The sequence below is a fragment of the Zingiber officinale genome, chromosome 11A (genome assembly GCF_018446385.1).
Source record: "Zingiber officinale cultivar Zhangliang chromosome 11A, Zo_v1.1, whole genome shotgun sequence".
NCBI classification, from domain to species: domain Eukaryota; kingdom Viridiplantae; phylum Streptophyta; class Magnoliopsida; order Zingiberales; family Zingiberaceae; genus Zingiber; species Zingiber officinale.
Window position 1 is genome coordinate 88756887 of NC_056006.1, and position 71343 is coordinate 88828229.

Consider the following 71343-nt stretch of genomic DNA (forward strand, 5'->3'; position numbering starts at 1 on the left):
AATTAATTAAGCAACTTTTCCATCAAACATAAACCGTTTATACTTGGTTGCCACATAAGATCTTGGGATCGAAACTCAGCGTGACCGAGCATAACCTCCTCCATGTCTTGACCATTTGCGCTAATGGCTAGTAGTCATCCGTGATTTACCTCCTCCGTGTTGACCTAGGGACGGGTTGGCAGGGGCGCTGGGGGCGAGCGAATCACCTTTTGCCACATAAACCGTTTATACTTGGGTTCAATTCAACGTGGTTACTTGAGCTTCAAATTAAAAGATTATAATTTTTAACTTAGGACTTAGAATCAAATTCTATCTATGATCATACATACATACAGAATTTGAAAATTTATATTTATTATAAGAATACGTATAACCATCAATTTTCATACTTAAATTTCATCATTTAGACTTTTATCTAAATCTTTAAATATTTTATTATTATTTTTAGTAATTTTTATTTTTATGATATTTAAGGTATTTTTAATATTTTTGATAATTATGGATCATATTTAATCTAAAATTTTTGTCGAGTTATTTCTATTTTTTGTAAACATGTTTTTTTACAATATTGGAATTGAGGCTCATATATTAGTATTTTTTTTTTGTCTTAGGGTCTATATGTCTAGTTGTACGAGAATTCATCCCTCAAATAATAATAAAATTTCCTTTTTAGTAAACAATGTATTTTTCTCAATTGTTATCTAGTCCAATGTCAAGATGTTGACGGTTAGGCATGAAAGTGCTTGCTCATTCATATAAGGTTACCTATCTATGAGATGAGTTAAGCCTAACCTCTCATGCAATAAGAGTTCAAATCTCTCACAGGACATATTAAATATCTATGGAATTACTTGTGATGTTAAATTATTCGTCGGGATCATATACACTTTTCAAATTTACCTGATGATCAATCTATGAGATCAAGCCATCAACCTTTAAAATTAATCGGATAGTAAAATAAATCACATGGTTTATCTTTACTTTTGCCAAAAAAAAAAATCATTTAAATCTAACAAAAATATATTAGGAAAGAAGATAACATAAAATGGATTATTTCCCATACAATTTATTTCCCCCCTATTTTAAAAATAATTTATTGGATTATTTCAAGAAATATGAACAATAGTAGTGGGCTTGTAACCAGGTTAAATACGACGATGTCTGGCCTCCAGCCTTCGACCTTTGGCCACCAGTCCAATACTTAAGGGAAGGTGAACTTAAGGGATTGCTGTCGGCACGATTGGTGTCGGATTATGCCGGATTTGATCAGGAACTTAGATTGATGGCAGAGGAAATCCTGTTCAAATCTGGTGGGATTCTGACATCGATCATGTCTATAGTGATTCCCCTAGGTTCACCTTCTCCTAAGATATAATTCTGATAAGGTCAACAACTGGAGGTTAACAGCGATGGGTTGGGACGACGAGTGAATCACGAGGATAGAAGATTTTGTCGACAGAGGATCCCATCTCTGCTTCAGGACATGAAGGAGGAGGAGGAGAGGTTTCGGTTGGTTGCTCTTCTTCTTGTTCGTTGTACAAAAAGGGCCGCATCCGGTATCATCTTGGTCTCCCAGGATGGCTCCGGCTACACAACGACGGTTCAGGCGGCGGTCGACCGGGTTCCCGTCGGCAATAACAATAGGGTCAAGATTCTAATAAATCCTGGCTATCTTTTACAAGTGACAGATCCTTGTCAGTGAATGCTCTGTTATTGGATTGGAATCGCACAAGAACGTTTCTTTCTTGGAATCTGACAGGGAGAAGTTTCTTGTCCCATTCACAAAGCCTTACATTACAAGTATTTCAACGGCCAACAAGTCGGAACATACAATTCCGCCACCGTCGCCGTAGACTCCGACTACTTCCGTGCCAATGCAATTACTTTTCAGGAAATTCATCACGCATTTGTTAGTTACAGTTCCATTCATGATTCACATCGACGGTCTGTTTCATCAATTACCAGCAGAATTCATCAATTACCGGAAAAAAATGCTTGTTCTGCAGAAAATTTTCCAACGAGATGAATTTTCTCCAGAAAAGAATGAATGGACCGTACAAAAAAGATATTTATTAATGGCAACAAAAAAATATCCGAACGCGAATTCCCCCACTCCACTCACGAGCTCTCTTCGTCTTCTTCCTCCCACTCCACTCCACGTTTATTAACCAGAGGGGGACGGCAAAGCCAAACCGCATCTCCTCTCCCTCGTTCTCCAATTCTCCCACCGCACCATGAAGCAACCCGCCGCCGTCGCAGCCGCCGCAGGCCGTTACAAACTCTGGGCCCTCGCTGCCATCCTCCTCCTAGCCCTCTGGTCTGTGCTCACCGGCACCGTCACCATCAAACGCTTCTCCCGCCGCCCCTCCGACGACGACCTCGGCGGCCCCGATTTCGACGACCTCGACGTCCTGGTTCGCCCTCGCCCACTCTGCTTTTTGCTTAATCATCCCCTCGCCGCCCCTTAGTAACAAACCAATTCGTCGCTGAATTAATGATTCAGGAGATGGAAGAGAGACAGAAGGTGGTGCGCCGCATGTGGGACGTTTACCGCACCTCCAGCCGCCTCCCAAAGTTCTGGCAGCGGGCCTTCGAGGCGGCCTACCAGGAGCTCGCCGGCGATGACTCCAGGGACGCAGCCGTCGCAGAAATCGCCAGGATGTCCATGCGGATTGCCGACATCCATCCCCCTCCACAGCCCACCAAGGTTTGAAATTCTTCATCGATCTCCTCGCACGTAACCTCTGACGTCAACTCCTAACCGAATCCACGCATCTCAGAATCCTGAACTGGAGATTAAACACAAGGACGGAGATGGCCTGCCGAAATCCAAACCATCATCGTCGTCAGTGAAAGATCGATGATGCATGGTGGAACGTAGTTTCGATCTCTGATTCCAATTTCAACGCTCTCTGTTCTTTCATACACATTCTGCAATTGCTTAATTCGACGCGTCGTCGCGTTGAAAACATGCCGAGGAATAGTCAGACGACTAAGCTGGAATCTCAATGCAAATATCGCAATTAGTTCGTCGGAGAGTTCCTTTTACCTCGTTTCATTTATTATTTCTATAGTCTATCTATTAATGATGGATCCATCTTTGTGGTCCTCTTCCTCCTCTTGCCCAACAACCACCAACCCATGGAAGCCTAAAAACAAAGGATTCCCTTATTCATTATTCTCCTATTAATCTTGGAGGTGCACAATCTTGAACGGATGGTTGTGTTTAATATCGACTGCTTTATGAAAGAGACGTATAAATTGCCAATGGGAAAAAAAAAAGTACATGACTCAGTTGAAGGTGAAGTTTTCAGCGTAAAAGAACAATCAACTTCATTTAAAAGGATGGATGAGGTTAGCGATGTAAATGAACCAAATGGTTCGTGAGTTATTCGGAGCTTGATTCGGTAAAAAATTCGTTCGAGTTCGTTCGTTTATCTTATCGAGCTGAACTAGAGCTTAAGGATATTCGACTCGTGAGCTTGTGAACATGTTTATTTATAGGCTCGCGAGAAAGAAAAACGAGTCTTAAAACAAGCCTTTAATCGAGCCTTAAAACGAGCCTTAAACGAGTCAAAAAACGAGTTCTAAAACGAGCCAAAAAAACGAGCTCTAAAACGAACCTTAAAATGAGCCAAAAAACGAGCTCTAAAACGAGCCAAAAACGAGTTCTAAACGAGCCCGAAAATGAGTCCGAGCTCGCTTAACGAGTTAGGCCCGTTAACTTTGATAATCAAGCTAATAACGAGCCAAGCTCGAACTGTTCGCGAGCCTGATAATTCTAAAACGAGCCGAACTCGAGCCTTGTGATAAAAGCTCGATTCGAGTTCGAGCCCGAATATAACTTAAATGAGCCGAGCTCGAGCCTGATACTGTTCGGCTCGGTTCGGCTCGTTTACATCCCTAGATGAGGTTTTTTTAGAGAGAGCCAAGAGTAAAGATATGAGGGTCTAAACATTAAGTGAATAATATTATATTATTGTGGAGATATGTGGGTATCCTTTCAGTTCCAATAAATGATATCAGAACTATGATTCAAACCAGATGTCATATGAGATGACCTTGAACGAAGTTGAGGGTGGATCCGGAGTAGATCAGGATGATCGCATGCTTACGAGGAGACCCAGAGTAGGTTAGAGTGATTGAATGTTTGCAAAAAGGCTCGAAGTAGATCAGGGTGACCGGATGTTCGCGGGGAGTCCGGAGTAGGTCAAGGTGACCAGATGTTTGCGGGGAGGTCTGGAGCAAGTCAGAGTGATCAGATACTTACGAGGAGGCAAGTAGATCAGGGTAACCAGATGCTCGCGGATGGCCTGAAGCAGGTCAGGATGACCGGATGCTCGCGATAGACCTGAAGCAGATCAAGATTGACCGCATCCAGCTGCTTACGGGGAGGCATGAAATAGGTCAGGATGACTAGATACTCATGGGGAGGCCCGGAGCAGGTCATGTTGACTGGATGCTCGCAGGGAGGCCTAGAGCAGGTCAGGATGACCAGATGCTCGCGGGGAGGCAAGTAGGTTATGGTGACCGGATGCTCGTAGGGAGGCCCGTAGCAAGTCAAGGTAACCGAATGTTCACGGGGAGACCCGTAGTAAGTTAAGGTGACTGGGTGCGGATGCTTACGGGGAGGCCCATAACAGGTCAAGGTGATCAGATGCTCACAGAGAGACCCGGAACATAAGAGTAATTATGGTTATTTAGTTTGAGAGGATGATTGTTGGGATTCAATCAAATTTTCACATTGAAAATATTTGGTAAATATCATAGGGTTAAAAGTATGGATGATATCTCCATCAACATGAAGTCTTTTGGGGAGAACCCAAGAATAAAATCATGAGAACCTAAATTCAAAATGAATAATATCATACTATTATGAAAATATATGAAAATATTTTAGACACATTACTCTTGCCCAACAACCAACCAACCAACCCATGAAAGTCTAAAAACAAAGCATTCCCTTAATCATTATTCTTCTATTAATCTTGGAGGTGCAGAATCTTGAATGGATGGTTGTGTTTAATATCGACTAATGGATGGTTGTGTTTAATATCGACTGCTTTATGAAAGAGACGTATAATTTGCCAAGGAAAAAAAAAAGTACATGACTTAGTTGAAGGTGAAGTTTTCAGCCTAAAAGATCAATCAACTTCATTTAAAAATTTCAGCACGACTCTTTCAAAGAAATTTCAGGATGTCAAAGGAAGGTTTTTATAATTCAAACGTCAATTTTTTATTCAAAACGGGGGAAAGCCCACCTGTCTTCTCAATTCCACTTTATTTTTTTTTTTAATTCTACAATATTATTATATCTATAAACTAGTCTTTCCAAAATAAACAACAAAATTTTAATTATACTTTTTTCCAAAAGCAAAATATTTGAAGATATTTTGTCCGGGTCCATGTGGATTCTGGATTGCGTGACTACATCGTCTTCCAATCACAATTGCATAGAGGATATGGTAAAGTCCACAACTTGATTACTTCTACCATCATTCTCCAAAATAAACTGTGATTTAATAAAGCCAAATAAATATAGAAAATTGAATTAAATTCAAGCCATTCACGTGTTACACACTTGCATCCATGAAATTATCTGTAATTTTCACGGGCATGTGCTACCTGTTGTTTTTGTTTCCTTTCTGTTTCTTTTATGTTCACGATATCGTAACCGCCGTTAGAATCACCGCCCACGCTGATGCGGCGTGGCTCCTCCGCCACGAAGATTGAGCGCAGGCCTAATTTTATTTGTGGCGAAGGCTACAGACGCAGACGCCTCGACCACCCGTGTGCCAACACTGTTCTTTTGCAACAGACTTATCGTTACTCGTTGCGGGTCCCGGTTACGGAGGGCGCTCTCTGGGAAGCCAAGTCGGAGGGTGAGAAATTTGGTAGTGATTTTTGGTGAGGCTGACTTTTTATTATTGGCGACATATTCTGCACCACAACGTTTAGTTTTGCATTACTCCTTCTGCTCATGCTTGGAAACGTGGCGTGATAAAGTTTATTCCGGGTATCTTTTGGAAAAATGCTGTAATACCTGTAAATTTCATTCACGATCCTACCCTCGATGTGATTTGTCGATTGGTTGTCTGACAGCGTGTATCTGTGGGCTCCATGGCCAAGAGAGCCAATTCGTGAATAATAGGATGGCGGGTAGGAATTCTAAAAGTAGTAGTTTTTTTTAATCCATTCTCGGTGCCGGGCCGTGACGGAGGCCGTCGATCCGTGTTCTCTATATGTGGTCGAGGGGCGGTGGACCGCAAATGTTAAAAAGGTAGAGGGAAGCGAAAAACGCAATAACTTGGCTGGAAATCGATCTTTTTGGTGCTCCTGCTTGACGTGCAAGAAAGCGATGGAAACCTCCGCGGCGATGGCGTTCGATGAAACAGAGTGGGTCCTCGCCGACGCTCCCTTCGCCAAGGACCTCGATGTCGACTGGGTGGTCACCGACGGCGATGAGGGCGCCGTCTCCGGGGTCTTCTTCCATCCCTCCACCGCCGGGCGTCGCCGAATCTGCCTCTCTTATGCTCCCTTCGGCCGCCTCCTCCCCGCACTACCCGACCCCTCCCTCTCCTTCCTTCCCCCCGCCGCCTACGCCCGCTCCTCCTCCCGCGGCCTACTCCTCCTCCGCGGTCCTTGGTCTACCTACTATGTCTGCAATCCGGCCACCGCCGAGTGCCGCCGCATCCCCCTCCCCCCGCGGCCCCATCAATTCAACGCCGTCCCTGCCCTCGCCCTCGTGGTCCGCCCCGACGACCCGGCGCAGTTTTATGTCGTCTGCGGCCTCGCCGTCGGTGACAACGGGTACCGCTTCGAGACCTTCTCTTCCGCCTCCGGTGTCTGGAAGGCGTCCATCGTCGCCTCTTCCGTGGATGCTATCGTCCCTGGCTCCGGCGTCTCGGCCGCTGGCGTGGCCTACTGGCGGACCTCCGCACCCTCCGTTCTCGCCTACGACCCAGCGACCGAGAAGGCGAGGGTTATTCGGCCACCGCCGGGGTGCGTGGAGGCCGGTGCACTCTGGCAGCTTGGGGAGGCCGGCGGCGAGGGAGGCCTGTGCTGCACTTGCGTGACGAGGGCGGAGGTGTTGGTATACTGCCTCCGGGAATCCGACGAGTGGACCGTCCTGGGCTCCTTCCCGCTGGCGATCGTCGGCGGCGATGACGCGGTGGAGTGGGACAACGGCGATCCGATCGCGTGCAAGGAGACGCCTCGGCCGTTGAGATTCGAGAGCACGAATCTGGAGGTCGTGCTTTGGGTGGATGGCCGCGTTTTGGCGGTCGACCTGGAGACCCGCCGGGTGCGGCAGCTCCGGTTCGACGGTCCGACTCCGAGTCAGGAAGAGGATTACGTGTCCTACATCGGCACCGTCCCTCGCGTGACTCCCGTGGCCTCCAGCTGACCGACGGTTGCGCTTCATCCATCATGATTGGGAATTGCAGCTTATTAAATGCAAATCAGATGTGAATTATGCTGCTCATCAAGGACTCTTGTCTTTCATTATTGCACAACAATATTTGATATTTGATATTAAACTCTGAAAATAATTTACATTTGGTGAATTGTACTAAACATAATAAATACTATGGATCCTCTCTTCTAATCATCTTGTGATACTGACGCAATTGATCTTCTGTAAATGCTCGCATGCATTTTTTTATCGAGATATTTATTTTGGACTTCAAATTGGAACAAATCTGATATACTTTTTATAAACAAAATAATGGAGATCAAGAGTTTAAAATGGTTGTATAGTTCTTTTCCCAACTTTAAGATGATATTTTTATCTATTTTATTAATAGACGAAAGCAAAAATATTTTGCTAAACATAATTGAATACTCTAAGCTAAACATAATTGAATACTCTAATAGGATAATAAGTAATATAAGAAATGTTATTGATATTAAACATAGATTATAGCTCCTAAACATTTTTTATAATAAAAAAAAAATGAAACTATCACATTAACAACATCTAGAGCCGGTCCTATAGATATAAAGGAATTTTAAAATCCAACCGATAAATGTATGGATGGCGGTCTAACAAAGGATTATAGATATAGAGGGATTCTAAAATCCAACCGATAAATATATGGATGACGATCTAACAAAGGGTGATGAAATTCTTCATGAAAATTTAACAGTCGACCTCTACCGTTATTATCCATGCACCCACTCGTTGAGCTAATGATGAGACACATATTTTTTATAATAGATATTATGAGGCTTTGCCATATAATTGTAATTGAAATGGTTAATTTGTGCTTTCTCTAATTTATTCTTGGTTAATTTAACTATAAATTGTCCTATGATCTCTAACATCAAATTTAACTTCCTCCTTAGTCCTGTGAAGAAAAAATTTATTCTCATTCTCTTTATATAAAATTTTCTTTGCTTCAGCTTTTTATCTAATTACCTTATTTTTAGCTAAAAAAAGTAAAATAAAATAAGATATAATTTATTCTAAACACAACATCATTTAATTAGAATCGAATTGATTGATTAAAAGAAAAAATAATACTTAATTAGATAGAAAATATATTCGACTCTAATTAAATATTATTGAATTTAAAAGAAATTATATTTCCTTTTGAATTTTTTCAAGAATGAAAAAAAGAGACGTATTTAATTTAATAGAAAATATATTAAATTTTAATTTAAATATATTAAATTTAGGAAAAATTATATCTACTTTTTATATCTATAAAAAAATTAGGATAATTAGATAAATAAAGTTAAAGTAAAAGAAAATTTACTTGTAGGAGTGGGAATAATTTTTAATAGGAAGTTAGTTAGTTGGGTGTCATGCAGTTTAGGCAATTTATCCTTAATTTAAACCGATAAATCTAGTTTTTTTTTTTTAATATTTGTTTGCAATTTTAATTTTTTTTCTTACCATTTTTGTAAAATAAATAAATTTATTTAACATAATGCATAAAATTCACTTGGTCACTGTTACAAACAATATAACAATTTATAGATTTGTAGTTTGGGAAAATAAAAGGCGAGAAGGGAATGGTGTCTGTGTCTGCTCTACTTTGGGACGCACTTCACACGGCTGGATCGAGCATCGAAGGACGGCGAGGATGCGATGGAGACGAAAGGCGGCAACGACCGTGCAGCCCCGGCCAGCGCAGAGGCATCTGCACCCAACTCAACAGCTGCGCCGGCGCCTGCTCGGCCACCCCCTCCGGAAACCCTAACCGAAGCTCCACGGAGGAGGACTGGCGGAAACAAGAGAAAAGCCTCGGGTTCAGCCTCCTCCTCCTCCGCACCCACGAAGCGCCCGGCCAAGGAGAGGAGTCTCCTCCATCACGTCTTGCCCGTGCATAACGGCCCTTGTACTAGAGCCCGGCAATCACCCCTCAAGCACTCGACCGCCGCCGGAAATAGGCCTCAACAGCTTGCCTCGAAGTCCTCGTTGGCGTCGGATGCTGGGGGTAAGGGCGCTTTATCTGCTGCTGGTTCGATTAAAGCGGAGGAGGAGGTAGTTCATGAGCAACTCGTGGATAAGGAGTTCGAAGCCGTTCGATCAAGAGGTGCCAAGGTTCATGCTGTTCCTACTCCTGCTGGTGAGGTCTCTGACCATTAGTGTAATCGCGGATTTTATGCTTGGCAAACCTCTTGTCGGTAAACCTACGTAATTGATGTTTGGTTCTTAAATTTCTTTGTTTTTTTGTTCATCTATTTTATTTTTTTACTTGTTTTTTTTGTAGTTTTATAAAGATTTTACTTGAAAATGTTTCAGCTTTTCAAACCGCATCCTCGAGATTTTTTTGTGATTTCTGCTTTCCGAGGCTGTATATATTCTATAAAGTCTCGTGAAGTGCTGGTTTCTGCCAATGAAATGCGTTTACCACGACTGGAAATCGCATTGTGCACTGGACTGATAGGAGCATTGTCTACTTTTTGTAGGATGGTTCTCATGGAAGATGGTTCATCCTGTGGAGAAGCATACCCTGCCTTCTTTTTTCGATGGGAAGTCTGAGAACAGAACGCCTGAAGTTTACATGGAGATTAGGAATTCTATCATGAAGAAATTTCATTCTGATCCAGAAACACAGATTGAACTCAAAGATTTTTCTGAGCTCTCTGTCGGAGATATTGATGCGAGGCAAGAGGTCTTCAAGTTCTTGGACCACTGGGGTCTGATAAATTTCCATCCTTTCCCACCAGCTAAATCTGAAGCTATCATAGCTGATGCCTATGATGAAGATAAAACATCGTCTTTGGTTGATAAGTTGTATCAATTTGAAACAATTCAGTCATTGCCCCAGATTGCTTCTAAATATGAATCCTTGCTACCTAAGCCACAATCTTTGCTTCCAGAATCTAGCCTAGGTGATGATTTGGTTAGGCGAGTTGGTGTTGATTACCATTGCAACTCTTGCTCAGCTGATTGCTCTAGAAAGCGTTACCATTGTCAAACGCAGGTTAGTGAGTGCTTTTACTGTAGTGCTTAGTGATTACTATTACATTTTGATTTCCATCGTCAATGATATTGAGAATCTGTGGATGCAACAATTAGCATGCATCATGTGTTTTGTTTTCAATGAGTCTCCCAGATGTGTCAGGTTTACTTGAAGAGGAGGAAGCAGGAGATAAAGGGAGTAGCTTAGGTGAGGGAAAGAGAACAAGATCGTACTATTTTACTTCTGTCCATTTTCAATCGCCCTGTTTGAACTTGGATGGACCCTGAATGAAGAAAGTGATACTACTTATATCTATTGGAGACTCAAAATTCATCTCTTTCACTTTTGTCAATTTGAGTGGAAATAAAATGTAAATTGCAGTAAATTAAATCCCTTCTCCCTCTCCTCTACCTGATCAAGAAATTGACAAATTCATCTCTTTCCTTTTCTGGTTTTCTCTTATTTCCATGTAAACATGCACTTACGGACTGACTTACAAGGCTTACTACAAAGGAGATGCTTGGTTTTGTCTAAATCATGTAAATTAATTTTCCTATAACTTCTTGGTTCTTGCAGTAGCTAAAAGCTCTCTTGCATCTGGTAACACCTTGGCATTGTGATTGCTTGGTGTATCCTAATATATCTAGATTATACTTTGGAGATATAAATGGAAATTCCTCATTGTTTTGTGTGGCCTCAACTTAAGTGAACATCACAACCTATCTAGATCTTTAATCCAGACTTCCCTAGTCAGATATTGCATGCAAGATTGAATTCTTGCAGTATATTCAAATATCATTCCAATGTCAATATCATTTACGTAGTCCACTAAAAAGTGTTTTTTATGTAAAGGCTGTGATTACACAATGTTAATCTCATGCTAAATTTTATGAGCAGAGCTGTATTGCCAAACCGATGCCTGAGGAAATTGTTTGAAATCATAGACTTCTTTTCAGTTTGCTTGCTTTTCCATTCACCCTGGAACAAGAAAAGTTGGTGGCTGTTTCTAACGTTCTCTTGGAAGTCATCATTTAGAAAAGAACATTCTGTGTCTCTCTGGTGGAGATGCCAATCGTCAAAACTATATATAAGAAAATTAAAATGCAAATAGAAGTCATCCTTGCAGCAAGGGAGAAAGCATGACCATATAAATGAGTGTCTCTTGCCACCAGGGATGACATCAATTTGCTAAGTAGTAACTTGAGATGCTGATAGGCTCATTTAAATGTCAACTTTCTTCATTGAATAAATCTGTAACTCTGTAACTTGATAAATTTAGATCAACATTCAAGATTTTAAATTCTTGTGATTATGCATTAATCAATTTCATGTGTTAGAGTGTAAGATAAAAAAAAAGACTTTTAAATTATCTGATCTGCATAGACTGCATTTTGTTCAATTTTTCCAGAACATCGATAAAGCTGTAAGTTCCAAGTTACTAGAGGAGATGAATAAAAATATGAGGGTTGTAAAGCTTTTGGCTGGCAGACTTCAACTGCTAATGGATATTCTTTGTATTAGTGAAACATTAGGATTGAAAGCAGTAATTATGGAATGACCATGCCTAAGACATATTGTCTCCAGTATGCCTTTTCACTAATAGCCTGCTGTTTTACATTACATATAGAAGCTTCAATTGCTTATAATGATTTTAAGCAATAAATGCCTTGTGCAGATCTCCAGTGTCGACCACCATCTAGTTATTTGTCTACTCCTTTTGGCTTCCACAATTGATGGAAGATGCAACTCAGTTGGTTTGTAATAACCAACTCATGTATAGTAATTGACTAATTTCCATTTGAGGATTATTAGCATCAAAATAGCTAGATTGCTTTTGTTGGTTGGTGTCACTCCTCGACTAATCCCACATCTGAAATGGAGGGTAGATAAGGTCAATATTATAACTTGGAATGAGAGATTTTTTGGCTGCATGTTGAACTCTTTAGGCCCACGTAGAAAGGGTTACCTTTGGCATGGAACCATCATTGTCCTAGGTATCACTGAAACTTTTTATATGCAGACTATGTTGGGTTTTATGTGTCAAGACTGAAATGGGCTATATGTTCTTGTGACAGTGTAATAAGGTAGGTTGCCCTTTAGAAGGTTTGGGCTGTTCACATACAAAAGTAAGGTGGTATACTGACTCTCCGAGTTCCCTCTTTTTTGGAACCTCATAAGAGTGCTTCCCCATCTAAAGTGAGTGATTGAGTGACAAGATTTTTATAATTCCAATCCTCTTCTTTTGTCAATGATTTTGTTGAGTTACACTGGAACATTAAGAACTCTGTCATGAGTTTCTTAGACAATATTACCTAGGGAGGGTAGATAAAGTATCAGGTTTTGGTTAATCAATGATTATGTTATTTAAATAAAAATTAAATTCCCATCTTACTCAGTATGAGGCATTAGCTTCCTTCCAAAGGTCTTCCCATTGACCACCCAAAAATGCTTCATCTTGCAATAAAAATCTTAACATATAAGTGATGGATTTGCTACTCTTAAAATTGTTTAATTCTTCAAGTCAATGCATTATTAATGAAGAATGCAAGTATATGTTCTTTCTATTTGGCATCATCCCATCTGTTATTCTGCAAAGAGTTGAAAAAATGCATTTGATAGACTTGCTACTCGTAAACTAGTTTGTTATTTTAAGGCAATATATTACTAATGAAGAATACAAGTATGAGTTCTTGCTGCTTGGCCTCATCCTGTCTTCTATTCTGCAAAGAATTGCACCAATACATTTACTGTAGTCACATTCCTAATGTGTTTGTATTTTCACAGGCAGATTTTGATTTGTGCACTGATTGCTTTAATGATGGTAAGTTTGGATCTGGCATGGCACGAGCTGATTTTATTCTGATGGAATCAGCAGAGTTTCCTGGGTTGAATGGTGGAAGTTGGACAGATCAAGAAACATTACTTCTATTAGAAGCCTTAGAGCTTTTCGGGGAGAACTGGAATGAGATTGCGGAACATGTTGCTACCAAAACCAAATCCCAATGCATCTTACATTTTCTTCAAATGCCCATTGAAGATTCCTTCATAGAAAATGATGATGTTGCTGATGATAATTACCTAGATAGCAACGATCACATTACAGAAAATAAAGAACCAACAGCCAAAAGTACTTCTGAGGTGGTGGAAGCAGACAAGAAAGAAACAAATGAATCCTCTCGTGAAGATACTGTTGGAGTTGAAACCAGTAAACTAGATGCTTTTGAGACAGCAGATGAACCTATGACTTCCAAACCAGATTCTCTGGTGGATGGAAATACTTGTAATGCTAAAAATTTCCATGAAGGTGAGACCAACTTTGCCATTGATGCACTGAAGGCTGCATTTCAGGCTGTAGGATATTTTCCTGAACAAGGATTGGGTTCATTTGCAGAAGCTGGAAACCCAGTGATGGCACTTGTAAGTCCATGTGTAAATTGACCTGCTGGATGTAATATGATTGCTTCAAGTTCTTTTAGATTTTGATCATCAAATGTTCTCTTTGCAGGCAGCATTCTTATCTAGCATTGTTGAACCTGATGCTGTTCTAACCTCTTGCCGCAGTTCTCTTGGAGCCATGTCAGAAGACATGCCTGGTGTTCAGCTTGCTACTAGGCATTGTTTTATCCTTGAAGATCCACCAAAAGACTGCAAGGACCCACTTACCACTGTGAGGTATTCAGCCTGATCAAATATGATTAAAGATTAACTTGACATGATAAAATAAACTTGAGACTTATCAAACAAAATTACAGTTCTGTTGCCGAAGCCATCAACAAGGAGTCTAACACGGATGAAAGGAAAATGCAAAGTTTAGATGCCACTAACAAATCCAAAGATGAGGATGTAGCTTCAGTTTCCATAGAGAATGAGAAATCCCTTTTGTTGCAAGATTCCTCAACAACACAAACTGATGAAAAAGCAGCACAGGAGGCTTCTCCTTCAAAGAAAGCACCAAGCCCTGTCCAGAACTCTGTTGACCAGTCTTTGTCTACAGAGAAATCTTTATCTGCTAATGTGAATGATGTAGCAGATACTGCTTTGACTGTAACCTCAATGCCAAGTGCTTCCAAAGAAACTGAAGATTTGGCTTCTAAAGAACAAATTGCAAAAGGTCAGGAGAGTAGTGATTCTATGTTAGTGGATGAGAAACTAAATAGTGTTGACAATTCAAATGATTTAGCTTCAACCGACATGATACCTCAGCAAACAGATTCATCCAAAGGCGCAGAAAATCCAGATACTTCAATTGTATTGGAAGGACATGAGCAGATGCAAACAGGGGTTTCAACTAATGGAACCAAAGAAAAAGCAGGTGAATTTACTACATTTTGGATTGTTAATCTTATACCCTCATGTGGATTGATTATATTGATTTTCTAGTATGAACATTGGAACTATGTTTTCCACTCTTTTTATGCAGTCCACCTGAGCGGACTTTTTGTCATCTGAAAAATTTACCAAGTCACTCAAACACCCAGTGTGCAACTCTCCTAGGTTCCCTTTAGTAACCTGATCAATGTGAAAAAATGCCTAGCTGGAAAATCTGTGAAGCCCACTCTAATATATGGTGTTCGTTAGGCCTGCACCATTGTGTATTTCTTTTTTCTCTTTTGAGAATTGGCAATAAAACTTTTTTGACATCATCAAATTACTGGATGAAAAGAATATGCTTGATTAAATAACACGGTGATTGATCAAGGAAAACATTATGGTAAATCTTTAGAGGTCTCTTTTAATATATAAGATAACATGATTGGACGATCTTATTTATTTAAATAAGTATACGTAGCCAGATTGTTTACCTAGGCTTCTTTTTTATTTGCTTGAAATTGCGATGCACTGTTGCATAGCCAGATTGTTTACATGATTCATGGACATCAGACTAGCTGACCTTGTACTTGCATGCATGATGATAGATAGTGATCATGATGGCTGTCAGGATTATTGAAATGATAATCCATGTCTTTTGCAGATGATTGCGAAAGGAATGAGGCAAGCAATGTGGAGAAAAATTTCAACCCAACTGAAATTGAAGATGGCCACAACTTAGATAGATTAAAACGTGCTGCACTTACTGCACTCTCAGCTGCTTCTGTTAAGGCTAAGCTTCTTGCCAAGCTGGAAGAAGATGAAGTGCGGAGACTTATCTCATTAATCATTGATAAGCAGGTACTCAAGGAAATATACATCTTATCCGAGTCTCTCTCATGCTAATTTGTGGATCAACATGTCCAAAATATGGATATCATTTAAAAGTTAAAAAATATTCCATTTGCCAATTTGAAGTTATATATTGCCGTCAGTTATCAGCATTTTCTCCTCTGCAGCTGCACAAGTTGGAGACAAAATTGTCACTTTTCTCTGACATTGAAAGTGTGGTGTTACGGATGAGAGAACAAACAGAGAAGGCAAGACACAGACTAATGTTTGAGCGTTCTCAAATTATTGCGGCTAGACTTGGTGTGCCCCCTTCCTCTCTCAGAGCAAACCAGGCTTCCCTACCAGCGAATCGTTTGGCCATGGGATATGGTACCTCTGGCCCAAGACCTTTTAACATGGCAACCCAGAAGCAACCACCACCTCTAAGTCGGCAATGAAGATGGGAATGCATTTGTTTTTCCATTCTCTGGTAGGCCTATTACTTTTGGTTTTTATTCTCATTGTTGTATAAAAAACGCATGTGAAAAAACGAGCTCAGAATATGTTTTTGGTTGGACACTTTTACAAGCTTGAACATTCCTAATCATCTTAATTATCAGGGAGTCCAGTATTTTTTTCCCCCTTTTTTCTTTTTGTTCGTTATTTTAGAGCTTTCAGGTATTGCTGGATGTCGTGTGGGTGGATTAAGTTTGTTTTCTGGACAAGGTGCGAATCTGATACCTGCCATGCTCATAAGATACTAACGGTTAATTGACTCAATGACAGAATTATTATTATTTTTCCGCAAGTTGATTGATTTTTCTCACCAAAGGAGGTAATTGCTACTGCACATTTGAATGTACATACATGTACTTGTATGATCCTTCAGGAGCAGTTGAACTGATGAATATATTGGCTTAAATGGTTCGTATCTTCCATTTTTTTTTCCCAGACAGTAGGGACATGGAGGTTTAAATATCAGTCGCTGCCATAGCACTGCTCAAAGTTAAATGAAGGTTAAATTCGGAGGATTAGGATCAGTTAAATTATATTTGTTCCTCCATATCAATTAAGGATTGTTAATTCAGTAAGCTTCATCGATCAAACTAATATAATTAGGGCGGTAAATATGCTGAGTCAAATTTGGAGATGTTTAAACTTGTTTGATAAAGTAATCGAGCTGAGTCTTATTTAAAATAAATTAAGTTTTTGAAATAATTATTCAAGCTTGATTTGGTTTAATTTTTATGAGCTTGAGTTTGTTTGAAGTTTGATTCGTTTAGATGTTATCGAGTTTTCAATTTAAGTTTGCTTCGAGATTGGTTCATTTTGATGTTATTAAACTTTCAATTTAAAGTTGTTTGATTGTTTGAAATTTTTAGTTATTTTATTGAGTTTGTTAATTTAAATTGATTTTATTTTATTATTTATTTAATATATTAAAAAGAGTTTTATTAATTAATATAATTTATGAATGTTGTTCATCAACATTGTTTAGGAACGTTGTTCACGGACGTTGTTCATGAATGTGAACGAGCTGAACACATGTGTTCAAATTTATTTGTTTAGTTTAACGAACCGTTTAAACTTATTTATTTAATTAATTTTATGCATATTGAAAGAACATAAACAAATTCTTATTAAATCGAATACTGAATTTGTTCATGAACCCTTATATATAACTCATGAACTACTGTCGTTTTGGATTGATGACATGTTGCTATCATAATAATCGACTATCATAACCTAAATCACTATCATCACCCATCCCTACCTCACTCCATCTATCAGTTGCCCTCTCGATTATCATAATTTATCTCCCTTGTGATGAACTTAGATTGGATGTGACGAAAATATTAGGAGCGAGCAATTTTATCTTTTACGACTATGATCACCCATCCCGAGCCAGGGAACTTGAACCCATCGCTTGTGCAACTCAAAGATCCATGAAGAAGGACATCCTGTTTTCAGGGATTTTTCTGTGAGTTTTTTGACGGTGTGAAAATGTCCGTATGTCGAATAACTCCAAGAATGGAGACTTTGGGAGTCGACTACTTAATTTCTTTTTAAAAGTGCATCAGGAAAGAGGGAACTACTACTGCACATTGCCGGAGGATGTCGAAAAGTAGAGGGCCCAATCCCTTGACTACTGCTCGATATTCAATTTGTTTGATATGGTAATATAATAACACATGACACGTCCATAGAGAGTCTCTTTCATCGGACCGCCTTCGTCATCACGACTCATCACACTTCTCATCAGAGTGCACGCAATAGCCCGGACACTATTGTGCTAATGATTATGTATTAATTATTATTTCAAAGATTAGTAGTCATATGTGATTTATCTTCGTATTGATCTTGGGATAAGTTGACGAGGAGAAGTGTTAGGGGCGAACGTATTCGTCTTTTACCACCAACGCAATAGCCCGGACAAACCAATTTCTCCAGAATAAAGCTCAAATAAATATCTTTTAAAAAATAAAATCTAAATTTTAGACGGTAGTTTAATTCTAAATTAAGTAAACACTAGTAAGAAGTCTGCCTAAAAATATTGGCAGTCTATATATCACCACAAAAAAACCAGCGTTTTCGACGGGACTACCGACGGAATTAATATGCCGTCGGTAAACTCTACTTTTTACCGACGGAATAAATCATTCCGTCGGTATAACCGTGTGGTACCGACGGAATATTAATTCCGTCGGTGAACTAACGATATTACCGACGGAATAAGTCATCCCGTCGGTAAATTAATGGTTTTACCGACGGAATTAGTAATTCCGTCGGTAAAACCTAAAGTGTACCGACGGAATTCATATTCCGTCGACAAGTTCCCCTAAAAAAACCCTAACCTCTTGTTTCCCTCACCCTCACGCGCGCGCGGTCGACGACTTCGTTCTCCCGTTACCGATCGCAGGTTAGTTTTTTTTTTTCCTTTTTTTCCGGCGAGCGGCAGTTGCCACCGGCCTTCGCCCACAAGCGGCGGCGCGTGCCCACAGTGGGTTTCTGCACCCGCCATCGGCTGGCGGCGTTCGGCTTCGACCGCCAGCGGCCATCTGCGCCAGCCGCCTGCGGGCTTCTGCGCCCGCCAGCGGCCGGCTGCGGCCTTCTGCGCCGGCCAGCGGCCGCCTGCGGCTGCCTGCGGGTGTGCCGACTGTTGTCGGATGCCAGCTGGCTGCTGGCGGCTGTGCAAGTCGGCAGCTGGTTGCTGTGTCGGCCGGCAGCTGACTGCTAGTGCCACGAGAAATTTGAAAAATATTTTATCTTAATTTTTTAGCTAAATTATTTTTATTTTGTAAACAAGTAGCATTTGCTGCTCTTCTCCAGTTGACCTACACATATTCAGGTAAAATTTACTAAATTATACTGTATGTCATTTAACATGATTAAAGTTAGAAATATGTTATGTTAGTATGTTAATTTATAGCATAATATAGTCCGTTTGTTTGTTTTGTGTTAGTATCTTAATGTATGTTAATTTTTAGTTCTCAATATATTAGTTTTAGGTGAAAATGTCTATAAACAAAGCTTGGATGTACAATCGATTAGAAAAAGGATTTATCAGAGATGATTTTATTGCTGAAGTTGAACAGTTTGTGAACTTTGCTAAAAGTCACCCTGAATGTATGAATGGTGCTGAGTTACGGTGTCCATGCAATCATAAAAAATGTCAAAATAGAACTTTCCGTGATGAGGATACTGTAAAAATGCATATATGTAGAAATAGTTTTGTGCCAAATTACTACAATTGGTACTGTCACGGAGAACCTTATTTATATGAACCAATTAGACCTTCTGGTGGTTCGTCATCTAGGGCAACAGTTACCACTCCTGAAGCATCAATTAATATTGATATCGCAATGCAAACAATGGTTCATGATACGATGAATGCTACAGTTGATTATTCTAATATAGATGAAACACCAACACCTGAATATCAGCAACTATATGAAATGTTAAAGGCTAGTGAAAGAGAAGTGTGGAAAGGCATTCCCTTTGGTCATTCTCAATTATCAGCTACTGCAAGGTTATTAAATATGAAAGCAGAACATCATTTTTCAGAAAGATGTTACGACGACATTTGTCAGTTGATGTCAGAATTGCTTCCTGCTGATAACATAATGACTGATAGTTTTTACAGTACAAAAAAATTGATCAGAGGTTTAGGTTTGCCTGTGGAGAAGATTGATTCTTGTATAAATAACTGCATGATATTTTGGAATGAAGACAATGATCTGCGTGAATGCAAAATCTGTACACACCCTCGTTATAAGCATGGTACTCGCATACCTGGGCAGAAGAAGAAAAAAATAGCTTGGAAAGTGATGTATTATTTTCCGTTAACTGCTAGACTTTAACGTTTGTATGCATCTGCTGCTACAGCTTGCCATATGACGTGGCATCATGAGCATGAGCACGATGGAGGTATAATGTGTCATCCTTCTGATTCACCTGCATGGAAACATCTAGATGCTGTATTTCCTTCATTTGCAATGGAACAACGTAATGTGAGATTGAGACTTTCTGCAGATGGATTTCAACCATTTGGACAGTCAGGACAACAATATTCATCTTGGCCGGTTATATTAACACAGTACAATTTACCGCCATGGATGTGTATGAAAGATGAATTTATATTCCTTACAGTACTTATTCCTGGTCCAACCAGTCCCAAAGAGAAGATAGATGTTTTCTTACAACCTCTGATTGCAGAGTTAAATAAATTATGGAATGTAGGGTCGGTGATTTATGATGTTGCAAGCAAAACTAATTTTAGATTGCATGCTGCATTATTATGGACGATCAGTGATTTTCCAGCATACTCAATGTTATCGGGTTGGAGCACAGCTGGTAAATTAGCATGTCCACACTGCATGACTGATTCTGATGTATTTTCATTACCTTACAGTGGGAAGGTGTCTTGGTTTGATAATCACCGTAAATTTTTACCACTTGATCACTCTTTTAGGCGAAATAAGAAAAATTTCTTAAAAAATGTTGTAGTCAGAAAATCCCCGCCACTCCATGCTTCAGGTGAACAAATCATTGAGCAAATTGATAGTTATGGATTTCTACCAGTATCACAATCTGGTTATGATGAGATAAATAAATATATTGTTAGGATGTGCAAGTGTGGTTGGAAGAAAAGGAGTATTTTTTGGAAGTTACCGTATTGAAAGTATCTGCTTATTCGACATAATTTAGATGTTATGCATATTGAGAAAAAATTCTTCAATAATATCTTTAACACTGTGATGAATGTGCCTGGAAGAACTAAAGACACTGCAAAATCATGCGAGGAATTAAAAGACCTAGTCAATAGACCAGAGTTGTATCAAGATGAAATAACTAATAGATTTCCAAAGGCTTGTAATACATTGGACAAAGATGACAAGCAAGCTTTATGTAATTGGTTGAAAGAAATCAAATTTCCAGATGGTTATGCATCAAATATGGGTCGATGCGTGGATATGAATAGATTAAAGATGTTTGGAATGAAAAGTCATGACTGTCATGTATTTATGCAAAGACTTATTCCAGTAGCTTTCCATGACTTACTTCCTCAAATTGTTTGGCAAGCACTCACTGAATTGAGTCTATTTTTTAGAGATTTGACATCAAGGTGTATTACGATGGATGATATGCTTCGTCTAGAAACAGACATTCCACTCATATTATGTAAACTGGAGCGCATATTTCCACCAAGTTTTTTTGATTTAATGGAACATCTACCAGTACGTTTACCATACGAGGCACAAATAGCAGGTCCTGTGCAGTACAGATGAATGTATCCATTTGAACGGTTTTTGAGGAAATTAAAAAATAATGTTCGTAACAAAGCAAGAGTTGAAGGGTCAATACGCAATGCTTATCTAGTAGAAGAAGCATCTTCTTTCTGCTCATATTATTTTGTTGATAGTGTGCAAACAAGACATCGCAGGTGTCCTAGAAATTCTGATAATGCTTGTCAGCCGATAGATCCATCTATGCTTTCTATTTTTAAGTTTCCTGGTAAGTTAATGGGTGCATCGTTTGCTAGATGGTTAACCGAGGAAGAATATCATGCTGCAAGAACATATATACTTTTAAATTGTGAAGAGGTCAAACCATACATAAAGTAAGTAAACTTCTTAAATCAAACAATTATCCTTTGTTTAATTATTTTGCTTGATATCCCAATTTTAATATAATTACTTATTTTCTCAGCTTATACGAACAACAATTATATCTACAAAACCCATCAATTGGTGTAAGTAAGGTAGCTACAAAGTTAGAGACCGAATTTGCATTGTGGTTTCAAATATATGTAAGTTAGAAAATTTGTGAAAATTTTAAGTTCATGTTTATTAAGAAGTGTACTAAGATATATGTTACTTATTTTTATAGGTGAAAGACCGTAGAGTATCAAATGTGCAAGATGATAGGATAATGAATATTGCATCAAGACCCCTTCGTAAAATAAAGGTGTATTCTGGTTACTATGTTAATGGTCTTAAATTCCACGTGGCACAACGAGATTCACGGAGATTAACTTATAATTCTGGTGTTTGCGTCAAAGGATATGTGGACAACAATAACACTGAATTTGATTATTATGGTAGACTTGATGAAATCATAGAGATTGAATATCCTGCATTACCAATAAAGAGGTGTGTGTTGTTCAAATGTTCATGGTATTATCCGACCCCAAGAATAGGTACTCGAATTCATCCAAATTATAATTTAGTTGAGGTTAATGCAAATAAAAAATTCAACAAGTTTGAGGCTTTTATTTTTGGAATACAAGCGGGTCAAGTTTTCTATCTTGAATACCCTACGAAGAGAAGAAGATCTAGTGAATGGTTGTCTGTTTGTCGAATCAAGCCTCGCTCGACCATAGAGATGCCAAATACAATCACTGCTCAAAACCATGATGCATTTCAGAATGATGAAGTGGAGATATATTCAGTTGATTTACAACACCAATCTACTTTTCAATTGCTTGTAGATGCTAATGACATTTACGAAGAGATGGATGATGGGGAGATGTCCAACAGTGAGGATGAAGTTGAACTAAGCTCATCTAGCAATGAGGACATAGAAACTGTTAATGTTGACTAGTCAGATGTTAATGATGATTAAATATTAACATTATTATTTCCGTTAGTAAGTAGAGTTTCCATAATGTTTTGTATTTATATTATCAGGTTTTTAGACCTTTTTATGATGTGTTGCAATGTTATTTTGCGGATATTATCATGGCAGACGAGCAGCAGGCTGTAGCACCCCGTGGCCACAAGGTCCTTACCGTTGTTGGGGACTCGTAAGTATATTGTCTTATTAATTATTCAAGTTTATATATAACATTAGTTATAATATATTTCTCATAACCTAAAGGTCTATTTTTGTGCAGGTTCACTTCGGATGGGCACAGAGTTGCCACATATATCACTGCAAAATTTAAGGAATGAGTTAGCGCGTCTAGTACTACATGGAGGCATGTAGACCAGGAGATGAAGCTATTTTATTATAATGAATTTGTGGTAAGTAAATTTAATATATTTAATTCACATTCTATAATATAGTTATCATTTATATCATTTAAACTAAATGTTTAACTTATAATTATAGAAAATATATACATGGGTGGACGGGTAAGAAGATCAATTTAAAGCTACATGGAATACTTATTGTGCCAAACTCTACAGAGATCATATGTATTACATGAGAAAGAAGGGCACTAGGCCTGCGTATGTTTCGGAGACGATATGGAGTGCATGGACGACCACCTGGGCTGCAAAAAGGTGGCAAGCTAATGTCGAAAAGGCAAAAGCAAATAGGAATACAGAGCTAGGTGGCCCGAGCACCGGAACCGCTCGGCATACGTCAGGATCCAGATCTATTGTTGAGCATACCATTGATCTGGTGAGTATAATTTAAAATTATACTTTATAACAAATTTTGTATTTATTACCAACCTTGTATTGTTGAGCATACTAATTTTTTCCCTAATTTATAAATGTAGGAACGTGAGCTTGTCCGACAGCCTACATGTATGGAGATTTTTCTGAAGACCCACAAGAAGAAGGATGGGTCATTTGTTGATTCTCGATCTCAAACTCTACATGTAAGATAATTAACTTTATTACATTTGTTCATTTCTATCTTGATTAGTAATTAGTAATACATATCAAATTGAATATTATATTATATTTTATGCAGCAAGAAATGACAGAACGGGTGGCTCAGGCATCTCAGCCATCAGCAGAGGGTGGAGAGTCACAGTCTTTATCCACCGACGATCTAAATGAAATATATTATGATGTTGTCGGTGGAAGGACAAAAAACTCCACCCTGTACGGGCTTGGCTCTCAGGCCAAAGTGACATTTGATCGTTTGAGGAATCCAGTAGGCCGTGCTAGTTCCTCTTCTTCTGGTGAGATGCAGTCTTTAAGACGTGAAAATCAAAAACTGCGGTCTCAACTGAAATCAATGGATCAAAGGATGGATGATATGGATCAGTGGAGAGCTGATGAGGAGAATAAGAGAGCTGAACGTGACAAGAGTAATGAAGATCTCATGGCCCAAATGCGGGCAATCGTGGCTTCTTTCACCCAGGCATCACAGGGATCTGAGTCACAGGAGACTCAAGATCTATCAGACGGTGGTCGTTAGCTTTTTGAGGTTTGTTCGGCTATACTTTAGTTTTTTATTTATTATATAGAACGTGAGCCTGTTTTGATATATAACATGTTTATTTCTAAAGGTTTTATTACTATATATTTCAGGAGTCACGTTCAGTCATATCTACATATTGGCTCTTCACTACATCATTTGCTCACTTTTTGTTCAGGTATTATTTCATATAAAATTCTTAATATATAAATATGCAAATTGTTTATTTAAACATCATTTTGTATTTGCCTTTTTACAGGATTTTCTCTATGATTTCCCGTTCTTGTATTATTTGGACTACATTTTAGTTCGGTATGTGTTATGTAAACTTGATTTTAGATATGGATATGTGTAGAATATATATTCTGTAGATTTAGTTAGCTATGGATTATATGGAATATGGTTTTTTTTGTGGATTTTATTAGTTTGTGATTATCATATGATAGATATATGTGTGTAGATTATATTTGATGTAGATTATATTTGCTGTGGATTGTATTTGTTGTGTGGATTGTATGAAACCATCGATTGTGATGGTTTGTTTATATATTTGGAAAATGTATATGGGAACAGCATGCAAACGAAAGTAATCTGTCAATTTTTTTTTTGAAATTCTGGCAGATTACCGACGGAATCAATTCCGTCGGTAATTATCGAACCTTAAGTTCGATAGATCACCGTCGGGACCACCGACGGAACAGCATTTCCCGTCGGTGATTTCCAACGGAACAACATTTTCCATCGGTGATTATTGACGGAACAGCCTGTTCCGTCGGTACCTACCGACGGAAAATGCTGTTCCGTCGGAGATTGTCACCTCAATCGGTGATGTAGAATGTTGTAGTTATACCGGCGGAATTTATTTCCGTCGGTATGTTTACCGACAGAAACTTAATTTCTGTCGATATAAAATACCGTCATAATTCTATTTCCGTCGGGAATGGAAGCCGGCGGATATTTTACCAACAGAAATTATTCCGTCGGAAATCTGTCGGTATAGACATATAGCGACGGAATTCCGACGGATATTTCCGTCGGTAATGCTGGTTTTTTTTGTAGTGTATATTTTCTTACGTACTTTTAATTTATCTTCGTAATCAATAGAATATTTTTATAGAAAAGATAGATCCGTTATCTTAGCGATTCCTTTAGTGTCGGTCCTATGGATATGGAACGAGATTCATACAGGTACACAGACCCTAGGCGCATGGTGAGATAAATCTTAGGTAGTCAGTTCCTGAGAATCGACGTACCTTGACCACATTACGCCAAAGATATCATACGCCCATTGTCTGCACTATGTCCTGGGGCCAATAGAATATTTTTATAGGACCAGATTAAGGGTGGGCATTAGATTAATTTGATCGATTAATTTTATATAAATTTTTTATTATTTTTTAAAAATAAATTTGATTAATTTGATGTCAGTTAATTTAATCTTAATTAAATTTTAATTCGATTCGGTTAGGTAATAGTAAATCAGTTTTTAATTGATTTAATTAATTTATGGATTAATTATCTGAATTCTTCTCTAGATCAGATTGATTATTTTAGGATTAATTAATTTAAAAAATTGAATATATGATGTTAATTAAAAAAATGATAAAACTTTTACCCTGAATTTAGTGGTGATAGGAGGTGATGTATTTCTCAAATAATTAGAATTTAATTTTAACATCAGGCGCATCTAGACAATTGAATTATTGATGAAGTATTTGATGGATAAAATCTAAGATGAGGTCATCTATCGATAAGTCGTGAATACCTTATATAAAAAAATAATGATATTCTTTCCTTTATTGAAGTATGACTATTTATATTTCTCGCCTATTCAATTGACTAAGTTGTCATGTTGATGTTACTCTTTCCTTTATTGAACTATTGATGTTTGGATAATTTATCAAATGATGTATTTAGAAATTTTAATTGATCAAAAGACATATGTTATTTTATTATTTATCAAAGAATATATTTTTCAAATGTATTTTCTTTTTTATCTTTACGATAAATCTAATTTTTTATGTCTTTTTTCTTTTTTCCCTCTTCTCTTTCCTATTTCCTCTCTCATCTCGCATGCAACTTCTTTTATTTTCTTTTCCTCTCTTTTTTTTTTATTTGCATGCATACATAGCAATAGCATAGGCCTGATATACAAATTATATCAGTCCAACGATACTTAAGATTTAGTTAATTTTTAATAATATTTTAATACATTTAGAGAAGTTAAAATAAACTATAAATAGTAAATTTGAACTCCTTGTAATATCAGAAATTCACAGGAATTGAAATAAGTACAATCAGAGCTATCTAGGTCCATCAGTGAGTTTCGGTCAAAACCCACTGATGGACCTAGAGACCTCATATTGTACTTATTTCAGTTCTATGGAGTTCTAAGGTTACAAAAAGTTTAAATATGTTATCCATTATTTATTTTGATTTGTCGAAGGTGTTAAAATATAATAAGAAAGAATCGATAAAAATTTTCATGTTGGGCTTGATATGTGTTATATCAGGCCCAATGTGGCCCCCGATATGTATCATATTAGACCCAACGTCGACCCAATATGTATTATATCAGGTTCAACATGGGCCCGATATGTATCATATCATGCCCAACGTGGACCTGATATGGAATCATATCAGACCCACATTGGGCCTGATATGATTCAATATTAGGCCTAACGTGGAGAGAATTAATGTACAATGCCTAATAATGAAAAATTCTATTTTACTTCTTTGAGGATACAACAATGGAAAGAGATTTGAATGTACCAATAGGTTTATCATCTGGATCAGCTAAGACCCATGATGATTTGAAGTATGAAAGGATTAAGTGCAAATATAAGATTTTTCATTAGAGAAACAAAGACAATTAACTGATAATGAAATGCTCTAAAATACCAAGCTAATAGGTTTGTGCTGAAATTGTAAATTTTATGCAAAGCAAACACTATAGAATTACTCATGGTCTACTAAAGGTTAATGACACAAATTTTAGATAAGAGCAATTTGTTAAAAGTATGTGGATATCAATAAAACAACAAAACTATGCAAATAAGCCAAAATTATTTAAGCATAAAAAGCTATAAAATATCTATAAAGAAACCTTATGTGATTAGAGAAATCCGATCTCTCAATATGGTAAGCTCGCATGAAGGTTCATCTGGCTCTAAAAGTTTCGAATACTCCAATGTAGTTGTCAAAAGCCCTTGGTTAGCTAGTAATTTAGTATAATTCTCAAAAAACCTCAAAGAAGTATAATAGAATTTCCCATTAATAGGTATTGTACATTCATTCTCTCCACGTTGGGCCTGATATTGAATCATATCAGACCCAAAATAGAGATTTTTATCGGTTCTTCCTTATTACATTTTAACACATCTGATAAGCCAAAATAAATAATGAATAGCATATTTGAACTCCTTGTAATCTCAGAAATCCAAAGGATTTTTATCGATTCTTCCTCAAGGAGCATCTTATTTTGATTTTGTTTATTCAGTTAATTTTCTATTTAAGCATGAAATGACTTTAAAAAACTTTTTGCTTAAATTAAAGCATACCTCATCGGAACTTTTGGAAACGAGTACGAACTCGTGGCTTGATTCAAGTTCGGACCCGTCTTTTGATTCATCCTCCGATTCTGATTCACGGGCCATCAATGCGAGGTAGCTTCGGTGCTTCTGATCTTCAGCATTCCATTCATCTGATGATTCGTCTCACGTTGCGTTGAGTGCTTTCTTCTTGGTTGTTTTGTTCTTGTCATTCTTCAGCTTTGGGCACTCGTTCTTGTAGTGACCCTTCTTGTTGCATCCGAAGCAGGTCACATTCTATGGTTTGGTAGTGGAGTTGATCTTCCGTAGGTCATTTCTGCTGAAGTTCTTCTGTCTCCTGGTAAATATTTTTCTTACCAAGTTCACCAGGTGTTATTCGTCTTCTGAGTCTTGATCAGACTCACCTTCAGATTTAGGCATGATTCTTGACTTTTCCTTGGAGGAACCTACAAAAAGAGCAACATCTTTTTCGATTCCGGCGTTAGTTTGTTCGTGTAGCTCAAGTCCACAAAATAGCTCATCTAACTTTAATTTTGAAAGATTCTTCGAAATTTTGTAGGCATCCACGATGGATGCCCACAATGCATTCCGAGGAAATGCATTTAAAGCATACCTTATTAGATCGCGGTTCTCTATTTGGTGGCTAATGGTGTGAAGTCCGTTGAGGATGCCCTTTATCCTCGCGTGGAGTTGACTCATCGATTCTCCTTCCTGCATTTTTATATTAAATAACTTATTTAAATAAAGATCTTATTTGGTTACCTTTGCGTCGCTAGTTCCCTCGTGCAGTTCAATGAGCTTGTCCCACAGTTCTTTTGCATTTTCGTGTGGGCCGACACAGTTCAGTTCCTCCTTTGTGAGCCCGCGTTGGAGGGTGTTGAGAGCTTTGAAGTCTATTTGGGCTTTCTTCTTCATCTCGATCTCCAGATTCCACTGTTCCGGGTCCATTGGATTTCCAGAGTTGTTGATGGGAGCCTTATAGCCTTTGGTGACGCTGAATCACTGGTCGAAATCGGTGTTTAAATAGACCTCCATTCGATTCTTCCATATGGGAAGTACGTCATCGTTGTTGAAGAGGGGAAGACGGACGGTGCTGAATCCCTCAATTTGGGCCATAACTCCTACACACAAAGAAACAAGGAAGAGGATCCCAAGACTTAGTTTTGGATTTAACAGTGGGGGAAAAAATTAAGAATTTAAGACTGAATTAGTGTTGCACTAGTTCAGTTTAATTTGCTACGAAAAAGAATTTTTCAAAGAGGCAACTATACCAATTTGGACTATGTCAAAAACTTAAAAACGAAAAATAAGAAAACAAAAAATTTCAGCCCTTTTGCCTGATTGGTGGTTGCATTAAATTAGAGCGGTACCTACTCTGATACCACTTATTGGATTGTAAAGTTCGCTAGAGGGGAGGGGGTGAATAGCGATCGTCGAAAATTCGTTATCGAGTAAGCAACGGAAATAGAAAATTAATAATAATGCTAACAAAACCAATTTTACTTGGTTCGGAGCCTTCGTCGACTCCTACTCCAAGGCCCATACGTGAGAGTGCTTTCGTTGGGCAATGACTAATAACTCGCAAAAGTATTACAAGATTTAGTACAAGAATTATTAAAAGAATACGTACAACAAGAAAGAAGAAATTAAGTCGCAGGTTATCGGAGGAGCTTCGCAGCGTCGCAAGAACAGTGCGCAATAGAGCAATCGTAGAAGGAAGTTGTGTTTCTTTGCTCCAAGTAGAGGGCTCCTTATATAGGTAGCTCCGGGGGCCCCGATCCCTTCCGGGTACTTGGACTGTGACGTCGACCCAGCCAATCAGCGCGCTCCACGTTGTGACAAGATAAACTTTTGCATTTCGGGCGCCCGGATCCCTTCCTGATGCCCGGACCCCTTTTTCCAATAAAAGTTTTTTCTTGCAAGAAAAAGATTAGTCCGAGGCAATAAATATTATACTACTCTGCAAAACAAAAGTTAACACAAATATAATAAAAATAGAGTATTAATTAGATTCTGTCTCCTCGAGACCAGAATTTAATCACGATCTCAACTTAGATTTTTAAAATGGATCTAAGTTGGATCGACGCTTACAGTTCCCTCAAACGGGGAACGCGTCCTCACTAAGTCACTCCCCTCCAGTGACTTATCTTAACTTACCATTGTACCAGACATCCGGTCAGTCCGTCGACCTGTCTGGACTTCGTGTCAACTATCCGATCGACTCGTTGACCTAGCTGGACTTCGTGCCAGATATCCGGTCTGCCCGTCGACCTAGCTGGACTTCGTACCAGCTATCCAGTCAACTCATCGACCTAGCTAGTTGGATTTCTTGCCAGATATCAGGTCGGCTCGTCGACCTATCTGGATTTCTCCTGCACACTTAGTTAGATCGTTAGATCACAACAAACCTAATTTAACTTACTTTGTCATTCATCAAAACCTGAGTTAGACCGATATTTATGGACACATATAGACTTCGAGACACTTTAGAAATCTGTAGCACTTAGAATGTGGTCGATTGGAGCTCTTTAGGTCTATTAATGAGTTTTGACTGAAACTTTTTGATAGACTCGAAAAGGCTTTAAATGATAATTTTTGGGCTTGAAATTGGGTTGTTATGGATTTCACCCACTAAAAAAATGTAGATATCTAAATGATCTTCGATTAAAAAAAAATTGCGACTTGTTCTAATACCCGGGTTAAAAGTTATGGCTTGAAACAGAGAATCAAACCATGCATATACATAACTTATTATAGGGATGCCAAAACCAAGCATGGACATCATACATACATTTACTACACTATCCTTTTTCATTACAAGTCAATTTTTTAGAAATTTAAATCTCCATGGGCCATCAATGAGTTTTGGTTAAAGCCCTTTAATGAACTTAGAGAGCTCAATTAAGACCCATTCCAAATGCTATAGATTTTTAAAGTGTCTTGGAGTTTATATGTGCTTAGAGATATCAATTTGAAGTCTCACAAGGTTTTCAAAGTTTATTACTTACATATAACCTATCGTAGGGATGTCAAAAAATAGATATGAACACTATAAATATCTTTACTGCACTATCCTCTTCTTTATATATCAACTTTTCAAAAATCTAAATCCCCTATGGACCTAGAAAATTTCAATTGGATTCATTCCAACTCCTATAAATTTCTATGATACTCAAGAGTCCAAATATATCCTCTCTTTTTTTATTTTACTATTTTTAAAAAACTAACACATATTGGTTTTTAGAAACTGGCATCATAGGCACCACAATGGTGCTGGTGTAATTAAACTACGGTGTTGGTTTAAAAAAATTAGCATCACAATTTGTGATATAAAGATGATAACGCTCATTTTAGATGACTTAATTTAGTCTGACCCTAATAGATAGGGTCAAATAAATCATGGGAGACTTTGTCTAGGAACATTAACGTATGCAAGACGTAAGATAACCTATGAGGCTTCCGTATCTTCTGAATATCTATCCCAGACTTGCAATACCACTATATTAACCACATGTTATAACCTTTGGAGATAAAACTAACTCATAACTATGGTTGTAGCCTTGTAGGCATTAATATGAGAAAGAACAAATTAATTTAATTTAATTGGCAAAAGAAGTGACAAAAATTAAGGAGAGAGGAAGAAAGAGGTCAAAAGTAGAGATAAAATAGGGGGGAAAAAGCCATTTTGGTATTTTCAAAACTTGGGGTGTCTTTTATGCCATCTCAATATTGGGTTTGTCCTTTGAAACTTGCCGTTCTGAATATGGAGAAAAATATGATATCATGCTAGAAAAAAAAAATCCTAAATTCATTCCCTTTATTCCTTGTTCATTCCTGCGGCATATCTTAATTTCCCTAAAGCCAACGAGCGTCGGAGAAGCAAAATGGTGATGGTTTAGAACTTTGACTTGCTACAGCAATCCCAAATTCGAAAATCACTACGACACTCTTTGCTTCTTTATTCAAAGAAAAGTTCTTATGATCTTATCTTCCCCACGTTCTCCATTATTGCTGGTTCAGTGAATCGGCGGTAGCCATGGCCGCAGATCTGGAGAGAGGGCGGTATGTGGTTGTTGTGCTCTTCCTTTGCTGGAGTATGATCCTAGGACTCCGGTCGATCGCAGCAGAGACGTCTCTCGGGTCGTCAACGGCGCAGGCAGGAAGCAACGGCAGTGATCGGATGGACTACGACAAGCCTCCTCTCCTCGGTCGCCTCGTGAATTCTCTCTCCAAGAATGGTTCTCACTCGCACGCTTGGCCAGTATGAAACCCTTTCCCTTCTTCTCTCGACCAAATCGTGTTCTTTTTTTCTTCATTTTTTTTTCCGCTCTGGTTTGAGATGGGAAGTTTGCAAATTTGGGGTGGCAGGAGCTGGAGCTAGGGTGGAGGGTTGTGCTCGGATCCACAATCGGCTTCGCAGGATCCGCTCTCGGGAGCGTCGGGGGAGTGGGGGGAGGCGGCATCTTTGTGCCCATGCTCACCTTGATCCTTGGTTTCGACCTCAAGACTTCTGCAGCCATCTCCAAGTGTAAGGAAAGGATAAGAATTGCTCTTTCTGCGATTTTAATCACAGTTCCCCGTCGATTATTGGCCAATGGCTTCCATCAGGTCTTGGTTGATTGACTTAAATGGAACTGTTGATGACAGTCTTCCATCTCGATTGGTATTTTTAGGTATGATCATGGGAGCTGCCGGAGCTACCGTTTACTACAACCTAAGATTTCGACATCACGCATTGGATATGCCAATCATTGATTTCGACCTTGCATTGCTATTCCAGCCTATGCTTTTGTTGGGTATTAGCATTGGCATTGCTTTCAATGTCATCTTTGCAGAATGGATGATCACAACCATCCTCATCGTCCTATTCCTTGGTAAAGATTTATATGACTTGTTGAATTGCTGAACTTGGAAACTGATTTTTTTTATATATATATTTTTTTCACATTACAATTAGTTGCTTATTTGTTCTTTTTTTTTCAATATCATGAACTATTTTATTTATCATTCTCAAAATTTAACTGGCTTTAATGCCCCCAAATACATTAGAGTGATCAGTAGTAATACTCCAGAACCTCCTATTGCAAATGCCCGAGAAAGACTAATCAAGAACTAGAGTTGGCTCCATTAGATAGTCTTATTTTTATTTATAAGATATTTATTTGCACATTGTAGTTTTTTTTTATCAAAGTTGCTATGTTGCAAAAATTCATCTTATACGTTATGAAATGTTTTGATGTTCATAATCCCCAAGCACTCATTTTCTTCAACTCAATATTTACCTATCCCACGTTTGTTCTACTTGGAGGGACATCAACCAAAGCATTTCTAAAGGGAATAGAGACCTGGAGAAAGGAATCAGTGCTATTGAAGGTAATTTAACTTTTACTATCTTTTCTAACTGCTGAAGTTGTTATGGACATTTGTGAAACCTGCAAATTCCTCAGGAATCAGATTGGCATATGGCATCATCAAACAAACAAAGAGGTGAGTGAGACTTTCTCAAAGCACTATGTTTGTTTTCAGTTATAGATGTCTTATTGTAAAACCAGGTACGCTATAAACTGGGTATGAGGCGCCCAATACAAAATGAAATCATGAAGTATATTTTGCACTAACAGATGGACCAGAATTGGAATATCGACCTCTCCCTGGGGTACAGATTGAGAATGAAGAGCCAACTACCTCATCAAATGGAGGTGTAAGTGCATGCTATTTATTTTTATTGGCTGTTCAAGTAGCAAAACAATCAAAGTCAATCTAACTTTGATTTTCCAGATTTCAATTGGAGAAAATATATACTTAAAAGAATATTCGATGCTTTTGGTTGTGTGGTTTGGATTTCTCATCATTCATATAATCAAGGTAAGGAATTTAGATTAAAATTAAATGAACTTCAAATAGAAAGAGTGAAAATGTTCATTTGGAGCAAAATATCATTGTTAATTCTTTTTTCTCTTGATATTACAAGCATCCCTTTTCCTTTTTTTTTCCCCCTTTCCACTTTTGAATAATCACGAGGTTTGTGTCTCCATGCAGGACCATACCAAAATCTGCTCTGCTGAATATTGGATACTTAATATTATGCAGGTAAGAATAAGATCCTTATCTTTAGTCAGATGAGTATGATCTCTTATCTGGTTTTGGAGAGTCATTTGCATCTTGTTGGCAAACAGACATTCATGACATTGTTTGAGAAGCTTCATGATATCCTTTGTAGAGGAATTTAAAGATTGAATGTTTAGCCATTCCACAGTGCAAAAATGAAAGGGTTTTAGATAGTCTTTGCTGTTCCTTTTCTCACGGAAAAAGAATTCCATAACAAAATAGAATACTATCAGACAGATTTTGAAAGATAAGAAAATAGGGGAATGGCAAGCATTTCTAGGCTGTGGACTTTACATTGGCATAATTCATATAGGTTGTGAGAAATTCGTATTTTCAATCCTTTAATAGAATAAATACGCAAATTTCAGAACTTTGAGAGGTTTATGCTAGAAATATGAACTCGGAGTAAAAGAGCTGATTTTACAATGTTTTTTGTTTCTTTTAAAATGATTTTGCTAAAGTGCTGAGGCAGTTTTTTTATTTTTTTATTTTGTGAAGGTGCCAATTGCTACTTCATTGACACTTTATGAAGCCATCTGTCTTTACAAAGGAAAGAAAACAATTGCCTCTACAGGCAAACAAGAAATGAACTGGAGATGCCACCACCTTGTCTTTTGTTGTTGCTGTGGAATAATAGCTGGAATTATTGGAGGCCTTCTTGGGCTGGGAGGGGGGTTCATATTAGGACCCTTATTTATTGAAATGGGTGTTCCTCCACAGGTTCTTGTATTTCCCTTTAATTATGTAGGATTAATGGAAAGTTTGTTTTGTTTCTTAGTGTTGGCCATGAAGTGTACCTATGACATGAAGCTAGACATACATTTAGTGAAAATCAATTGACCAACTTGAATATGGTGCTAAATTTGAAGTCATTACGAGTGGGTGACAAACCTGAGATGTTGGGTTGTTGGGTCACCGTTGTGAGCACTTCGGATTTAACTTGATGGCCGGTGGAAACTTCCATAGGGTCGGACCGGTCATCCTCAGGATTAATCGGCCTGAATGGTTGGATACCTGGGGCTAGTTAAAAAATAAAAATAAAATAAAATTGAAGACACTCAACATGAGAAAATGATACTTGTTTGGAGTTCTTTCCTGTGCAGATTTCTATAACAATGTAATTTCTCTGAAAATCGACATGAACAATTTCTCTAATAATGTTCTTTTTTTTAAATGTAAGACCTAGTTTACAAGTTTTGCTCTGGGAGATCTATATAAGAATGTCATAGGCTTCGAAAAGTGAATGAATTATTCATCTGAACAATCTCTCTTCTAATATTATTTGGATTGATACTGTGATACTTTGATTTTGAAACTTTTTAAACCATCTGGACTTAGTTGCATTTTCTTCAGCAGCAATCTCAAAACTAGATTATGAAGCAAATGGTGAATAGGAATCTCTTTTCATTAAGTATAGGTGTGCAAATGTACTTTCCCTTCCAAAATCAATTCAGTCCATAAGCCATTAGGTATATTTTCCCTTAAATAATGACTCTATTGCTTTTACTTTATAACCCACTGCACTCCATGTACATATCCGAAATTACTCTATGGAATATGGAATGAGAATTGGAATCAGAAAATCACAAAGTTGATGTGCAAACATGCTTTCTCCTTTTCACTGATTTAGTGTTCTCATGCAGGTTGCAAGTGCAACATCTAACTTTGTTATGACATTTTCGTCCTCCATGTCTGTCATACAATACTACCTACTTGGTCGATTTCCTGTTCCTTATTGTAAGTATAAAAGACATATCTGTGCAGGGGCCCTTTTTTAGTTAATTAAAAATCATCTTCCTGCACTAGAATCTTCAGAAAACAAAAACTACTTGCAATGCTGCAGCCACGTACCTGTTTTGTGTGGCCACACTTGCAGCTGTAGCTGGACAGTACCTTGTAAGGAGGCTTATCATTTTGATAGGAAGAGCATCTTTGATCATTTTCATTCTGGCGTGGACCATCTTTGTCAGCGCAATCGGTATAGGTAATGATTACCGAAATTTGTGCGCATCTATCGTTGCAGCTTATTAAACAAGGTGCTAATGCATATTTTGTGCAGGTTGGCTCGGCATAGAAGACCTAGTGGAGAAGATTGCAAGGAAAGAGCATATGGGTTTTGAAAGCCTCTGTCAATAATTTTAGGTACCTTTCATCATCTTTGCCAATGCACATGTCAACTTGTAAAGATCTTTGCTTACAGTTCCAAACTGTAACCTTCCGTGCTTGTGGATTCTGTCTTGTAACTAGAATTGTGTAAATATAGCTGATGTACTGTTGGTAAAGCTGTGCCATCATAATAGTTAGTCTGAAAGAGAACTACTATTTCGAATGTTTTTGTACATAATCTATGTGCCACTTGTGCTAAACTTAAATTTGAATTTTGAAAGAAATTTTACCTGATCCACTCCGATTATTCTGACTTGTTTTGAAACAAATTTTGTGACCCTCGGAAGGTTCTATGGAAGCATTTTTGGCTCAAATACTTCTGCCGAAATCACATGAAAACCAGCGGCTTTTTCCAAAGGACAGTGTTGGCTGTAGAGGTCGGCAGCAAAAGTGTCGGTGAACTTTGGCCAGAAGTCGCGCAGGGGTTCAGGCAAAGACAGTAATCAAAATGTAAACAAAGCCTCTCCCCCTTATCTCTCTCTGTTAGGGTAAACAAAGCTAAAGTATGCGTCCAATTTCTGACTTATAAAATGTGGATCGTGAAACATGACTCAGCGCACTGATACGCTGCTCGTGCTTACCAAGTAGACGAGGTCGACCGTGAACTCAATGTCCACTCGAGTTACTTTTTAGGACCATCTTCCGTCAGCACGCACTCCTAAGTTTTTCCTTTACACCATAGCTTTGTAGGGTTTGTCGTGATCGCTTATGTCTTAAGTTATATTTGGTTGGGTGTAATATAATTGAGTTTGTAATATAATTAAATTTATAATGTAATGTAATCCTGATTACATTACTATATTTGGTAATGTAATGTATGTAATCTTTGATTACAAGAGTTATTACATTCTTTTGTTTGATGTCTATTATTTTTTATAAGGAATGTAATTCGTATTATTATAAAATGATAAAAATATCCTACGACCTCTACCGGTGGGCGCTACATCTTTGTCGGAGTTTGTGATCGCCGTCGTTGCCGGCCGCCGCTGCTACCGCTTGTCGTCGGCCGTCGCTGTGCGATCGCTGGCCGCCGCCGCTGGTTGCCGACCGCCAGTCGTCGATGTCGAGCGGCAGCGGGCGACGACAGATTAGGGGTATATTTGACATTTAAATTTTTGTTAAACGATGACCTTTTAATGTAATCGGATTACAATGTGCTTGTTTTGTAATCCAGATTACAAAACTTCATTACATTTTGTAATCCAGATTACATTACATTACAAGTTAAAAATAAAACCAAACAAATTAATCAACCTTGTAATATAATCTGGATTACATACAGATTATCCCCTACCAAACACAGCCTTAGAGTTAGTCAGCCCACCGATCTCAAAATTGAATAATAAAGACCACCCAAATTAAATAAATCATTAGAAGGTACCTTTCTTTAAAAATAAATAAATAAAAAGGAGATCTCATTAGATATTTTACCTTAAAAATATCTTTATTTTTGATATCATAACTGCTACCACGTATAAAAATTTCTATACTTGTAACATTATTAAGTAGTTGTTTACATTTATTTTAAAATAATTTTAATTAATTTAAAATATTTTTTGATAAAATTTAAATAATTTTAACTAAGTTGGTAAAGAGTATTTTTGATATAATAATATTCAAAATTTATGATTTAAATTAAAATTTTAGAATTTAAGATTAAAAATTTAGTTATAATTGTTTTAAAATAATTTTAATTAATGTAAAATGATTTTGATAAAATTTAAATAATTTTAATTAAGTTGATAAAGATTATTTTTGATATAATAGTAATTTATGCATAGTAATTTTGATTAAAGTGAAATAATTATTTTTTTTACATGGTAACAACTACCAAGAGACTATATATTACAGTAGCTACCCATAAGTTTTTTACATGTTATAATAACTATTGATAACCTTTACACATTTATAACTAAATTATAAATCTTAAAATTTTAAATTAAATACTAAACTCTCAATCTTACTATTTCAAAATTATTAAAATTTTCATCAAAATCACTTTGTATACTTGCCATTAAGTATAGAGTTATCCTCAGGACTATGATAAATTTAATTAATTTTATTTACTAATCTTAGGATAATTGATTTTTTATATTTCGAAAAAAAATCCTACAAATATACTATAATTAATATTTGGATGACAATTTAAATATTCTACCACTATATCATAGCCCTGAGAGCAAATATTTATTATTCGATCCCCAATTACAATATATTTACAGATATTTTTTTTTCCCAAATAATATGTGAAATCATGAGATGCTGAATTTTTAAATCACTTATCGTAAATCCTTTTCGATTTACTCTGACCATCAAAATATAAAACTTCTACGAGGCCCAACCTAAATTCAGTGTTATCTTGTTCGTATTTTTTTTTTAAAGTATAGAGTAATTTTTTCATAACAGGTATTCAATAAATGTTATAAGTCACAACAGCTATCAATAACTACTATTATAATAATAATAATAATAATAATAATAATAATAATAATAATATTGATAGAACGTCCTTAATTTTTAAAAAAAAAACACTTTTAAAATTATTTGTATAATTTAATCGTGCTTTTACTTTTTTGCATTAAACTTAAAAAAAAGCAATACGCGTCATCTCACGGATGACTGTGAACCATTGCATTTCATTGCATTTGTCCCGACCGTTTTTAAGTAAAGATAATTAAAGCCACGTCCCTCGTACTGTGCAAAAAGAGATAAATCATTAGTTTAATTTATAGTTAACCGTCGTAGAAGAGATTTTCCTACGAAGACACGTGTCCAATGACCATACACAGACGGGACTGATAAACCTAAATACGAAAATTCAATTCTCCCACACAAGTCAAGATCCTTAGATCCCAATTTACCGCTCAGAAGATCTTGACTGCATGAGATCGGCCCGAGAGCATAAATTCTTTGGATTGTTATTTACGATCCAAAAGATGAATCATTACATCCATTGAATCAACTTATATAATCTATCCTCTTATATGATGTATCCTTCGAATCGTAAATTATAATACAAAAGATCCTAACTGCATAGAACCGACACGAGAATACAAATTCTTTAAATCAACTTATACAATCTATCCTCTATATCATAATTTGTGATCGAGAGAGGATCCTGGCTGGCGGCACGATCCATCAGACAATTAATCGACTTAAATTCAACAAAATAGATTGCAGCAATATAACGAAAGAAGACAAAAAGAGAACAATAACGCCACTATCAATTGGCCTGCCAACCCCTCCAAAAGTCGTAGCCACGTGAATGTACAGCTGCATCTATGCGAACTTTATCTCTTTTCGAAACCTTGCGATCCACGCGTCCAATATCTTCACCGTTCGCCTGTAATATATTATATTTTCTATTAGAATGAATATCCACACGATCCCCCTGGGCCTTGTCTCGATCTACTGCGTTAGCATCAGCAGCGTCAGCGCCACGCAAGAAAAGAGATGGCCGAGTCGGATTGCCACACGCGATCCAACGGCGGAGAAACACTGCACCGCGGGCTGCAACGACCCGCCTTCCGCCGCCGATTGCAGCGTCGCCCCCGGCCCGCACCACCCCACCGGCTGGGTCAGGCCCGTCGTCATTCCCACCGGCGGAGCAGTCGGCGACTGCAGCGTTGGATCCGACGTCGCGTTCGACTGCATGGATACATGAAAAAAAAAAAATCCACCAATTCAATTCAATCCAACGCTGACTCGTAAAAATCTGTAAGAACAGGGCCGGCTTTGGCTCTGTTAACCTGTGGCGGACTTGCGGCGGCGTTGGAGGTGGAGACGGACTTGGCGAGGCCGGCGTCGTAGTTCATGGTCTGGTCGGCGCGGTAGAGGCCGAAGGAGCGCTCGGAGGTGGGTCCCGGCTTCAGGCCCTCGTCGTAGAGCGAGAAGAGGTAGGTGTCCACAGACCGCCCCGGCATCAGCGGCGTCCCGGTCAGCGACCGCAGGTGGGCCACTAGGTTCCCGACGAATGCCTTGGCGTTGTCCACCGACGCCCCCACCTCGTCAGGGTCCCCCTTGTATGGCCACCCTGTCTCCGCCACCACTATCTCCACCTCCGGGAACCCCAGCGCGTTGATCGCCGATCGCACGGCGTCAACCTGCGCGTCGAACATGTTGGTGTAGGCGAGCTTCGACCCGCCGTCGACCCGGCCGGGGTTGGACTGGAAGAGACAGAAGGCCAGCGTCTCCGGCCGCGGATCGCTGGCGTAGGCGAAGTAGGGGTACGGGTTGATCATGAAGGGCGCACCGGAGTCCCGCAGGAAGCTCAGTATGCCTTTGAGAGTGTCGACGAATTCGGGGCGGAATGCGCCCGACGAAGGCGGGTCCGATTGGGACAGCACCGTCATAGAGTGGACGGTAGAGACCTTCACGGCGGAGGCGGCGGTCGAGGCAGAGAGGGCGTATAGTAGGTTCTGCATGGCCGGGAGAAGATTAGACGCGAGGGATGAGTCGCCGGAGTCGAGCGCCTCGTTGCCGACCGAGACGATGGAGATGGAGGACGCGCCGACGTAGGGGAACACGTTGGCTGATACCCAGCTGGCGGCGGCGGCTGGGTCGGAGGCGAGGGAGGCGACATCGGCGTTGGCGACGCCTATGACAAGAGAGATATTAGTGCCCGCGAAGGACTGGATGACTGCGGGATCAACGCCGTATAGACGGAGCTTGGAGATTGTCGTGGATTGCAGGAGAGCGGCCGTAACCGACGGCGGCGGGAGGTTGTCGGCCACCTGCCCGTAGTTAACCCCAATGAACGACTGGGATACTGCAAAAGATTTATCAGTAAAATAAATCCTTCCTTTTTGCCTTTCCCCCCCAAAAATCTCTGCAATGCTTTCGGCCTCTACGAAATTTAGAACTACTTTCCCTTTTGCTACATCTAAGAAGAGAAGGAATTCGAACTGTAGATATGAAATTAGGAGACAAATCATGACATCTCTGAACTCCGTGGTATTAAATCAGGGAATGCATAAGAACAGATTGATGATCAATCAACGAAATTATTAATCTACAGGCGACAAAAGGTAAAGGGGCTTACGTGCAGAAGGGAAGGTATGGAAGAGCGCAAAGATGAGGAGAAGAAGATGCCGCTTCTCCATCAGCAGCAGCAGGAGGTGGAGGTGAACAGCGAGACCTAGAAGCAGCAACAGGCAGTCCGATCTATTTGTAGTCTCCCTCAAATCTCAACTGTTTGAACTTCGAGGAAGAAGAAAAGCATAAAGGGTGAGTTAATTGGTAAAGCAGACAGCAATCTCTTATAGGGTTTATATTATATTTACTGACGCAACAAGCCCATGTGTGAGTGAAGATTGAGGTGAATCTAGAATAAAAATACTAATCCGTGTGCGCGTGCGCGACGGTTAACTGATTTGAATGAGGAACTAGAGGCGATAGCTAAGCACAATCCAACAATATTTTCTTGTTAAATGGAGTGTTACAATTGTTAGTGATATGCCGTGTACCTCACAGGTCATCTCAGATCGTGTCAAGGAAGTTGATAATTTCAGTTTTCATTCGTTATGTATGTTTAAGATAATTGATCTGATCTCATAGGAATTTTTTTTATTGATCATTAAAGTAAGTTAAAAAAATATGCACGACGGATAATTTCGGAAGTTGATAATCTTTAGTCTTAGAGAATTTTTTTTATCAGTCATCAGGGTAAATTAAGAAGCACTTGTGGTGGACAGCTCAAGAGCATCCTTTGGTTGTGATCTTCATTTACCTCATTGACTATCCTAGACATCAGGGTAAATCGAGAAGTGCACATGACGGTCAGCTCAGAAGCACAATATCCTAGTCATAGCTAGGATTCGAATCGCGGATGCCTAGATGACAATCTGAATGTCCTACCGTGGCATCATAGCCCCGAAGATAAAATGATAATTCTAGTTAGCCTCATTGACTATCTCCGGGAGTGACTAGCCCGATCCCATGAAAATTTTCCATTGACCATCAGAATAAATCGGGAAGCGCATGCGATGACCAGCCAAGGAACCTAGTATCATTTGATTGCGTCCCTCATTTGGAGGAAAACTTCCTGTAAATATACCATAACTGAGATTCGAACTATAAATATTTGGATGACAACCTGAATATTCTACCGTGACACGATAATCCCAGGGACTCGATGGAGTGTTATAAAAAAAAATAATTAACCAGGCTGGGTAACGTCGAGCTTGGGGTGACCGGTCCTGTCCCACGAAAATTTTCCACCGACCATCAGGATAAATCGGGAAGCGCTCATAGCGGGCAGCCCAAGATCCCAACATTCTTTAGTTGCTTGTCTCATTTGGAGGAAAAATTCCTGCAAATTTGTTGTAACTGAGACTTGAACTGTGGTCTGTGGGTGTCTGAGTGACAACCTGAATGCTTTGCCGCTGCACCATAGTCTCGGGGGCTCGATGGAGTGTTACAAAAAAAAATGATAATCCCAGTTAGCCTCATTGACTATCCCTGGGATAATCAATCCGGCCTCACGAAAATTTTTTACCGGTCATCATTCATCAAGATAAATCGAGAAGTCACCAGTTAGGCTCGATGGAGTATTACAATTGTGGCACAAGATCTATGTAGTGTTACAAGATCTATGATGAAATTATTGATCATTTTATTTTCTACGTAATGTTATTAGGCATTGTTATGACCACGTTAATTATTGCTTCATAGTTTTCTGCTGTAAATTTACTTATTGTTATCCATATGTTGATATTCAATTAAGTAATGAGAACTTGAATGAGAGGTATGTTATGATCAAGAAACCTCAACGTAATATTGCCTAATCAATTTTTTAAAAATATAATTAATGATAATAAAACTTGGATTCAATCACAGATTGCAAGTGGGTCAGACTGCGAGACCTAGACCGAAAGGGCCCGAAGGCTTTATGCAATATGTGCTACTGCGTGCCAGGTCATATGGTGACTAGATACAGTGTGTCGCCGGGCCCAAAACATGCCAAAATTTCTATCGTTCAAAGACTCTCAGGATTGACTAAAATAGCTCTAAAAAATTAAATACATAAATAAATAGATTCACTGAGCTGTGGTCAATTATTTATAAATTCATTAAAATACTCCCAACAAGGAAATGGAGCAAATTGATCCTTGGCGTATTATGCATGCAGTTCAGGCCCCCAAGACTGCGAACCTCTAGTTGCTTACTGCTATCCTAACAAGGATCAATAATTCAAGTGACATCGAAAAGAATCCTACGTCAGACTGAAAGCAGCACGGTCAAACACCTGAATCGCGGATGCAAATCAATTTATGTATTAAACACTAGATCATGAACACCAACAAATTATGGACCATGAACTTCGGTGGAAAGATTGATTATTTTATTCGTATTGATCTTGGAATGGATTGACGAGAGCGCTAAAGGTGAACATATTCACCTTTTGCTACTACAAATTATGGACCATGAACTTCGATGGAAAGACCGACTGTTTCATCTGTTGCTAACAAATTGAAATTGACAATATATTTTAAAAATCCTCACCTAAAGCTATCCATTGATACAATTTTATATATAAAAAAATATAGCGACTTACGAGGTTATTCCGAGATTAAGTATTAAATTTTAAAAATAAAATATATAATATAAATAATTGGATTAAATTGTAGAAGATGAGATAAGAGCGCTAAATTAAAATTAATTCGGGTTGAAAGTATATCCAACGGATACGTCAAAATAAAAATTATATTGATTTAAATCAGGATTGATTCGGAGTTGATTTGGTCAAGTTATAGCTAAACCAAGTTTAAGGTTTAAATAGTTCGATCGGTTTAAAACTGTTAGTGTGTGCACTTATATGTCAAACCCCTCTTTATTTACTTTATAGATAATTATTTCATAAAGATAAGTATTTATCATTAATTAATTATTTTTCTATACGTATATACGTATATGATTAATAATAAAGTTCCATAAATTAATGGGTATATTAATCTAAAAACAGTTCTTAATCGGATAAATATCTAGAGAGAACATAGATATCTAGATCAACGCTGAGTATAACTAAATCTAGATAAATCGAGAGATAAATATTTAAGTTATACTTGGGGGTGCCTTGAGCTTAGAGGTACACTAAGCACGATCTGCTTAAGAGGAAACCACATATTAAGTATTATTGGTCATTCCTTTTATGAATGAGTGTAACTGATCATTTGACTTGAGACCTTCATTTATTTTATGTATGGAGTTATGTACTTTGACGTCGTTAAAAGCAGTCTTTAATCGAATTATGATTAATATGGTAGTTGGGTGTATGACAAAGCATAAAGAGAATAGTGTTGAGTCAATAGAAGATACATCGCTCTCTTAGATTAGGAGTTAAATCCTGACCGCTTGATAGAGATATTAGTAACTTGAAATCCATGGTCACGGGAGGAATGTTTAATCATTCAAGAGGAGTATATTATATCTTAGAAATTAAGTAAAATAATTAATTTAGTAATGATGCATAATGTACTGAATTAATTGGGATGTAGGAATTAGATAAAGAGATTGAATTATAGTAATCAGTTCATGGTGGTTTATAGTTTATAACTAATATTAATTTTATCACGTTGGGTGGCTAAAAACTATTGCTAGACGGTTAACTTAGTATGTGTATGAATTTACACTGCCTTCGTATATAAAACCTAGAGGGTCGCACGGATCGCTGGGGTTCAAACCGCGGGTGCCTGTGTGACAACTTGAAAAAAAATAAAAATCTCAGTTAACCTCATTGACTATCACTGGAAAAAAAATTGATAATCCCAATTATATTATTAATTAATTTTGAAATATGGGAAGCTAATACGAATCAAGATCAAATATGATTTTAATTAATTCAAAGAAGAGAGAGTAGAGAATTTCGATAGACAAATTACAAGAAAAAAAGTTAAAAGACAATGTTTTTTTATGCGTTATCTATGTGGCTGAAAAAGTGTTATTAAAAGCATTGTTGTTAAAAGTATGCTCAAAGACAATGCTTAAAAAGTATTGTTATTTTTTGCAAAGACAACGTTTTTACAACGCTTAAAAAGCGTTGTCGATTTTCTCAAAGACAACGATTAAAACATATTATTATTTTTGAAAAGACTTTTGCAACACTTTAAAAGCGTTGTCAGTTTTACAAAGATAATACTTAAAAAATATTATCTTTTTTTACAAAAAATAATGCTTTTACAACGCTTAAAAAACATTGTCTTTTTTAGCAAACACAACATTTTTTAAATGAATAGAGAAGTGTTGTCTTTTTTAAAATAATTTTTTAGCAAAAGATATAGAAAATATCCACAAACTTTACAAACAATATTCACAAACAGGAAATATGAATACCCATAATTTTTTAAAAATTCAACTATTTAGGAAAAGATATAATTTCATACAATCCAAAAAAAAATATGTCCACATAATCCATAAATTTACTTTGTATCCATATATGTTAAGTTTATACAAAAGCAAAACCCTTCTTAGATTGTATGAAGGGAAATAAACTTATAGAAGTACCTTTCTGCAAAATATCCTCCACTGGCTGATTTATGACACCTTTCTTTGGGCTCAACTTCTCAAGCTCTTTAACACTGCATCAAAACAAAAATTTGTATAAGTAGACAAAGAAATGTTAAAAGTTATTGTTGTAACCTTTGCGATCTTGAATAGAGAACATGATCTATATCTATAAAAATTCACTAATTTAAAAGAGCAAGAAAGAAGATGAATAGGCACAAATAAGGCTACACAAACAAGGCAAACAAATCATTCTAAATTGATTATGTGCAAGAAAGCATATTAGAAATCAGATTCTGTGCATATCATTCACTAATTTAAAAAGCAAGAAAGTAGATTTTGTGCATATCATTTTAAACTGACTTATGCTCCTATACTTCATTAGCGACCCCATGTTTGATAAGGCTGCACAAACAAGGCAAACAAATCAGAAATCCAAAAATGGGCACACGTACAAATTAGAAATCAAAAACCTGCACATGTAGTTGTTGAAATTCAATCAAAAACTACCATTCTCCTATGTTAACTAAAACTGGTAATAAAAAATTGGCACATCAAAAGGAGATGTGTGACAATTGTAATGTGACAACTAGTATTCTCCTATGTTGAACACATCATATTCATATTGATTATGGCAGCTACGTAAATCAAAAACTACTATTCTCCTGTATTAGCTAAAGCTCTTGTGTTGATTATGGCAAACATATGAAATATTGATGTGCCAGTTTTTGACAAACTACCATTATACCTACACACATGTAGTTAAAGTAAAAGGAGAGTGTCTAAAAAAAGAAATTTAATCAATTCATATGTTCGCTTTAACTAAATGGAAAAAGATGATCATCATTCCATAAACTTAAATATAAATAGAATTATGGCAAGAATCATTCCATACCTACTCATAAATATGATCTTATATACATTCTACCAATTCGGACCACATCTCATCAATTTCTTCCTAAGAGTACTCCGCTATTGTGAACTGTAAACACACATAGATTATGTTAATGAAAAAAACAATCAACACTCAATTTGTAAATTTTAAATAATTTACTTCAAATAATTTGAGATAATTTGAGATAATTAAGATAATATTACCATTGATCGTAGTGAATTTCTCTCGATAGTTTCAACTTCTTCAATAATTTGTCTCATAAATTTTATCACATAATAATCACATTCTTTCACATCTTGTTGTTGAGGAGCCTATGATAATTAGAGACAAATTGTTAATGACAAATATATACATTAAAATATATGTTAAGCATAATTACACATACCTTTACAACTTCCCACTTGGGATTTTTTCTACCTTTCCTTCCCTTGTTTGAATTAAATAATCTTAAGACCCTTTATATGTTACTAATATTTGATATATGAGTTTTTTATTGAGTAAAATAAATGATTAATAAAAGAAATATGAACTCACATTTCAAATTCTCATTGCGAATACGATGACTTAGGGAATCCAACAAATAAATAACATTCTTGTAAGATTCAATGATGCGAGAATCCAATGGAAACTACGCACAGACACATAATTAGTGCATATAATTTCTATGAATTATTGAAAGGAAGCAATTGAAAGTTATGTTTTAATTCTTACTTACTAGATATTTCATGGCACCAAAACTAGTTGATCTTGTTTGGTGCAGGTTGCACTAACGGTCTAACTCAAATTTTAATGAATGACAAAATAAGTTAAGTTAAGTTTAATGTGATCTAACGATTTAACTAAGTGTGCAGGAGAAGTCCAGATAGGTCGACGGGCTGATCAAATATCTGGCAAGAAATCCAGCTAGGTCGATGGACTGACCGGATAGCTGGTATGAAGTTCATATAGGTCGACGGGCTGATCAGTATCTGGCACGAAGTCCAGCTTGGTCAACGGGCCGACCGGATAGCTGGCATGAAGTCCAGACAGATCGACGGGCTGACCGGATGTCTGGTAAAGTGGTAGATTAAGGTAAGTCACTAGAGGAGAGTGATTTGGTGAGGACGCATTCCCCGTTTGAGGGAACAATAGACATTGATCCAACTTAGATCCATTTGGGAAATCTAAGTTGAGATTTTGACTAGATTCTAGTCTCGAGGAGATAGAATCTAATTACTACTCTTGACTATAATTATGTTATCACTTATTTTGCAGGGTAATATAAGTTTTATTGCATCGGACTAACTTTATTTTGTAGGAAATAAAGACTGCTGGAAAAGTTGATCCGGGCGCTCGGAAGGGATCCGGGCACCCGGAGTGGTCCGGGTGCCCAGAAATGGTCCGAGCGTCCGGAATGCCCAAAATCAATCTAGGCGCCAACTTGGAGCGCGTTGATTGGATGATATGTCGTGTACCTCACAACTCATCTCAGATCATGTCAAGGAAGTTGATAATTTCAGTTTCCATTCGTTATGTTTAAGATAATTGATCTGATCTCATAAAAAATTTTTATTGGTCATCAAAGTAAATTAAAAAATACGTACGACGGACAGTTTCAAAAGTTGATAATCTCAGTTAGTCTAATTAATTATTCCTAGGGTGATCAATTTAGTCTTATACAAATTTTCTACCGATCATCAGGATAAATTAGGAAGCACGTGCGGCGGACAACCCAAGTACCCAACATCATTTGATTGCGATCTCCATTTACCTCATTGATTATCCCTAGGGTGACCGGCTTGGTCTCACGAAAGTTTCCCATTGACCACCAGAGTAAATCGAGAAGTGCACGTGATGACCAGCTCAGAAGCACAGTATCCTTTGGTTGCGCTCTCATTTGGAAAAAAAAATTCTACAAATATGCATAGCTAGGGTTCGAACCGCGGATGCCTAGATGACAACCTGGATGTCCTACCGCGACACCATAGCCCCGAAGGTAAAATGATAATCCTAGTCAACATCATTGACATCCTTGGGAGTGACTAGCCCGGTCCCACAAAAATTTTCTACTGACCATCAGGATAAATCGGGAAGCGCATGAGACGGCCAACCCAGAAGCCCAGTATCATTTGATTGCGCCCTTCATTTGGAAGAAAAATTCCTGTAAATATATCATAACTGAGATTCGAACTATAAATATTTGGATTACAACCTGAATATTCTACCGTGACACGATAATCCCAGGGACTCGATGTCGAGCCTGGGGTGACCGGCCCGGTCCCACGGAAATTTTCTACCAGCCACTAGGATAAATCGGGAAGCGCTCGCAGCGGGTAGCCTAGGAGCCCAGTATCTTTTAGTTGCGTGCCGCATTTAGAGGAAAAATTTCTGCAAATTCGCTATAGCTGGGGCTCGAAACATGGGTACTTAAGTGACAACTTAAATGTTCTACCGTTACATCATAATCCGGGGGCTCAATGGAGTGTTACAAGATCTATGATCTATGATGAAATCGATCATTTTATTTTCTACGTAATGTTATTAGGCATTGTCATGACCACGTTAATTATTGCTTCATCGTTTTCTGCTGTAAATTTACTTATTGTTATTTATATGTTAATATTCAATTAAGTAATGAGAACTTGAACGAGAGGTATGTTATGAACAAGAAACCTCAACGCAATATTGCCTAATCAATTTTTTAAAAATATAATTAATGATAATAAAACTTGAATTCAATCACAGATTGCAACTGGGTCAGACTGCGAGACCTAGACCGAAAGGGCCCGAAGGCTTTATGCAGTATGTGCTACTGCGTGCCAGGTCATATGATGACTAGATACAGTTTGTTGTAGGGCCCAAAACATGCCAAAATTTCACATAAAATTATCGTTCAAAGACTCAGGATTGACTAAAATAGCTCTAAAAAATTAAATACATAAATAAATAGATTCACTGAGCTGTGGTCAATTATTTATAAATTCATTAAAATACTCCCAACATGAAAATGGAGCAATAATTGATTCCTTGGCGTATTACGCATGCAGTTCAGGCCCCCAAGATTGCGAACCTCTGGTTGCTTTCTGTTGTCCCAAGTAGGATAAATAATTCTAGTGACATCGAAAAGAATCCTACGTCAGACTGAAAGCAGCACGCTCAATAAACTAATTAATTGATTATTTTAGAATAAGTGTTAATTAGATTATTAATTAATTTTAAATTATTAAAAGTTAATATAGGTCAAGATCTATGATTTTATTTGATTCAAAGAAGAGAGAATAAAGAATTTGAATATCTATAATTATGGTGATTATTAAAAATTCTAAGGGTCAATAACTCTTTATCTTCCTTGAAGAATTATTGGAGGTTATAATTCTATTTAAATAAAGAATTGATGAAGGTCATAATTCTTCATCTTCTTAATTAATGAAGGTCATAACTCTTCATCTTCCTAATAGATGGAGATCATAAATGAAGAATTAATGGAGATCTTAACTTTTTATCTTCCTTGGAGGCTATAAATAACCACCTTTAGAAATGTTGTGATAAGCTCTTTTCACTTCTCTCTTTCTTCCATCGAAAGAGATCTATAGTTTTTCCAAAAGTTTGTTGATTCAAGAGGTTAGCATCTAACAGATTGTATCAAGTTCGTGATCTAGTGTGGGTGAATACTACTAGAGGTGTCACACGTGAGACTCTTATTTATTTGTGATATCATTCATGCCTATCAAGGACTCAAGTATTTTTATATTATTTTATTTAAAATTATATGTACCACGAAGAGATCCATGATTTAAGGGAAAAATTGATTTTAATATATACATTCCGCTGCGCTCTGATTCTAACAGTGGCATCAAAGCTAATTTGTGGTTGGATCATATAGTCCGAAGCCTCTTCTTCAAAATTTATTTGAGAAATCAGTGTTTCAAGAGATTTCAAAGAAATTAAGATTTCTTTATTTCAAGTGATATGTCTTATTATTTCATGATAGAAATGAATTTTGTCTAAAAATATGTAAAGTAATACATGTTATAATTTAGATATAAATTCCTTATGACATAATTATATTAACATGTTAAAATCTTCGAGGCATATTTGTCTTAAAAGACTATGAGGATTAATGAAGATATATCTCGTAATGAGATTGTGCAAATGCATAAGAAATTAATTATGGTGAGACATTTTAATAATTATAAAATTTCTTAAATATATTAAAGTCAAAATTTGTTACAAGTCCCCCACTAATAATAATGATGATAGTTAGAGTTTTTACATAAGTCGCTACAGTTCACATGTGAGCTTGTGTCAAAACATCTATAATTTACTCGAATTCGTTGATTTGTTTAGCTTAGCTAAGGTCAATTGATTTGAGGGGCAAGTGTTGAGAATATAAGACTCGACAAGAATATACCGAAAGTCACATAGATTTGTGATTGGCAAGTTAAGGCCTACTTGATGAATGTAGCATGTAGATACAACTCAGCTGTGTGCATACTATATGATTCAGGATTTCGGCCCTATTAGAAATTGTTACCAACCAACTCCCGTTATAATAGTGGGGACTGTTGGACTTGGATAAAATAATAGGAGTTATAAAAATCCTTTAGTAAATATATTCCATAAATACTAAAACTCTGCTTTAAATTTTAGATGGTAAACACGAGTACCTTATCAATGTAAAGCATTCTCGAGGAAGATAATAATACCCTCCTCAGTTCTAACTACTTGGATTGGTATAGGAAACCAAAAATCGTCCTGAGACACAAAAGAAAATTTTATGTGCACGAAGACGAACTAATAAAGGAGCTTATGCCTGACGCTTCGGACGAAGATCAGTCATATTATTCTCAATATATGGAAGATGCACTGGATGCGCAATGTATCATGTTGTCTTATATGTCTCCCAAGTTATAGAGACAACATAAGAACACGAGAGCTTAGGTTTCAAATTGAACCAGGACTTAACTATTGACCTGGTCTTATCATCACTACCTCTATCATTTTCCCAGTTCGTGTTGAACTTCAATATGAACAACATAAACAAGAGTTTGACTAATCTAATGGCAATATTGAAAAATGTTGAGAAGGATATGAAGGTAAATCCTTCACTGCATGCAATGATGGTTAGAAAGATCAATAAATGCCCTAGCACTGGGAAGTTTAACCTCAAGGCTAATGCAGTGAAAAATCCCAGATATCAAGCTCAGAAGAAGCTTAAGAGAGGGATACAGGTACCCAATCTGATGAGAATAAGGCCATGTGCTTCCATTGTGACAAGAAAGGTCACTACATGTAATGGTGGTCAGAATGACCAACAAACACCCTAACACTAGGAAGTTTAATCCCAAGGCTAATGCAGTGAAGAATCCCATATATCAAGCTCAGAAGAAACTTAAGAGAGGGATGCAAGTACCCCAATCTAATGAGAAGGAGGTCATGTGCTTCTATTGTGGCAACAAACGTCACTAGAAGAAAAGCTGCCACATTTTCATGAAGAAGAATGCTAGTGGAGCAGATGCTTCAGGTATCTTTATGATAGAGTGTAATTTTTCTATTTCTTCATCATGGGTCATAGATTTTGGAAGTAGTTCTCATATTTGTGCAAACATGCAGGGTCTAAATGACTGAAGACAGTTGTCTAAGGGCGAAATAGACCTACGAGTAGCTAATGGAGCGAGAGTTGTTGCATTAGTTATAGGAACTTATTCAATAAATTTACCTAGTGGACTTGTTTTAAATTAAAAAACTGTTATTTTGTTCCTAATTTCTCAAAGAATATCATTTCGATGTTGAGTTTAGACACCAAGAGATTTGCATTTCAATTCAAGGACAAGATATGTTCCTTTTATTTGAATAATATGTTCTATGGGAATAGTTCATTGAATAATAATTTTTTATGTTCTTAACTTAGATGAACTGATTTATTATCTTAAAAGTAAGAAACAAAAATTTTATGACTCAAACTTGACATATCTCTGGCACTATAGACTTGGTCATATAACTGAGAAATGCATCGCTAGATTACTCAATAATGAGTATTTGGACTTTTTTGAATTAGAGCTTATAGATACATGTGAAGCATATTTACAAGGTAAAATGGCCAAGAAGCCTTTCACCAAGATAGGTGAACGGGCAAAGGAACCACTAGAACTCATACATAGTGATATTTGTGGGTCATTACAAGTTCAAGCTATAGGAGCGTATACCTACTTCCTAACTTTCACTGACGATTTAAGTAGATATGAATATATCTACCTAATGAGACAAGTTAAAGAGTTTAAGAATGAGATAGAAAATCAACGTGACAAGAAGATTGAGGCCCTTCGGAGTAATCGAGGTAGCGAGTATCTAAGCCAAGAGTTCATTGATTACTTAAAAAAGTATGGGATAATTTTCCAACTTTCACCTCCTAGAATGCCGGAGTGGAATGGTGTTTCAGAAAGGAGAAATCACACACTTATGAATATGGTTATATCAATGATGAGTCATGCAAGTCTTCGAATATCGTTCTGGGGCAATGCCTTAGAAACATCATCATACACACTTAAGTTCCAAGACAGTAGATAAGATTCTTTATGAATTATGGTTTGGAAAGAAACTAAATTTGTCTTACCTTAAGATATGGGGTTGTGATGCTTACGTGAAGAATGAAAATTCTAATAAGCTTGCAGTAAAATCCATAAAATATAGGTTTGTAGGCTATCCCAAATCTACAATGGGATATTATTTTTAACTCACAAGCGAGCACAAAATTATTGTTGCTCGATATGCTACTTTCTTGGAAAGAGAGTTTATCTTTAAAAAGAGTGTCGGACCATAAATACGCTAAAGGGGGGGGGGGGGGGGAATAGCTTTTTTCATTTTTTCGGAAATCAAGAGTATGTAGCAGAAAAGAATAAAGACGAAAAGTAAATGCTAACACAAGTGATTTTACTTAGTTCGGAGTCTTCGACAACTCCTACTCCAAGACCCACACTCGCTGAGTGCTTTCGTTGGGCAATCACTATAATCACGAAGTAATTACAAAATTTAAGTACAATTACAGGAATTAAATTATAACGATAATACAACCTTGAAAACTTGAGCGCAGGTTGTCGGTTCAGCTTTTAGGTATCCTAGATACCTTTTCGGAGCAACGCGTGAGTACGAAAATTGTAGCAATTGATATTCTGAAGTTATTGGTCGAAGGCCTTTATATAGGCTCATTCCAGGCGCCTGGAGTCCCTCCCCGGTGCATGTACCGTGCTGACATGGCGAGCTCTCATCAAAACTTGATTCATCAAGTTAATCCACTTTCGGGCACCCAGACCCCCTCCAGGCGCCTGGACTGTTGACATGGGTTCAGCCAGTTGTCGTGGGTCAACTCAACTTCTGGGTAAGTTTTATGATCCGGGCACCTGGACCAACTCCGGGCCCCCAGACCGCCCGAGTACTTGGCCAAGCACCTGCAGGCTAAGCTGGTCCGAGCACCCGGACCCTCTTTTTCAGCCTTCACTTCCCTGCAAAAAAGAGTTAGTCCTGGGTAATAAAAATATGTTTATTCTGTAAAACAAAGTTAGCACAATTCAGTAGGATAATAGTAGTAATTAGATCTTGTCTCTTTGAGACTAGGATCTAGTTAAGGTCTCAACTTAGGTTTCCCAAATAGACCTATACTGGACCGATGCTTACAGTTCCTTCAACATGGGAATGCACCCTCACTGGATCTCTCCTCCAGTTGCTTACCTACACTCACCAACTGTAAACTTCAGGTCCCTTGACCCACTAGTACTTTTTATCAGATTTCAGCCAATCTAGACTTTCTCCTGCCAGATTTTAACTGATCTAAAGTTCTTGCTAGTTATCAACATAGCTGGACTTCCTCCTGCCAGATCTCAACCAATATGGACTTCGTGCTAGCTATCAACCTAACTAGACTTTCACCTGGTGTTCTAGTCTTCTAGACCCATCACATCCTGTACACTTGGTAAAGAGTTTAGACAAATAACACATCTAACTTTAACCTATTTGTCATATATTAAAACCTAATTATCAGTACAATCTGTTGGAGCAATCCCAATGGTTCGTGGGACCATGTGTTTTGGTGTTTGGGCAAAGGGTTTAAGTTAGGTTTACCCTCGTTATTTGATATGTGTACTTGAGTTGTGCAGGTGACACATTTGACTCAGGTTGACGGCTTCGGGTCCGATGAAGGATGGCATTGAGGACAAGCCGCGGGCTTGAATGCATCTGAGGGATCGTGGACAAGGCAGCAAGGACAAGGGCCGAGGGAAGCGACTTCGAGGCATACGCGAAGGATGGCATTGGAGACAAGCCGCGAGCTTGGATGCATCCGAGGGACGAGAGCCAAAGGAAGTAGGCTTGAAGGCAAGAGGTCAAAGCTGCAAAGAAGAGTCAAGTGAGTCGTGAGGGTCCGAGTGCGAGTGAAATGTACTCGGGATGGGAAACCCTAAGTTTAGGGTTGTACCAGTCGACTGGTACTGGGACCAGTCGACTGGTGGTGAGCACAGAAGCATTCTGTGCCCGAAATGGCTGGGATCAGTCGACTGGTCATGGGATCAGTCGACTGGTCATGTGACCAGTCGACTGATAGACAACCGTTGGAGTGCCGTTTGGCTGGCACCAGTCGACTGGTGCATGGACCAGTCGACTGGTAACGGGCAAATCAGCAAGGCTGATTTCCCCAAGCTCTATAAGAAGGAGCTTGGTATGGCCGACCAAGGCGACGAAATTAGACTTGGTTAAAGCCTAATTAGTAGTCATCTAGTGCTCTAGCAATCCAAGTGTTCTTGATCGAGTTGTGGCGAGGTTTCTCCACCGACAAGGAGGATTGTGCTAGCCGGAGTTTCCGGGGACTAATCCACCGAAGGATTGAGGGATCGTCCACCTTACGGACAGCCGTGGAGTAGGAGCATCATCTCCGAACCACGTTACATCGACGTGTATTGGTTTGCTTGTTCTTTTCTTTGTCTTTAGCTTTCGTATTCGTAATTAGTATTTGTATTTCCGCTTGCGCACTAACGAATACGTAGGAAGCGAGTTATTGGGGGCGCCGTCCATTCAACCCCCCTTCTAGCCGGCCACCGATCCTCCAACAAGTGGTATCAGAGCGAGGACGCTCTTCACCGGACTAACCGCCGAGAAGATCAACGCATATAAGAAGATGGCTGGGTTGATTGTCCCTCCAAAATTTGAAGGAGGAAGCCTTGGGGACATCACGTATTGGATGATGAGGATGGAGGTCTTCTTCAATACGGATTGGGACATCATGATGATTATCAAGGACCCATTCGAAGTCCCAAGAGATAAGAAGGGAAAAAGACTTCGACCACGACGTTGGACGGAAGAGCAAACCACACGATCGGAGGCAAACTCAAAGGTAATAGCAATTTTAATTGATTTATTGCCTCCTAATGTGATAAGTGGTGTAGGTAAATATGAGAACGCCCATGAATTGTGGAGCAAAGTAAAGAAATTACCATGGGAGGAATTTTTGCCTACACAAGAAGAAGAAGAAAAATCTGAAGAAAGTGATGAAGTGGTCCAAGAGGAGAAGAAGGACCAATCGGATGTGGAGCCCAAGGAGATGGGCTTAGTAGCTCAAGAAGAGGATGTGGAGCAAACGGAAGTTGAGTCATGCTCAACATCCGAGGAGGAGAAGGAAGATGAGACATCATCTACATCCTCAAGGGTTGAAGAAAAGTCCAAGACAAGTGAAGAGGATGAAGAAGCGGTCTTGGAGGTCAACCTAGCAAGCACATCCACCGAAGCAAAGTCAAAGGACCACATCATTTGCTTCGGTTGCAATGAAAAGGGACACTACAAGAGTAGGTGTCCTTTGGGTAAGAAAAAGGTAAATCCTAAACCCAATCAAGTTATTTTAAACACTAATGTGGGTTGTAGGAATGAAGAAGCCCAAAGGAGGAGGATGCGCATTGTGTGCTTCACATGTGGAATGAAGGGTCACTTCCACACCAAATGCCCCAAGAAGGGGGAAATCAAGAAGCTTGCGCATCTAAAGAAGTGGGAGAAGAAGAAGAAGAAGAGCTCAAATAAAGGGGGAGCTTCAAGGGTAAGGGAGGTATACCCTAACTTGAAGGTTAATTCAAATTCTTATACTCCCATGCATGCTAGAAATAATTACAATTATTTACCCATGCATAATTTCGGATTTAAATATCATGATATGAATAGGGTAATTGTAGATCATAACCCTAGGAGACCAATTCATGATAAATATAGAAATGGTAGACCTAAGGAGAACCAAGGCATTAATCCCAAGAAGGGGAGACATATGCCTAGAAAGGGTAGGTCTAGGAATGTCCAAGGTGGACATGTTGACTCTAGGTTTAGGAACCTAGAAAGGGAGAACCAAGCTTTGAAGGCAAAGCTTGATGGTTTGGAACAATTCCTTAAGAGATTCACTATTGGATCTAAGGGATTAAACATGGTGTTGGGTAGTCAAAAACCCAACAATGATAGATCGGGTTTGGGATACCGATCTAGTCCCTCCATGGCCAAGGAGAGATCATATGCTAGGGTGGCAAATGATCATGGCAAGGGAGAGACCTCCAAGGCTAAGGGAAAGTCTTATGCTAGGGTTGCATATGACTATAGCAAGGAGAAGTCAATAAATGGCAAGGGAAAGTCATTTAAAGGTAAGGAGAAATTAACCAAGGACAAGGTGTCCAAGGTTAAGAAAGTTAGGTTTGTAGGCCAAGTGTCACCGGGGGTGGACCGATGCGGCCTAGCCTTTGTGGATGAGTCACCTAGGGAGGTGACTAATGTTAAGAGCTCTAGGGGGAGCTCCAAGAGTCAAGTTGGGACCCATGGCAAATGGATCTCAGGTGGGTTCTACTTAGGGGTCTAGAAAAGCCATGGAATGTGCCAAAAGGTTTGGAGACGGATTTGAGTCTCAACCTTAGGGAATTGGCACAATTAGGTTGTGGTTCATGCAAGGAAATATGGCATTGGGGTCATATTGCATGATAAATGGTTTTGGATGTATAGATGCCATATAAACCAATGCTAGGGATGCATTGTGGGTTGGTATGGGCAAATACATCAAGAGGAAGCCAAAACTAGGACTTTAGGTCAAGGTTCAATTGAACCATTTAGCTAGTTTTGGATTTTGTGTCAATCTTGGGATTGGTGATAGATACATTTTGTAATGTATTTTTCCCAAGTAGACACTGGTACAATAGACCTCTCCACAAAATTTGGGAATTTTTGGAGGTCTAGGGAATTATTGGTGCATTTCTGAAGTTGGCCTGAAAAGGCTGATTTTTTCAGAAATAGGGTACCAGTCGACTGATACAGATACCAGTCGACTGGTAACAGTGTTTTTCGACCACAGAATGTTTCTGTAAGGTTCTTTCGAAGGGGGGCAGTCGACTGGCACTTGGGGCAGTCGACTGATACCAGTCTGAAACTGTTTTCAGCATTGGTTTGTGACCATGTCAACTCACTTAGATGTATGGGATCCAAGGGGGATTAATACATGAGTTTAGGGTCAGTTTAGATGAGAAATTTTCAACAATTGGGATATTGTTGGAGAACTTTTTGGATGTTAGGCAAAGGGGGAGAATTAAGGTTTAGTTGGGAAAACCTTTAGTGCCTTTGCGTAGGGGGAGCCTTGGGATAGGTTCTTAAAAATCCCTGTGATAAAATCCTAGCTCAATGGGGAGCTTAGGTGTAGGGGGAGCCTTGTGATAGGTTCCAATGCTTGGTGCATTGTTTCGGCGGTTGCCAAGTGTGTAGCCTTGGCAACGTAAGTCCATTCGGCGGTTGCCAAGTGTGTAGCCTTGGCAACGTAAGTCCATTCGGCGATTGCCAAGTGTGTAGCCTTGGCAATGTAAGTCCATTCGGTGGTGTAAGTCCAAGTGTGTAGCCTTGGCATCGTAAGTCCATTTGTTTTTAGCATGTTTGTTTTGCTATTTGTTTTCCCTAACTTAAACGTATTGCCAAACACCAAAAAGGGGGAGATTGTTGGAGCAATCCCAATGGTTCGTGGGACCATGTGTTTTGGTGTTTGGGCAAAGGGTTTAAGTTAGGTTTACCCTCGTTATTTGATATGTGTACTTGAGTTGTGCAGGACTGCAGGTGACACATTTGACTCAGGTTGACGGCTTCGGGTCCGATGAAGGATGACATTGAGGACAAGCCGCGGGCTTGAATGCATCTGAGGGATCGTGGACAAGGCAGCAAGGACAAGGGCCGAGGGAAGCATACGCGAAGGATGGCATTGGAGACAAGCCGCGAGCTTGGATGCATCCGAGGGACGAGAGCCAAAGGAAGTAGGCTTGAAGGCAAGAGGTCAAAGCTGCAAAGAAGAGTCAAGTGAGTCGTGAGGGTCCGAGTGCGAGTGAAATGTACTCGGGATGGGAAACCCTAAGTTTAGGGTTGTACCAGTCGACTGGTACTGGGACCAGTCGACGGGTGGTGAGAAATGGCTGGGATCAGTCGACTGGTCATGGGACCAGTCGACTGATAGATAGCCGTTGGAGTGCCGTTGGGCTGGCACCAGTCGACTGGTGCATGGACCAGTCGACTGGTAACGGGCAAATCAGCAAGGCTGATTTCCCCAAGCTCTATAAGAAGGAGCTTGGTATGGCCGGCCAAGGCGACGAAATTAGACTTGGTTAAAGCCTAATTAGTAGTCATCTAGTGCTCTAGCAATCCAAGTGTTCTTGATCGAGTTGTGGCGAGGTTTCTCCATCGACAAGGAGGATTGTGCTAGCCGGAGTTTCCGGGGACTAATCCACCGAAGGATTGAGGGATCGTCCACCTTACGGACAGCCGTGGAGTAGGAGCATCATCTCCGAACCACGTTACATCGACGTGTATTGGTTTGCTTGTTCTTTTCTTTGTCTTTAGCTTTCGTATTCGTAATTAGTATTTGTATTTCCGCTTGCGCACTAACGAATACGTAGGAAGCGAGTTATTGGGGGCGCCGTCCATTCAACCCCCCTTCTAGCCGGCCACCGATCCTCCAACACAATCTGTATCAACAATCTCTCCCTTTTTGATGTAATAACAATATGGGTTAAAGTTAGAAAAAACATGATACAAAATAATGTAGAAAATTTAAATGGTTAGGATTTTTCTAACTCCTAACCCACTATCCTGCCCTTTTGACATGTTGGTGCAGGTTGCACTGCTAATCAGACTTTGATGTATAACAAATAGGTTAAAATTAGATGTGTTGTTTGTCTAAACTCTTTACCAAGTGTGTAGGACATGATGGGTCTAAAAGACCGGAACACTAGGCAGAAGTCTAATTAGGTTGATAACTGGCACAAAATTCAGATTGGTTAAGATTTAGTAGGAGGAAGTTTAGCTAGATTGATAGCTGGCACAAAGTCTAGATCGGTTGAGATCTGGCAGGAGGACATCCAAATTAGTTGAAATCTAGTAGAAAATCCCCGTGGATCAAGGGACCTGAAGTCTGGAGTTGGTAAGTGGAGGTAGCAACTGGAGGAGATCCAATGAGGACGTGTTCCCGGTTGAGGAAACTATAAGTGTCGGTCCAGCTTAGGTCCATTTGGGAAACCTAAGCTGAGATCTTGACTAGATCCTGGTCTCGAGGAGACAGAATCTAATTACTACTACTATCCTATTGTATCATGCTAACTTTGCTTTGTAAAATAAACTTATTTTTTGTTACCTGTACTAACCTTTTTTTTTATAGGAAAAAAAGTACTGAAAAAGGGTGTCCGGACGCCCAGACCAGCCTCGCCCGTGTGGGCGCTAGGCACTCAGGGCGATCTGACGCTCGGAGCTGGTCCAGACGCCCGGACTAGAAATTTCATCTCGAAGCTCAGTTGGAGCACGTCAACTGACCGAGCCCACGTTAATTGTCCAAGCGTCCGGAGGGGGTTTGGGCGGCCAGAGGTGGATAAAACTTTATGGATGAAGTTTTGATGAGAACTCGCCACATCAGCATGGTCCAGGTGCTTGGAGGGGTTCTAAGCACCCGAAATGAGCCTATATAAGGGCCTTCGGCCAACAACTTCAAAATATCAACTACTACAAGTTTAATTCTTGTGTGCTGCTCTGAAAAGGCTCTGACGACATCGAAAGGCTGTTCCGAAGTTCGAAGAATGAAAGATTTCAAATTCCTTTCTGTTTATTGGTAACAATTATTTCAATTCTTGTACTCAATACTTGTAACAAATTATTCGAACTGATAGAGCGAAGATCGTGGGTCTTGGAGTAGGAGTCATCACAGGCTCCGAACCAAGTAAAATTTATCTTTGTTAGCATTGTCATTGTTTTCTTTATTCCGTTGCGTAACTTGTTTTAACTTGTTATTTTTGACGAACGCTATTCACCCCACCCCTCTAGCGACTTTACGATCCAACATGACATACATCAAAAATTAATACAACTCATTAAACAGAAATTTCTAATTGTTTAGAAAAGTTTGAAAAACAAAAAGTTGAAATTTTTTCAAATAAGTTTGCAAAATATATAAATCTAAGATTTTTAAACAAGTTGTCAAATAAAGATTTCAATTTCTTAAATTTTGAAAACAAGTTTTATTTTGAAAACAACCATTGCAGGTAATAGTTTCCGATAAATAAAGTTCATAAAGGTAAAGTTTTTATTCAGCAAAATTCAGGTTTATTGTAGGAAGAAGTAAATGAAAAAAATCTTTTAAAGTAATTTTAAAGGAGTTTTTCAAAATTTATAATGTGTTTTGAAATGTTGAAAAATAAATTTTGCAAAATAATTTTGAAACGTATTTCCAAATAATTTTCAAAAATAATTTTCAAAAATGCCTTTTAAAGTAAGCTTGTTAAACTAATTTTCAAAATATTTTACATAAAGACTTTTAAAAAAAAATTCAAAGAAATTACTAGGAAAATTTTGAAAGGAATTTTAAAATTTTACAAATATTTTTTAAATATTTAATTTTTTCAAAAAATATTTTGCAAGGATAATTTTTATGAGAATTTTGTACGTAATTTTTTAAATATTTCAAAAGTAATTTTTAAACAGAATAACTTTTCAGAATATTTTAAAGATGTTTTTGAAAAGTATTTTAAAATAATTTCTAAAGTGTTTTTGCAAAATATTTTCAAGGAAACTTCCAAAGAAGATTTTAAAGTAATTTTCAAAATACTAACTGTTGGTCCCTCTGGAGGCCGGCAAGAGGGGATGAGTGAATTGCCCTGAAAAATAAATTCGACCTTTCTAGGATTTTCAACTCAATACAGAACACTTGTAATTAAAAGGATAGATACTAAATAAAGAAAATGAACACAGAGAAGCTACTTGGTTTGCAATCAGAAAATTGCTAATCTAAGGAGAATAAGGTGCACTATCTGAAGATCTTCTTTGGGCGGAGTGACCTCTTACAACGTTAACAGCACAAAAGAAAAGTAAAGCACAGAGAAATAGATTACAAGTGAGTTGTTGAAACGCTTCTGGACCAAGACTTTATTTATAGCTTTGGTCGGGGCGCCCCGAAGGGTTTCAGGCGCCCTGGGTGGGAATAAAATTTTATCCCCTACGCACGGATCACGATTTGACCGCGATCTGGATAAACACCAACTCCGGGTGCCCGGAATGGTTCCGGGCGGCCAGACCACTAAGTCAACCAAGTTGACTTCTGGTCTGGGCCTTCTACTCCGGTGCTGCTTGCCTCAGTCTGGGTTTTACGCTCCGGCTCCGCTAGCTTGAGTGATCTCGGCCATTCGGAATAGGACTCACCTGAACTCAACTTCCGGCCTTCTCCTCGAGCAGCCTTCCTTCCCAGTTTCTCATCCCTCGAACGTCGCGCACATTCTTCTCGTCCACCGGTGTACTCTTCCGCGGTCACCTCGTCCCTCGGACGCATCGAGCCCGTCGATTCTCTCCCCGTGCCGTCCTTCTCGCTAGCCGCGTCTTCCGCTCGACTTCCTGTATTCCTAAGCTCCTGCACACTTATACACAAGGGTTAAATAAAGCAGGACCTAATTTAACTTGTTTGATCACATCAAAACACCTTGGGGTTCCAACAATCTCCCTCTTTTTGATGTGAGCAACCCAAGTTAAGCTTGGGTAAAACAGACATAATGTAAAAACAAATAATGTTGAAAAATAAGTGTAAGATTTTTCAATGAAAGAAATTTTAAATACACCTCCTCCTAGACTTAACATTCTTCTCCCCCTTTCATCACATAAAAAATGGGGTGCCTTTAACAAGTCTAAGGTAATTTCTAAAAAAAATTCTAAGTAAAAAAATATTTCAAAAAAAACTTTCTAAGTAAAAAATTTCTAAGTTAAGAATTTAGTGCAACGGAATAAGTAACTTAAAAATATTTTTCAAGATTTGAAACATAAAAATTTTTAACAGAAAATGGGGTCCCTTTGGAGGCCGGCAAGAGGGGAGGGGTGAATTGTCTTGAAAAATAAATTCAACTTTTCTCTGATTTTCAACTCAATACAACTCACTTGTAATCTATTTCTCTGTGTTTTACTTTTCTTCTGTGCTGTTAACGTTATAAGAGGTTATTCCGCCCAAAGGAGATCTAAAAATTTCTATGAAGAAAAAAAAAATTTCTAAGGCAAAAAAATATATATAAATTCAAATTTGTAACGTAAAGATTTCTCAACTTAAAAAAAAATTCTAAGTTATAGTAAACATGAATAGTTTTGAAAATATTTTCTAAAACAAATTGAGTAACCTTTTAAAGCATTAAGTAATTTTAATTTTAATGCTTTTTCAGTTAGTCAATTAAATTGTTTATTTCAATACTTGACTTTTAGGCAGTGGCGAGGCACTAGGTCTTCTTGGTTATTGGAGCAACAACCACTTTCTTAGACAAAGCCTTATAAAGAAATTCATTATTTAATTTTCTCGCTGAAAGCGCTAAACTTAATTAATAATTCAAGTTAAACACGACTTAGGAATCCAATATAGATTCCATCCTACAGGGTTAATCAGGTATTTTCTAAGTACATACGCTTTTGATATTTTTCTAATATGACTTTTATGAAACCTATAGTACTAGTTTAATCTCTTATAATTTTCAAAAGCAGAAAAATTTGAATAGGTAGAGTTTTTTAATTTTTCTGTTTCTTCTTTTAATTTTTCATTTTCAAGTTTAATTTTATCAAAATCCTCTATCAGATAAGATTTTGCTAAAGTTCTTTTTATTTCTAAGTTTTATTTTTTAATTTAGTATTTTCACTTTTTAATTTATACATAGACTTTGCCATAACCTTAATACCGAAATAAAGCTGATCAGGAGGTGAGACATACCTCACTTACCATATCAGACTTGAAGCCTGACTCTCCCCCTGTTTTGCTATATTCATCTGAAGTCGCTCCCCCTTCATCGATGCTGGGTTCTGATATACTTTGCCCTTCATAGCTTGTCATCAGTGCTAGCCCGACATATTCTTGTATCTCGGACTCAGATGATGAACTATCGTCCCAAGTGTTGGCGCAGTGGGGTCGGCAAGAGGGGAGGGGTGAATTGCCTGCAAAATAAGAATACTCTCCTCAAACTTTCAACTCTAAAATTATAACAACAATAAGAAGAAAATAAAATAAAGCAGAATAACAAAAAAGAAAGAAGACTCAGTGATTTTGGCTTGGTTATAACCAAGAAAGTTGTTAATCCAAGGCAGTTGGAAAGCGCACTAGAAAAGTCTCCTTCTCTGAAGGTGGAGAAGCCTTTTACACACTAAAAGCTCTTACAAGTTGCTAGGAAGTTGTTACAGAGTTGATCGATTAATTTCCTAGCTCCAAGAGCTTTTATATAGCTCATGGAAAACCTATCCCGAGTCCTGAAGGTGCCTCCAAGAGGGTTGAGGGCGCCTCCAAGGGATTTGACCGAATAAAATTTTATCCGCGCTCAAACGGTCAAGTAGACTGGGTCTGAGGCGCCTCCAATGTTCTTGAAGGTGCCTCGGACAAGTCTGAGGTGCCTCCAACATTGCATGGTATAAATAGCTTCCAGCTTCTCTTTTTCCTCATCTTCCGAAGCTTCGATCGCTTGGGTGATTTCGGCCAATCAAAATAGCGCTCACCTGAACCCAATTTCTGGCGTTCTCCTCGAGCAGGCTTCCGTCCCGGCTTCTCATCCCTCGAACGTCGCACACGTTCTTCTCATCCACCGGTGTACTCTTCCGCAGTTCTTTAGTCCTTCGGAAGCACCGAGCCCGTCGACTCCCTTCCCGTACCATCATTCTCACTAGTTGCGTCTTCCGCTCGACTTCCTACGCTCCTAAGCTCCTGCATACTTAGACACAGGGATCAAATAACAAACGGGACCTAACCTAACTTGGTTGATCACATCAAAACAACTACGGGGTCCAACAATCTTCTCCTTTTTGATGTGCATCAACCCAAGTTCAAGTTAGGGAAAAACAGACAAGTAGTAATTTTAAGAAATTACTAAACTAACATTTTAAGCAGAAAGGTTGCAATAAAAGAATTTGCAACACTAAGATTTTTTTTTTTTAAATTTTTTACTCTCCCTAACTGGTTCCTATCTCTCCCCCTTTGATCACAGCAAAAAAAATTGGGTCATAATTATCAAGTAGAAGTTTTCTAAAGAAAAGTTCAAGTTTTAAAAGAAATCATTTTTGAATTTTTTTAATTTCATTTTTGAATTTCTCATTTTCTAATTTTAAATTATCGTACATTTCTAATGGGCATGCTTTTGCTAAATTTAATTTTAACTCACTATTTTCTTTTTCTAATTTAACTAAATCTTTAGTGAGTACTTTAATGAATTGAAAGGATTGCTTGGGAGTTAGATTACATACCTGACTTATCTCTATCTCCGATGCTCCCCCTTCATCGCAGCTTTCTTCTTCTAATGATCCTCCCCCTTCATCTATGCTCATCTCCGAGCTGGTTTCTTCAAAAAGATGGTTGGCCATCAGTGCTAATCCTGAGAAGTCTTCGACTTCTGATTCCGAGGATGATGACTCATCCCATGTAGCCCTCATACTTTTGCGCTTTGAGGATGTCAGCTTTTGAAACTTCTCCTTGTCCCTTTTCTTCAGTCTTGGGCAGTCATCCTTGATGTGCCCTTCCTCGTTGCAGTTGTAGCAACGAACCATCCTTTTGCTGCATTGATGCCTTTTTGACTGCGATCTAAATTTATTAGTTTTAATAAATTTATTTAGCTTCCTTACCAATAGAGCCACTTCAGACTCGTCAATCGACGCTTCAAAGTTGGGATCGTCCTTTTCGGCTTGTAGGGCAATGTTGAGATTTGGCTTCTCTACTTGTTTAGGCTTTGTAATTCGAGATTCATGAAGTTCAAATATAGAAAATAAACTTTCTAAAGTACTTACCTCAAGGTCCTTAGAGATGTAGTATGCATCTACTAAGGACGACCATTCTGGAGACCTTGGGAAGGCATTGAGCGCGTACTAGATTGAGTTTCGGTTTGTTACCGATTCTCCGAGGTTATTTAGCTGAGTTATCAGCTCTTTGATTCTCGCTTGGAGTTGCGCTACCTTCTCGTCGTTGTTCATCCGGAGATTTGTCAGCTGAGTCCGGAGGATGTCTCGCTTTGCTAACTTCGCTTCTGAGGTGCCTTCGTGGAGTTCCAGGAATTTTTCCCAGAGGTCTTTGGCAGAGTCATAGCTTCCGATCCGACTTACCTTTTGGGGCGGTAGAACGTTGAGCAGGTGAAATTCCGCCTTTCCGTTGACCACGAAATCGGCTTGTTCCTTCGTCCACTGATACTCTTCTTTGTCTTTTGGAGCTGTAAAACCAAATTTCATATTATTGGCGCAGCGAGGCCGACAAGAGGGGAGAGGTGAATTGCCTGCAAAATAAGAATACCCTCCTCAAACTTTCAACTCTAAAATTATAGCAACAATAATAAGAAAATAAAATAAAGCAGAATAACAGAAAACAATGAAGACTCAATGATTTTGACTTGGTTACAACCAAGAAGGTTGTTAATCCAAGGCGGTTGGAAAGCGCACTAGAAAAGTCTCCTTCTCTGAAGGCGGAGAAGCCTTTTACACACTAAAAGCTCTTACAAGTTGCTAGGAAGTTGTTACAAAGTTGATTGATTAATTTCCTAGCTCCAGGAGCCTTTATATAGCTCCTGGAAAACCTATCCCGAGTCCTGAAGGCACCTCCAAGAGGGTTGAGGGCGCCTCCAAGGGGTTTGACCGGATAAAACTTTATCCGCGCTCAAATGGTCAAGTAGACTGGGTCTGAGGCGCCTCCAATGTTCTTGAAGGCGCCTCGGACAAGTCTGAGGCGCCTCCAACACTGCATGGTATAAATAGCTTCCAGCTTCTCTTTTTCCTCTTCTTCCGAAGCTCCGATCGCTTGGGTGATTTCGGCCAACCAAAATAGGGCTCACCCGAACCCAATTTTCGGCGTTCTCCTCGAGCAGGCTTCCGTCCCGGCTTCTCGTCCCTCGAACATTGCGCACGTTCTTCTCATCCACCGATGTACTCTTCCGCTGCTCTTTCGTCCTTCGGACACACCAAACCCGTCGACTCCCTTCCCGTGCCGTCCTTCTCGCTAGCTGCGTCTTTCGCTAGACTTCCTGCACTCCTAAGCTCTTGCACACTTAGACACAGGGATCAAATAATAAACAGGATCTTACCTAACTTGGTTGATCACATCAAAATAACCACGGGGTTCAACACCAAGTAGCTTTTAGATTCTTGTGCTTCTTGGGTATCTTGACTTTTCCCTTCTTGAGTTACGGGCAATCCTCTTTTAAGTGTCTTTCTTTTTGACACTGGTAGCAATGAACCCCTTCTTCTAATTTTTGGATTCTTCTTATTCTGCATTTCTTTAAATTTATTAGATCGAAAGAATTTTTTAAAATTCCTTATCATATACGCTTCTTGATCTTCTTCTGAGTCTGACTCGGGTTAATCCTTCTTGGTTGCGTTTAGCGCCATTATCTAACTTGATTCCTTCGTTGTCCCTGCACATCTAGTTTCATGTAATTCAAGAGTAGAAAATAACTCTTCTAGGATACTTACCTTAAGGTCCTTTGAAATGTAGTAGACGTCGATGATTGACGTCCATTCTGGAGTTCTGGGAAAGACGTTGAGTGCGTAGCATATAGTGTCCCGGTTGGTTACCGTTTCACCGAGGTTCTTAAGTCCAGTAATTAATTCTTTTACCTTTGCGTGTAGATTGACTACCTTCTCACCTTTTTCCAGGCGGATATTTGTCAGCTTGTTTCAAAGTATATCTCTTCTAGCGAGCTTGGCTTCGGACGTGCCTTCGTGAAGCTCCAGGAATTTTTCCCAGAGTTCTTTGGCCGATGAGTAGCTTCCGATGCGGTTGACTTCTTGAGGCGGCAACACGCTCAGCAAGTGATATTCCGCCCAGTTGTTTGCAACGGAATCATTTTGTTCCTTCTTTGTCCAAAGGCTCTCTTCTTTTTCTTCTCTATTCTGATTCGTAGGAGCTACAAAACCATATTTTATAATTAGATGAATTTCAAAATCGGTTTTCAGAAATACCTCCATACGACGCTTCCAGTGTGCGAAGTCCCCTCGAATTTTGGTGGAACGATGCTTGGTCTGGCCATTGGTTACTTGCTTCGGTTGGCGATTAGTCCTTCTAAAGTGTCCTCACTTTGATACCACTTGTTGGTCCCTTTGGAGGCCGACAAGAGGGGAGGGGTGAATTGCCCTGAAAAATAAATTCGACCTTTCTCGGATTTTAAACTCAATACAAAACACTTGTAATTAAAAGGACAGAGACTAAATAAAGAAAATGAACACAGAGAAGTTACTTGGTTTGCAATCAGAAGATTACTAATCTAAGGAGAATAAGGCACACTATCTGAAGATCTCCTTTGAGCGGAGTAGCCTCTTACAACATTAACAACACAAAAGAAAAGTAAAGCACAGAGAAATAGATTACAAGTGAGTTGTTGAAAAGCTTCTGGACCAAGGCTTTATTTATAGCCTTGGTCAGGGTGGCCCGAAAGGTTTCAGGCGCCCTGGAGTGGGGATACAATTTTATCCCCTATGCATGGATCATGGTTTGACCGCGATCTGGATAAATACCAACTCCGGGCGCCCGGAATGGTTCCGGGAGCCCGGACGGTCCGACCCCCAGAATGGATCCGGGCACCCTGACCAATAAGTCAATCAAGTTGACTTTCTGGTTCGGGCCTTCTGCTCTGGTGCTTATTGCCTCGGTCTGGGTCTTTCACTCCGATTCTGCTAGCTAGGGTGATCTCGGCCATCTGGAATAGGGCTCACCTGAACCCAACTTCCGGCCTTCTCCTCGAGCAGCCTTCCTTCCCAGTTTTTCGTCCCTCGAACGTCGCGTATGTTCTTCTCGTCCACCGGTGTACTCTTCCACGGTCACCTCATCCCTCGAACTCACCGAGCCTGTCAGCTCTCTCCCCATGTCGTCCTTCTCGCTAGCCGCGTCTTCCGCTGTCCTGTGCTCCTAAGGTCCTGCACACTTAGACAAAGGGTTAAACAAAGCAGAACCTAACTTAACTTGTTTGATCACATCAAAACATCTTGGGATTCCAACACTAACTGATGTGGGTCATAAGGAGCGGATCCCGTACAATAATGTGAAAAGGGATATAAGTAGAAAAGAGAAGATGTAGAGAAACCCGGGTGGAGTAAATGCGCTCGGTAAGCAAAAATCGATCGAGAATATAGGACCGACTAATCCAGAACTGACTGAGGACATGACATAGGTAGATATGCGTGGCAGACAAATCTTGCTCGTGCATGGAATGCTTAATGAATCAAAATGAGTGAAATATTAGCACGAGCACCTACGCCCGGTAGGAGAGTCTCGGTTGAGCATGAAATCCCGACCAAAAATACAGGGCTGATCGAGAGCACAAGATCGACTGAACTAAGAAACGGATGAGGAGTTAGTACATTCAAACACGTTCGACAGTCAAGGTCCGGCCGAGCATAAAGCGTTGGTTAAACTGAAGCAATAGAATGCCAATGAACCTAGGAACGCTCAGCAGGCAGTTCCCGGACAAACTTAAAGGCGTGCATTCCTAAGTAATCTCTATATTCGGCCAAGCAAAGACCGATTACATATCATAAAGCTCAACATGACACAATAAACGAAGCTCGATCACTCGACCATAGAAGCCCAGTCGAGCATGAACATAACTCGTCCGGTAATATAATCTCGGGTGGGCGAGCAGACATACAAACTAATGTTGACAGAAGGGGCTTAGCTTGGAAATATCCGGTCAAGCATAAACATAACTCACCCGGTAATATAATCTCGAGCGGGCGAGCAAACATACAAACTAAGGTTGACAAAAGGGGCTCGACTTGGAAATATCTGATCGACAATAAACATAACTCGCCCGGTAATATAATCTCGGGTGGGCAAGCAGACATACAAGCTAAGGTTGACAGAAGGGGCTCGACTTGGAAATATCTGGTCAAGCATAAACATAACTCGCCCGATAATATAATCTCGAGCGGGCAAGCAGACATACAAACTAAGGTTGACAGAAGGGGCTCGACTTGGAAATATCCGGTTGAGCATAAACAAAACTCGCCTGGTAATATAATCTCAGGCGGGCGAGCAGACATATAAACTAAGGTTGTCAGAATGAGCTCGACTTGGAAGTATTCAGTCAAACATAGGCATAATATGCTCAGTAATAAAGTTCCGGGCGGGCATATAAATATGCACTAGTATAAGATCGACCTGGCAAAAGCTGGTCGGACATAGACAACCTTGTTACATCCTTTAGATATACTTGACCAAAATTAGCTTAACAAGAAAATATTCTCGATACACAAATACATCTGTTATATTAATGATATGTGGATAATATGTTATTACATGACAACCTGTTTGACTTGGCGGGAAAAATCTTCTAAAAACTTCTGCAAGTGAACTAAACAATCAAAAGGTACATTTGGGTACAAAAAAATTCCTTGAACTATTATTATAGATGACATCATCTCCTAACAAACTCTAATGAACCGGGGTTCTCCTCATGACTGCGGAGGTTATATGAGGAGGTATAAAAAGGGGAATCCCCTCCGTTGGCAAGGTAAGCGAGGCATCGTCTCTCAAACCCTAGTTCCACTTCAGATTACTACATTTTTCTTTTTCTTCTCCCTGTTTTGAAAGAGAAGAGACTGACTTGAGCGTCAGAGGGCCTAGCCAGGGATTCCCACCCCGATCTTAGGCCACTAATGCTTTGTCGGTTGGTTTCATAGTGCGTAGGAGGTGATAACTGTTGGTTGCTGCTCGAAAAACCTAGAGGTTCCACTGTACAAAAATTTTGTACAAAGGTCTGAACCTTTTCCTAGCTACCATGTGTTCTTTTAAATTAAATTTTGGATCGCCTGCGGAACTTAACACATTTGATCCAAAAGTTAATCTATTCGTTCTTTTAGGTTTTGACTTGGGTCTCCTGCGGAACTTAACACGTTCGACCCAAATCACCTTGAACTTTTAATCGCTCTTGTAACTGCAATAGACTAAAGTCTCGGGAAGCCAATTCCTGATCTATGTTTGAAGATCTGGATTGGGAAGTTTGAAAATTTTCCAGGAGAGAGGATCTGTGGGTGGCATATGAAATAGCCTTATCCTTCATAGCTGCTTCAATGTTCAATTTAGAATTCAAATCCTTTATATGTAATTCTAGTGTCCTCTTTTCTCCTTCTCGGACTTTTAGTAGCTGACGATGATTTTGTAGATCTTTCTCCAAAAGAGCCACATGTTGAGCTTGAGAGCTCATCTTTTCTCGTAATTGAATGGTCTTGTTGTTGGAAGGAGGGGGAGCTACCCTTAAAGCTATTATTTGATTCTTCAAGGTATTGTTTTCCCTCTATAATTCAACGGTTAGGTAACCCATATGTAGGCTTGAGGTAAAAAACTGAATATGATAATAACGCATTTATAGTCTAAAACCACAAGCTAAGAAAATTAAGAAAACTAAGAAAACACATTCTGAATATTTACAATGGCAGC

The 71343-nt window shown here is 38.7% G+C and overlaps 5 protein-coding genes and 1 long non-coding RNA gene across 10 annotated transcripts; 4 read left to right on the forward strand and 2 right to left on the reverse strand.

The window, feature by feature from the left end:
- The first annotated feature begins 2079 nt into the window (after window positions 1-2079).
- Window positions 2080-3048, forward strand: LOC122031757. Its single transcript, XM_042590887.1, has 3 exons — window positions 2080-2414; window positions 2504-2707; window positions 2781-3048. The coding sequence occupies exons 1-3, from the start codon at window positions 2235-2237 to the stop codon at window positions 2862-2864; spliced, it is 468 nt and encodes a 155-aa protein (XP_042446821.1). The 5' UTR covers window positions 2080-2234; the 3' UTR covers window positions 2865-3048.
- A 3215-nt stretch (window positions 3049-6263) lies between these two features.
- Window positions 6264-7609, forward strand: LOC122032859. Its single transcript, XM_042592174.1, has one exon. It carries the CDS (start codon window positions 6359-6361, stop codon window positions 7403-7405), a length of 1047 nt encoding a protein of 348 aa, XP_042448108.1. The 5' UTR covers window positions 6264-6358; the 3' UTR covers window positions 7406-7609.
- A 1402-nt stretch (window positions 7610-9011) lies between these two features.
- On the forward strand, window positions 9012-16167 carry LOC122031716 (SWI/SNF complex subunit SWI3D-like). The gene is made up of 7 exons (XM_042590816.1): window positions 9012-9575; window positions 9919-10436; window positions 13200-13832; window positions 13921-14087; window positions 14168-14727; window positions 15388-15584; window positions 15743-16167. Exons 1-7 carry the CDS (start codon window positions 9095-9097, stop codon window positions 16010-16012), a joined length of 2826 nt encoding a protein of 941 aa, XP_042446750.1. The 5' UTR covers window positions 9012-9094; the 3' UTR covers window positions 16013-16167.
- A 15407-nt stretch (window positions 16168-31574) lies between these two features.
- Window positions 31575-36772, forward strand: LOC122031845 (sulfite exporter TauE/SafE family protein 3-like). 4 transcript variants are annotated; one of them, XM_042591027.1, is made up of 13 exons: window positions 31579-32024; window positions 32132-32291; window positions 32437-32637; window positions 33072-33136; window positions 33211-33250; window positions 33385-33464; window positions 33542-33628; window positions 33803-33853; window positions 34370-34591; window positions 35515-35608; window positions 35715-35855; window positions 35931-36013; window positions 36325-36772. In XM_042591027.1, the coding sequence occupies exons 1-12, from the start codon at window positions 31800-31802 to the stop codon at window positions 36005-36007; spliced, it is 1443 nt and encodes a 480-aa protein (XP_042446961.1). In that variant the 5' UTR covers window positions 31579-31799; the 3' UTR covers window positions 36008-36013; window positions 36325-36772. The 4 variants fall into 4 exon arrangements, with proteins under 4 accessions (XP_042446963.1, XP_042446962.1, XP_042446961.1 ...); XM_042591026.1 differs by lacking the exon at window positions 36325-36772 and having other exon boundaries at window positions 35931-36215; XM_042591029.1 differs by lacking the exons at window positions 35931-36013; window positions 36325-36772 and having other exon boundaries at window positions 31575-32024; window positions 35678-35811.
- Window positions 34531-36410, reverse strand: LOC122031846. Of its 2 annotated transcripts, none has more exons than XR_006125879.1 (3): window positions 36268-36410; window positions 34763-36154; window positions 34531-34668 (listed from the first exon to the last, which is right to left on the reverse strand). It is a non-coding gene; the product is annotated as an uncharacterized LOC122031846 (long non-coding RNA). The 2 variants fall into 2 exon arrangements; XR_006125878.1 differs by having other exon boundaries at window positions 34543-34681.
- Window positions 36773-39177: 2405 nt separating the features above from the next.
- LOC122032253 (glucan endo-1,3-beta-glucosidase 7-like) lies at window positions 39178-41355 on the reverse strand. The gene is made up of 3 exons (XM_042591527.1): window positions 41079-41355; window positions 39787-40805; window positions 39178-39685 (listed from the first exon to the last, which is right to left on the reverse strand). Exons 1-3 carry the CDS (start codon window positions 41137-41139, stop codon window positions 39446-39448), a joined length of 1320 nt encoding a protein of 439 aa, XP_042447461.1. The 5' UTR covers window positions 41140-41355; the 3' UTR covers window positions 39178-39445.
- Between the last annotated feature and the right edge of the window lie 29988 nt (window positions 41356-71343).

Excerpts from the sequence above, each read along its gene's own strand:
- LOC122031845 (XM_042591027.1), top strand. The coding sequence starts at position 31,800 with ATGGCCGCAGATCTGGAGAGAGGGCGGTATGTGGTTGTTGTGCTCTTC. Across the intron at positions 32,025-32,131 it reads CTCACTCGCACGCTTGGCCA|GAGCTGGAGCTAGGGTGGAG; the intron begins GTATGAAACCCT and ends TTGGGGTGGCAG. Across the intron at positions 35,609-35,714 it reads TCGATTTCCTGTTCCTTATT|CCACGTACCTGTTTTGTGTG; the intron begins GTAAGTATAAAA and ends GCAATGCTGCAG.
- LOC122031757 (XM_042590887.1), top strand. The coding sequence starts at position 2,235 with ATGAAGCAACCCGCCGCCGTCGCAGCCGCCGCAGGCCGTTACAAACTC. Across the intron at positions 2,415-2,503 it reads TCGACGACCTCGACGTCCTG|GAGATGGAAGAGAGACAGAA; the intron begins GTTCGCCCTCGC and ends TTAATGATTCAG. Across the intron at positions 2,708-2,780 it reads CCCCTCCACAGCCCACCAAG|AATCCTGAACTGGAGATTAA; the intron begins GTTTGAAATTCT and ends CACGCATCTCAG.
- LOC122031716 (XM_042590816.1), top strand. The coding sequence starts at position 9,095 with ATGGAGACGAAAGGCGGCAACGACCGTGCAGCCCCGGCCAGCGCAGAG. Across the intron at positions 14,728-15,387 it reads TGGAACCAAAGAAAAAGCAG|ATGATTGCGAAAGGAATGAG; the intron begins GTGAATTTACTA and ends TGTCTTTTGCAG. Across the intron at positions 15,585-15,742 it reads CATTAATCATTGATAAGCAG|CTGCACAAGTTGGAGACAAA; the intron begins GTACTCAAGGAA and ends TCTCCTCTGCAG.
- LOC122032859 (XM_042592174.1), top strand. The coding sequence starts at position 6,359 with ATGGAAACCTCCGCGGCGATGGCGTTCGATGAAACAGAGTGGGTCCTC.
- LOC122032253 (XM_042591527.1), bottom strand. The coding sequence starts at position 41,139 with ATGGAGAAGCGGCATCTTCTTCTCCTCATCTTTGCGCTCTTCCATACC. Across the intron at positions 40,806-41,078 it reads CCATACCTTCCCTTCTGCAC|TATCCCAGTCGTTCATTGGG; the intron begins GTAAGCCCCTTT and ends AATCTTTTGCAG. Across the intron at positions 39,686-39,786 it reads CCGCCGCAAGTCCGCCACAG|TCGAACGCGACGTCGGATCC; the intron begins GTTAACAGAGCC and ends GTATCCATGCAG.